We start from the raw sequence: 70331 nt of genomic DNA on the forward strand, positions 1-70331 counted from the left end.
GCTCTGTGATCCCAAAGGGGACGTCCCTCATGTCCCTCACTGACGACTCACGGAGAAGTCCGGGGCCGGGAGTGTTTTCTGTGTCTGTGGCTGAGCGTTCTGTTGTTCTGTGGGCATTGGCACCTGTCCGAGGGCAGCGTCCCTGCTTTGGCCGCTCCCTGCCCACTTCTGTTTGTAGTCCCCGTGGTCTGTTCTGGAACCTTGCTCTCTGAAGCCAGCTCACGGGGCAAAGGAGGTGCAGAAACAAGGTACCTGCAGCTGCTGGTAGGGAAGATGCTCTCTCTGGTCCACTCTGGTGGGTGGTACAGGCTGTTCACAGGTCTCGCTTCGTGTGCCCAGGACCCCTGTGAGTGTCCAGGGAGGCCAGAGGCTCCGGGCAGGCCTGGGAAGGAGAGAGGTGGAACTCCTCCGTCCAAGGCCTGAACTCCTCACAAGGAGCCCTGCTGGGGTGAAGGGAGGCAGAAGGCCTGACTTCTGCTCCAGAGACCAGAGCATCCCAGGGAGCATTGCCCGGCAGGGACAGCTGGAGGCAGAAGGCCAGTGTGCACACAGTCCCGATGACCTGGCAGGCAGCCAGGAAGCCAACAGGAGTCGCTGTGGCATTAACAGAGGGGAGTGACTCTCCTGATCTGTGACCATGGCTGAGGCCCACCTGGCCTGCTCCAGGACCCTGTGAGCTGCCCTCTGAATGGTGCCGCTCTGCCTGCAGTGCCTGTTCTGGGGCCAAGTGCCATCGTGGCCAGGGTCATCCCCACCCCCCATCCCTGAGGATGGTGACCCAGGTGTCATGTGGTCAGCAGGACAAGCCCAGGGCTGGGGGCTAGTCCCGCCACCCAGGGTTCTTTGCTCTGCCAGCGGAAGGCTTTCAGAAGTTAAATTCAAAGTTGCTGGAGGTTTTGAGTCACTTTTTTTTTTTTTCTTTTTTCAATAGCGCCTCTTGAGTGAAAATCAGGCGGCTGTGTGGGCGGCCGTTAAGGGTGCCTCCTTTCCACATCGAGAGCTACCCACACAGCAGATTTTAGTGGCACTGAAGTGGAACCTGATTTTGCCTCTCAGCTGCTATATTAAAATAAAATGCCCTTAAGCTGATTATAAAGATACCAATTTAGATGTATGGATACCATTTCCCTGAGGGAAGGAACATCTTCATTGATTCTGAGACCTCACGTCACCTCATGCGCCTGGGAGGGTGCATGTCACTCCATCTTCTAGCACCTTCTAGCAGAGATATGGCCCCACTAGGAGGGGTGGCCGTGGGAGGAGCTCTAGACTGCCGACCTGCTGTGTGATTTCAGTGCCTCTGTCCCCACGGGGACATTCACTCTGTTTGTCCCCCTGACCACATCCCCAGGAAGCCTGCATGGGCTGTGAGGGCCCTTTCCCCCTGAGCTGCCCTCCATTGGTCACGTCCCCAACCTTGTGGTGATGTGGAGATGGCAGGTGCCACCAGTGCTCTTACATTTGCCCCTGGCCCCAATTTTATTTTGTTGTTCATTTGGAAGAATTTCATGTGTCACCTCCCCTTATTCAGCCTGTTGCCATCTCTCCATCTCTCAGCACAAATTAAGCTTATTTTATGTAACTTCACATTCTGAATTTTCTTTGATAGAAAAAAATTTTATAGGGGATAAAAGCATGCTAATACAAACTGATAATTATGGACACTTTTGAAAGCAATTCCATATGCAAACATAGAACCTTATTCCATTATGATGAATACAGTGTTGCAACAGCCTCTGAACCGACCCCCTCCTCCTCATTTCCCCTTCCAGGGAATGGCCTGAGCACTGGCTGGCAGCAGCTGTGAGTGTGCAGCCCCCTTGTAACAGGACACACTTTAGACTCTCCAGCTTGGCGTCCAGGACTGTCCATCCCACCTGCAAAAGGAGGCTTTTGCAGCCTCCTCCAGGCAGGCAAAGGGTGCTCCCCACCTCCACCCTGGGGCCACCCTGCACAGCCTCCCTGTAACCCCTCCTGTCACCCTAGCAGCTCTGGCTGTCGCTCTCCATCAAGCTTCCCGACAACCACAGGTGACACAGATCCTTTGCTGTGTCCCTCCCAGGACCATGAGTTCACAAGTGACTGGACGGAAGGCGTGCTTTTTGTGAGGCGTGTCCTCTCTTTTCTGCTGTCCTTCTAGATTTGGCCACATCCCCTGGTGGACAATTCTCGAGAACCCCTTGGGGACAATTGTGGCAGGGCCTGGGGGCCAGCTTAGAGTCCTTTCCTCTCTAGAACTGAGGTCAACTCAAGGCCCTCCACCTGCCTCTAACAGAAGACCACCCACGCCCTGCTCCCTGGGGGTTCTGTTCTCTATGGAGTGGCCTGAGCCTGCTGAGGTGGCCTGGGATGACCCCCTGCTTCCTCCTCCACCAGCCCTCGCCAGATCAGTTCTCCCAGATGGCAAGCTCTTCTCCCCAAGGAGGGGAGACCAAGGCCAGGGGGCGGGGATGACAGGGTTGGAGCTTGGTGACTGCCATGCTGGTGGCCTGGCTGTCCCCTTGCACCGCCTCTAGATGTCCTTCAGCAGGGGGCTCTGGCCCGTTTCTGTCACCCTAGCTCCTCTCCCACCTAGCAGCCAGCCATGGCAGGCTGGGGTGGTGGCTCTAGTCCATGGTTAGGAGAAATGTGAGCACTCAGGTTCCAGCTAGAGTTCCTCCCCAGGGGACATGGTGGCTGGGATGCTCAATAGGTAGCCCCAGCAGCTGGCACTCCTTGCCAAGGGCAGCCACGTGGCTCTGGGAGGCACCAGGGCCTGTCTCATTTTGAGAAAAGGCTGCGCGTCCCTTTGGCACTGGGCTGGCCCCTCTCGGATCAGCAGGTCCCAGTGGTATCAGGCAAGCAGCCTGGGCTCTTTCCGGCCTTGCCTGGCCTGGCTGCCTGCCCAGAGGAATACTGCACCGCCATCTTGGATGGCTTCTCTTCTCCTTACCTGGTGAAATGCTCCCGTCTCTGATGTGCCTTCTGATTAAATTCCGGAGGCTTCCTTCTTCCCCTGATGATCAGAAGGCACAGCCTGCTGACCGGTTCTGCAGTGTGTCTGCTTCTCTGCTGGTCTGGGGGCTGGAGCACCACTGATCCACCCTGTATCCCAAGGCCCTGCCTGACTCAGAGAGCGGTACATGTCCATGGAAGGAGTGAATGAGGGGTGAATTCGGAGAAACCCAGGAGGACATTTCAGGTGACCATGAAGGAGGGACTCTGGCCAAGCCCAGGTAGGCTGGGAAAAGGGAGAGGAGAGCAGGGGGAGGGGAGCAGGGGCAGGGGAGCTGGGGGAGGGGAGCAGGGCAGCACAGGAGGACCCTTCCCAGCTGCACTCCACAGTCCTCCTTGGCCGCCTGCTCCTCCTCTGGGTGCTTTCCCAGGTGGGGGGCAGAGGAGCTGATTGAGCCCCAGCAGAACCATCCCTAGGCCCATCTTGGGGCAGACTTCAAGGTCTGCACTTGATGCGGCCTGAGATTGTCACACGCAGGACTGAGATGCTCCCTGGGAAGAGAGAGAGGTCATCCTCCCCCAAACCAAGGACGGGCTCTTTGAGAAGCACTGTCAATACTGGGGTGACTGTGTGCGGCTCCCTGTGGGCACCCACTTGGACAGTGGCCAACTGGGCTGACCTACGGCTGGGAGTAGAAGAGAGAAGCAGAGAGAATGCAGGCTGTGGTGGTGACAGCCTGAATCCCCACGGCTGGCAGGGTCGCTGGCACCCTTGGGAGGGGAAGGTGGCTCAGCCGGGGGTCTTCCTGGTCAGAGATCCCACTGTGAGCAGAAGAGGCAGAGCTGGAACCATGGGGCCAGGAGGGAGGGAGGGAGGGAGGGAGGGAGGGCTCAGCAGGACCTTCACGGGGACCAAGGCAGATGAGGTCCACCATCTGGACCTCAGCAGCACAGAGGGTATTGCTGGGCATTGGGGGTGGGCCTGAAAAGTCACAGGTCCTCACATGAGGGGACAAACCTTTCTGTCCCCACTCCTCCTGCTCCAGGGAGGTGAGAGGGGTCAATACTGGAGGAAGCCTAAGGGATCGGATGTCCACCTTTTCTCTCTACCAGATGCTGGATCATACCTGGGTGGGGCAGGGCAGAAGAACACTGCCTGGCCAGGTTCAAGATGGACAGGACTGGGCTTCTGAGTGGACTTTCTCACCATGAGGAGTGGCTCCAAGAGGCTGGGACTTGGACCAGAAGTTGTTAGGGGAGATGCAGCTTGCGGGGGAAGGGGGTTTGAACCAGCAGAGGACACAGGAACCATCCATGCTCCTCCTGTCTCCATCTGCGCACCGCACGGTGCAGTTGGAAGCACAGAGTGCCAACACGGCACGCGTTCCGCAGGCTCTCCGCTAACCTCTCCGAGATGCTGTGGGCCCGTCTTACAGCGAGTGAGGTCAAGACAGGACAGAACCTTGGCCGGGGCTGCCCAGCAGGCAAACGACAAAGCAGAGAACTGAACACAGAGCTGTCAGGCTCAAAGCCTGCCCCTCAGGGACTCAGGCTCACTGAGCATCTGCTACGTGCTGTGCTTTCTGGAGTCCCGTCTCTTCCTGTGGGGAGGCCGCCTCTGCATTATATTACCAGCGAAGACTCTGAGTCTCAGTTATCAGCCCAAGAGCAAGTAAGTGTGAGGCTGGAGTTGGCTCCCCAGTTGGCCCAGCTCCACCCAGGGCTCTCCCAGTGTCTTCCGGCTGCTCCACCCAGAGACCTGCAGGGTTCCTGGAGAAGTTCCCAGTGGGGAAGGCTGGGGGAATCCTAATGGAACGAGGAGGTCCCTGTGGCGTTGGATCTGAGCTGAAATGCAGTCCTCTGCTGGGCTGAACTGCCTCCGATTTTGGAAACTGCTCCCTCGACCCCAGGTCCCCGTGTTATGTGAAACCACAGGGTGCCGGGAGTGTGGACAGAGAGCCTGGGTCCCGCCACACAATGCCCCCCCCCACAGTGCTGGATAACAAGTTGTTTCTTCCAGCATTTTCCTGTCTTATGGGGAAGGGTTTGGGCAGCTTTCAGTCCCAGGAGCACCGTTTTTAAAACAAATGTTGAGACCCTCTGCTTTTGAAAGCACACTCCTCTGAGTCCCATCTCTAGCTGGCAGGGGCTGGGGGGTGCTGGGTGGGGCTGATCAGGGTGGGGAGGGGATGGGGGCCATTTCCCTGGGCCGCTGGAGGGGGGTCATGGAGACCACTTGTACTGCTTTAATGACCAGTCTCCTGGCAGAAAACTCAGCTTTTCAAAGTGGGGACCATGCCAGCAGACAGAGATTCCCTTCAGAGTGCTGAAGTCCCAGTATTCGTTTTTGGTGGTTCTTGGAGTCCCCCTCGGTTCTCGGCATCCGGCTGTGGGTAGTTTTGCCCTTTGGTTCCTGGTCTCACTTTCCCCCTGGCTTTTCATTTTGACGGGCAGCTGGGGGCAGGCGGGGCCTGTGCGTAGCTCCACCCTGCTGACCGGTTTGCCCTTGGGCTAGTGTCCTGACTGGGGGGGGGGGGAGGGGGGGATTCATTCTCCTGCCTACAGGGCAGGGGCGGGTCCTGGAGCTGTGTGGAGGCAGGAGGCTCAGGGCCCAATCCCAAGTTCCCGGAGCCACAAGTTCTGAGTCTTATCCTCCCTGTTCCAGTCTGAGTCTCGCTTTCTGTTGGGCATACTTTGGGATGCTGCTTATTTTATTCTCTCTCAGATGAAAACACAAAACCCACCTCCTTCCCTCTCCACCTTTTGCCTTGAGGGTCCCTTTCACGGGCTGCGGGTGTTGGGCTTCTCCCTCACCCTCCTGAGTGGCACGTGCCTCGCCGTAGCCTGGCCATTCACATGGTTCTCCTTAGTTCTCTGTGAGTAGCGCTGTCCTGTGCCTCTAGGCACCTCTGGGGTGTGTTCTCCTGACGGTTCTCCTTGTTGGCTTCCTCCTGCTTTCTTTCACCCGGAACATGTTGAGATGTTCCCAAGAAAACACTGGAATTGACTGTATACGAAAGGGTGGGTTCCAGGTCCCTTTCTTGACAAAGGTCTTAGCAATTTCGACTTCTCTCTTCCAACCAGGTGTCTGTCTGCGTGGACCGTGGGGAGGGGGCCCGGCTGTGAGCCCCAAAGTGCTTTAAATAGAGATAAAACCCGGGAGGCCATGGGGGAAGACCCTCCTCTCAGATACTGGGGAGACACAGCCTTGGAAACAGGAGACACCTCGCTTTGAACCCCTAATGGGTGTTTTGGCTTCTTTTCTTTTTAAAAGATCATGTATTTCATTCCAGACTTGAAGACATATGTTTCCATGTTGAACCCAGAACTGTTCATGGAGAGCCGTCTTCGCTTCTTCTAGATGGACGGCTCCATTTGTTGATTCGTCTGTCTTTTCCCCATTGATTTGAAATATCATCTTTACCAGATGCTAATTATGTAACCTATAGATCTGTTCCTGGATTCTCTGTTCTGTTCCATTGATTTTCTACTCTGTGTTAGCACCATGTGTTTTGATCACCATTGGAAAGCTGGGGCTTCTGAGCCAGAATATTCATGGACACTAGTATTCAGCAGTTTTTTTTTTTTTACAGGAATAAAAGGGTAGTTGCAGAATCCGTTGTTCCCACAAGCCATCTGGCATTCGCCAATACTTGGAAAAATGATGGAAAACAGTCAGTTGGACTTCTATTTGATCATTTAAGAAATCTTAATGATTTCCTAATCAGATTGTCTCTACGTCTTTGTGCTGAGAAGTAGAATTCCAAATGTTTAATTCATGAGGTGTTTGCTCCATGGAGACAGTTTATTTTCAGGTCTGGGAAAACAAACCAAACTTGGGCAAATTTTCTGTTAGTTCCCGGTTCTGGCGTAGAGTTTACACACACTCTGTGCTGTGCAGCTCTGAATTTAAGGGTGAAGTTTGCACGTTCTTCTATCCTGGCCCCGAAGCCCCCCTAGGATGTGGAACTGGTACCTTATAGCCACAAGGTTCAGTTGTCATGGGTTCCCGGGCTGCAGAGGGGCCAGTCCCGCACCATCAGCTGCCACCTGCACGGCTCAGCTTTCTCGGTGCCTGGGAGCCAAGTCTCCCACCCAGATTTATCCTAAAGTGCGTCAGCAGCCCTACAATGCTGCAGAGCAAGCAGAGTTTGGGGTTCTTTCAGGAGAGGGGTGTACTTCTCAGCACCTGGTTTGCCCTTGGTCTGAGAAGCTCTTCTGTGTTTTCTGATTGAATTCCTGGGCCCCAGGGTGGCTGGGCAGTCCCATGAGGAACAGGCCGAGAGAACTTCCCTCTCTTGCCCAGTTGACACCCTCAAAAGTGATGGACCAGGGGCCAGGGCCACCCCCTGCTGGGGCTCCTGCTCCCCTGGCCACTGGGAGAGTTGATCCTGGCTCCAGGCCCAGGGGCCTCAAGCAGACTATGACCATAACGTGCTGGAACTTCAACCAAGGCCAAGGCCAGTGCCTGGTCTTCTTGCTGACATTTTTTATGTTGAAGAAGGGAAATAGCCTTGGATCTTAGGCACAATTATGTATCTTGCCGCAGTCCGGCTGCAGCAAAATAACCGAGGGGTGACGAGCAACTTGTGTAGATTGATACAGCAGGAGTGGGAGCCATTTATTGTAGGACAGGAGGGGTATTTATACATTCCACACAGCTTATCTAATTAACATAAACTAGATACCGCAGTCAACCAATAAGGAATCTCCACACTTAATGGCTCGCTGGCGTTACTTCTCAAACCACTCCCTCTGGCATTTTGCCAGGCACCATCTTGACTTGTTTACAGACTCTAACAGTATCTGACATCCCAGATTCGGGAATTCCTTTCTCTCCTTTTCCCTCTCCTCCCCTGCAAGACACAGTGATGATGTGGCATTTCTGCCCTCCAGGGTCCCATGGGGCACTGACAGCCATGAATAACAGCAGCTGACTGTTCCTGGCCGTGCCAAGCGTCTATGTGGGCATTTCACGAATCCTTCACAACAATCCCATGAATATTGGTTCTATTATTATCAGGCCTAATTTGGATGTGGGGTAACTTGCCCAAGATCACACCCAGGGAGAAAGGAACTGAATGCTGGTGGTGTGACCAGGAAGGCCACGCTCCTCCCTACAGCCTGCCTGTGGCCTGTCACATAAGGACAAGGGGAGGCACATCTGAGGCTCCCTAGGAGTCAGGAGGTTCCATCTGAAGGCGAGGAGCAAGGTCTCAGGCTGCTGAGCCCAGGGAAGGCTGTCCTGGCAGAGCAGGCAGGGGAGTGAGGGTGTGTTCATGAACTGAGGGACTCACGGTGGCCACTCATCTTCAAGGTTTATTGTCCCCTGAGGTCAAGGCACCAGACTGAGTGCCCAGCTTTATCCTGCAGGAATTTTAACACAATCCAGCTCCCGAAGTCTGAGGACGGTGCTGGACCACGGGGAGCGCACAGAGGAGTCCTTGTCCTGCCTGGAACATGGCCTGCCCCTGCGGCCACCTCTCCCAGCTCAGCATGGCAGAGTGACCCCCCGTGAGCTTGGCAGAGCAGGCGGCAGGCAGGACAAGGCGCAAGCTGAGCCCAGCTAGAGATAGGCTGCAGCTCACCCGCCGGCCGGTGCCGGCAGGGCTTCCATTCTCAGAGAGTGGAAGGCGACGGGTGCAGCAGGTGCAGCGTGGAGCACGGGCAAGCTGGGGTTCCTCACAATTGGGGATGCCTGACCCGCCCAGCAGTGTGTAGGAAGCTTCTCAGACGAGTCCCAAGAAACCCTGCAGGGGCCACCTGCGGCAGAGCACTGAGCTGAAGAACAAAGGGTCTAGGCCTCTGGCCAGCGTCAAGCCCCCTCATCACACCCTGGCCAGACGTGACCGTGAGGCGAGGTGCGCGTCGAGGATGAGCAGGTACACAGACGAGCTTCCCAAATGCACCCGGGCCTGGGGGGACGGCATGGGGCTGACGGGAGGGTTGCTGTGCAGATCAGGGACAGCGTGGGAAACCCTGGGGAGGGCATGGCCCTCAGTGTCCGCAGAGGAAGGGGGCCAGGGAGACTAATCCAGGCTACTCAGGCGGGGGGGGGGGCGAGGGGGACACTGCTCTACCTGGAAACACCCAGATTCATCCTTCAGGGCCAGTCTGATGGCATCCTGGGCCACTGAGGCCAGCACTTGTGGTCAGCTCTTCCAGGACCTGCCCTGGGCTCCCAGTGGTCTGAGCCTCTCACTGCTCTTGGGCCAGTCAGCGCCCAGAATTATCCTCAGTCAGCCTCCTTCCCGGGGCCTGGTGAAGCAGGTCCACCGCGCACTGTGACCAGCGGTCCAGGTCTGAGGGACGGAGCACTGCATGCCACCAAGTCTGTGTGGCTTGCCCACAGGTAGCCACCACCAGCAGGAGCCCAAGGTTCACCATGAATGGGTCCCCAAGGCCCAGGGGGCTTCCCAGAGGCTCATCACTTGCACCCGCTGGCCCCCCTGGAGGTTATCTTCGGGGCTTTACTCCCGGGGCAGCAGGACGGCCAGGCTAAAGCGTGGCAGGCCATCCTGTGTCTAGGGCACGAGAACAGGCCTGCCGGTGTCAGTCCCTTCTTGTCTCAGCATGTGGCACTGCCGCTGCGTTAGCTTCTCCTAAGAACTACGAGGGAGACAGAGGGAGCACAGAGCCCTCCAGAGACTGTCTGGAACCCCAGGGTGCAGTTGTCACCCAGCTGTGACCTCCTCAAGGGCAGGGTTCTGATTCTCGCTGGAGCTGCCAGGGCCTGTGCACATGGACGCACTCCCCCTCCCCCATTATGTCCCCCCTGTGCTGTGGATAAGAGTGTGTGTAACACGGCTGCCCATCATGGGCCCCTGTCACTGTTCGGCTTCATCCCTTGACCCTGTTCCCCCTCCACAGGCCACCACTCTGGACTCCATCACAGGAAGCACAGCACGTGGGCTCTCCCCGATACCCCGTCATGCCTTCTTCTCCCTCTTCCTGGAACCCAGCCACCCCACTCCTCCAGAAAGGTGATACCCCCTTGCGTGCTCACAAATGCCACGTCACTGGTCGAGTCGTTCAAGTGCTACCTGCCCCCATAGACCTGAACTCTGAATACAGGATCCAGGCCTTGATTCTCTTTGTCCCCAGTGTCTCACCCTCCCCCACCAGGTCCCTGCACCAGCTTTCAGTAGCCTCACCAGGAGAGGAGCTGCTAGGAGGTCTCTGTCTCCTTGGCCTTTACAGACCCTGCCTGCCCAGCTGGGACAAGCCCCTGCCTCTCTGCAACACTGCCCCAAACCCCATGAGAGCAGATCCTCCCAGCTTGCCCAGACCAGGTGGGCTGAATCAGGACCTCGCCTCCGCTGAGCCTCTCCATCCTCCAAGCACACCAAGAAAAGCAGAGCCCAAGGAGAGGCCAGCCAGCTGGGCCTCACCACAGGAAAGAAGGGAGTGCATTCAAGTGTGGGCGGAGGAGCCAAGCAGGACTTGAACTCACCATCTGGCCCGCTGTCTACAGGCCCTTAAGCTGCTCTAGACACACCCAAGGGAGAAGGGACGGTGCAGCCCCACACTTCAGGGTGATTGCTGTGTGTCCTGAGGAGGGACAAGGGCTCCTGATGACTTTCCAACCTCCTGGAAAATCTCAAATGTATTCAGACAATGGGAGAAGAGTCACGGACGCTCATGTGCCCATCACCAGCTTCGCCCACCATCAGTCTATGCTTGCAGTTGTGACTCTCTACTTAGATACATGGTGATTAACTCAAAACATTGAATTTTATCCAATATTAATGTTAAACATCAATGTCAAGTATTCGCACTAATTTTAACATTAGTTATTAATATTAGCTCAGTTGGGTGTAGATCAGGTGCCCGTCCCTGTACTGCAAGCTATCTGGGCCCAGTCCAGAAGCACCTACCTCAGAGTCTCCGAGGAGGCCATGCTCTGCCCTCTGCGTGGCATGATCCAGCGGTCCCCTGCCCCAGAGCCACCCAGTCACTCCCTGGACTACATGAGTTCAGAATGAGCCTCCCATCCCCTCGTGGGAGTCAACCCTTGCCAGGGTGCAGTCGCTCCTGTGCCAGCTCTTGCAGCCACCTGGCATCAGGAAGTGGCACAGAGTCTGTGAGCGGTGGTGCAGGGCCTGGCCCCCAGCCTGCTTCCACCCAGCGCTCGACGCAGCCCCTCCTGTACCAGGGGATGCGCCCGTGGCAGGCGCAGCGGGGCTTTGGAGTTTGGAGACTGGTGTCTACACCAGGTCTGAGCTGTAAGAGTCCTGAGGACTGAGGTCCACCAACACCTGGGTGAAGTGGGGAGGTCCACACAGCCTTGCCAGGAGGAGTCCAGAAGAGACGGGGTGAGTGCAGGCAGCAGGAAGCCGCGTGGGGGAGCCCAGGGTCAGGGATCCTGCCCCGCCCTCAGCTCCGGTTTACAGAACATCCTGCCTCACAGGTGTGGCGGGAGGGGATGTGACCAGGACCTTAGAGGCCTGGGGGAGGGGTGTCAGTGGGTTCCCTAGGTGAGCCCTAGGAGGCTTCTGGGGTCAGGGATGAGCACCCTCCTGCTCTGCCGTTGCTGGCTGTGACCTGCAGGGGTGGACGTCTCTTGCCCTCAGCGTTCAGTTCTACACAATGAGCGGAGCAGAGGACCTTGCAGACTAAAGCACTTTGCGCCCACACAAGTTCATGGGTGTCCAAGCTGTTCCTCGGCGTTCTGACTCTTGGAAAACCTGAGTCAGAGATGAGGGATCCCGTGTATCATCAGGCACAGGCTGGAACCTTTCTGGAACGTTTTGGTTTATGGAATAGAAGTAACACCTGTGCCAGGGCCCAGGCAGCTTTCAGAGGGAGGGAATGGAGGGTTAGTACCAGGCTCCAAACCAGCCACCCACCCCCCGCACCTGGCCTCGGACCCCGAGAAGCCCTGGGAAGGCCTCGCTGTGCTACTCTCCGGCCCAGCAACCTCATCCAGAGAGGCGGCCTCACCCCCGCTGCAGTCTGAGCATCCCCAGTGTGAGATGGCTGGGCCTAGTGACCCTCACAGGGGAAACCTGCCCTTTCCCGTCAGCATTTGCAAGGGCCAGAGACCCTTCCAAGGGCCGTGGGGCTCTGGGATTGTCCACTGTGGCCAGTGGCAGCTGCAGGAGGGAGAGAGGTTGAAGTTAGAGATCAGGACTCAGAGCCAGTCCTCAGGGACGCCCACCTGACCTGTCCCTGGCGATGTTAAGCGCCTGAGGCCCGGCTGGACCCCTGACTGCAAGGACAGTGGGGCCAGGGTGAGCTGCTCGTGGCTTGCTGACTGTTTAGCGCACACTGGGCCCGAAGAGGGATGTTAAGGGCTGTGTTCTCCTGACCGTGGATTAATTAGGGTCGGCTGTAAACCTGTAAACTGGTGGAGGCTGGAATTCCATGAGAGCTCAGTGATGTAATTCATTCTTACATCATTACCAAAAAGGGCCAAAACTAGACAGCCGCTGTCCTGGGCAACAAGTCAAATCACGGATAAGAAGCCGCTGGTTTGACTGAAAGCAGATGAGTGACGGCCTGAGGGCTGGGGTGGGCTGAGAGAGGTTGGGGACACTAGGTAACCATGATGGTGGTCTGGGTCTCACATGTGTCCATCTCATCGGTGTCCACTTCAAACGTGTGCAGCTCGGTGTCCTGGAGTTGAGGATGCCCCGTGCACTGTGTCCACAGAGACCTCCTCATCACTCTGAAAAACACTGTCACCCCAAACACACCTCGGGGCGCTAGGGTCTCCAGAGTGTCATACTGTCAAAATCCTACATCCGCTCAAATGCAGGCGAAGGTGTACCGAGCAAGACCACAGCCTGCCCACAGGGTTTCACACTTGAGCCCCTGTGGACTGGTGTGTCCTATTCTGATCTCACAGGTGACAAATGGGGCTCTGGGAAGCTAGAGAATGTGGTGGTGTCTGGTGGAACCTGCCTGCCTGTCTAATGACGTTCCGTCTGTCCTTTGAGCACCCCAGCCATGATCCAGGGGGACATCTCCACGTACAGGCGCTCACAGAGGACAGGTGGGACCCCGTCTGTTTCCTCTTCGTCCTGTTCCAGGCTTTGGCAGGGGGTCATCACAGGGGGGCTGGGCTCCTGCCTTCTTCACCTGGTCTGTGAACGCTTCCCCATGCGGCTTGTGTGGGTCATTTCGAGACCCTCCACGAAGGCCCTGGAGCTCGTTCATGGTAACAGGGCACTGACTCCTGCGGCTGCCCAGGGAGACCGTAGCCAGGATTTTGCTGCTGTCCATGACCACACGGAAGAGAACACAGCCCCTGGTCATGTCGCCTGGGCTGAGTCCCAGGGCTGCCACGGGAACAGCTTGCTGACTTGAGGCAGGTCACTTGATCTCTCTGTGCTTTGTGAAGACATAGATAATGATATCACCTCTCTCAAAGGCTATCGGTGCCTAAAACTGGGACCTGTCACCTCTAGACCATCTGCCTCCTTGCCCTGGGCATCTTGATACCTCCTTGCCCTGGACATCTTGATGGTTTTCTAGTTTGTATGGAGAAGCTTCCTGTAGGCTAAAGGTGTCTCCCCTTTGTTCTAATCTGGCCTGTTTTGTTCTAACAAGGGCCGAGGGCTCAAAGTCCACCCCTGTCCCAGGACGGGGAGCCCCCAGCCTTGCTGCCCTCCCCAGTAAAGCAGACACCAGAACTCCTTGAGGGGCGCCCCACAGGTGGGACAGGTGGCACCTAAGTGCCTAGTACCTCACCTGATGCTTAATGCATCTATACAGTTATGTACATAGTTACACGTGGTTTTCAATTTTAGGTTTGTTGGTTTTGCTGATCTAAATTTTCAATGAAGGGCTGGGATTGGGGCTCAGTGGCAGAGCGCTTGCCTCGCAAGTATGAGGCACCGGGTTGGATCCTCAGCACCACAGGAAAATAAATTAATTTTTAAAAAAGATATTGTGTCCATCTACAAAAAAAAAAAATTTAATGAAGTAGTCAAATGCTTTTTTCTCCTGGAATTTCTTCCATTGGTTCCATTTTGAAGAAGCTGGCTCTCTCTGCAGGTGACAGGAATATGTCCACCTCTAGAGCATTTTCCTCTAAGTTCACATGTTTAAAGTCACTTCACTCTTTCAAGTATCCGGAGTCTGTTGCGGGCGCCTGATGCTCGATGTGGGTCTCACTCCCACCCGCTGTGCAGGGCCCAAGGTCACTGAATCACAGCGCTGTCTTCCTCACCTCTGCCCTTGCTGATTTCCGAGCCCATCACGTTTCCACGTGCAACGGGACTGGGTGGGTTCTGACGCGGAGAACCCCACAGCCTCGTGAGGACACTCTGAGAGGTGCTCAGGTATGAGTGACCAGGTGTCTGGTAACTTGTTCTTAGAGCACACCCTCTCTGCCGAGCAGGGCCTTTGTCTTTAGGAAGTTAGGTTATTGGAGGAATCAAAGGCGGCTCATTCACATCCTCCGTTGTACCTTGCCTCTTCTGCTTGGGTGACCGTTGAATTCCATCTTTTCCTTGTGATTTGCAAGTTTTCTGGGACACTGTCTTGGTGACCGTCTCGGCTTGTAAATCCTAGCTCAGACTCGGAGACCTCCTCTGTGTGTCCTCGGTTCTTCCGATTTCCCCATCACTTCCCCCCTCCATCTCGATTCTATTTTCCATGTGCTGGTTCTTCTTGTTTCCCCGTAGTGGCCTCCCTGGGCCTCTTGTGACGTGGGGCGTGGCTTTCTTTGGAATAAGCACGGGCACCAGGTCATTTTATTTGCATGCAATGCTCCCCCTCTTGTTTCTTTGAGGAGAGACCCCGGGGGCTCCCCACTCATCTTCTAGGTGGCAGACCTGGGCATGTACCCCAGGGTGGCGAGTGACGTCCCCTCTGCCTATTCTTTTTTTTTTTTTTTTTTTTTAATTTTTTTTTTTTTTTAATATTTATTTTTAGTTCTCGGCGGACACAACATCTTTGTTGGTATGTGGTGCTGAGGATCGAACCCGGGCCGCACGCACGCCAGGCGAGAGCGCTACCGCTTGAGCCACATCTCCAGCCCCCCCTCTGCCTATTCTTGACATGGATGGGGTGGGGACACCCTCTCCTCACTCTCCTGAGATCCAGGCCCCGTCCCCCCAGTCCTCCTGCGCTGCTTCCAGGCCTTCCCACTCTCAGTCTCTCAGACTCACCAGACCAGCACCCCTGCCGACCCCACGCTGGGCTCCAGGGTCACCAGGAGACGCGGCCCCCCCTGCCTTCTCCACTGCCCCTCCCTGCCTTGCTCTCTCCGGTACCTTTGTTACCCGAGCTGGACAAAGCCCAGGCGTGACTCTTCATGACTCTTCCAGAGGCCTCCTTGGCCCCGCGCAGAGCCGTCCCCGTCAGCTCTACTTCTGTGAGATGCTTTTTTCCATCTCTATCACCACAAGCCTACTTTAAGAGTCATGTGAGTCCAGGTGATTAATGACTCAAAACCGTCTGAATCTCCCCCAGGGCACTGTGAGAGTCTTCAGTCCCCCACACATTCTCATGCGGCTTCCACTCACTAGACCAGCACTGCCCTGTGGACCCCATGCTGGGCTCCAGGGTCCCCATGAGATGTGGCCCCTCACACCACCCCTCCCCGCCTTCCCTCTCCCCTGCAGGTCTTCTCTGGCTGTTCACAACCCTAGTCACAAAGATGCCAAGTCACCCTGTCTCAGGACCTTGCCCTCGGCCTTCCGCTGTCTCGCTATCTCTTAGGGGAGGAGAAGGCCCAGGACTGGCTTTGATTCTCTGAGTGACTGGATGCTTTTGTGCTCCCTGCTCACAGTTGTCAGGAAATTAATGAGCAAATTAACTGGGAACTAACTTTTCCCAAAATAAATGATAGCTCCAGCTTCTTTTCTTTCTTTTGGCTAAAAGCCTTTGAAGTCCCCTCGCATTTCCTGATGAGAGTGAAATGAACAGGGATATTTGCAAGTTTAGCTCTCACCGTCACTTTTATGTCAAACTGCAAAGGAAAGAACAAGAGCTATCAACAAGATCAAAGGAAACGGGGAACTTGCAAAGAGGGGGAAACAGCCTGTCTTGCCATTTTGTTTGTAGACTATTTGGAAAGACAAGGCTAAGATGGAAAAGATGGTCTGACAGGCTCCGGAGAGTGGAGAGTTGCCCTGGGTGGTCCAAGAGCCAGAGCCTGAGCAGGACAGGTTCCAGAAGGCTCGGGCTCTGTCCGGCAGGGCAGAGAGTGGGAAGTCGGGAATCTGAGAACCAGAAGGCCAGGATCCAGCGTCTCGGGATTGTTCTAGAAATAAGTTAACTCTGAGGTCTCCTCTCGGGGTGAGACTGGAGGCTTGTTCTGGTTCTTTACAATCTTCTCCGCTGGGTTTTGGTTTCTTGATGGTTTCCCAGGATGGAGACTCTTGGAATCCTACGAAGATTCCTGGAACCACAGACATTTGACTTGGCTTCCTATCTCACCTCTCATATTCCACCTCGTTCTTGGATCTCTTCCTCTTCTTCCTTTCTGTACAGGGAAAGAAACGCCCCCTCTCCCTGGGAATGAGCCAAAGAAGCCCAAGAGGAAGAGAAAGAGAAGCACGGTGCAGAAGGCACTCGAGAGAAGTGGGCCTGGGAGGAAGCAGCCAGCTGGACACCGAGGCTTCTCCGAGGGTCACTCAGGGCCCTGCCCCATGCACAGCCTCATGGCAGTGGCCTTCCAGGGGAGAGTGGGCCCCTGTAGGACAAGGACAGAGATAAGAGCAGACCAAGTCCCAGCAGGAGAGGGCCACCCTTCCCTTCTTCCATCCTCCCCACCCCCCCGACTCCCTCTTCATCCGTCTGTTCGTCCATCCATCCATCCATCATCTGTCTCCCTCACGAAAGGGAGAAATTTTACAAATATTCAGATAATACCTTAAGATATATGTATCTCATATATAATAGATATTATATCTAGTTATTATAAGAAAGATGCAGAAAAGGTATAAACCGAGTCTCGAGAGTGTGCGCTGACCCCAGGAGTGTCCTACTAAACACCAGCCTCTGAGCCCAGGCACCTGCCCCAGGGAAGCAGCACCTGGCTCTGAGCTTTCCAGGAGCCAATGGGGACAGGATCAGTGCCCCAGGGTCTCAGTATCTGTAAGGTAAAAATACACGTGTTGCCAGGGTGCTCTGACGCGTTCAGAGACCAGCGAGGCTTTTCCTTGGATTTAGTAGAAGCTGAGGTTGGAAATACAGCCAGGAGCAGGGCTCGGGGGCTCGTGACCCTGGCGGAACAGGCTGACTCCGCTATGAGCAGTACCTGGCTTGCTGGAAACTCCAGAGCCAGCGCCCGTCAAAAGAGCGAGCGGAACAGAATCTCCACTGTGCCGAGTGTCACTGCAGAGGGGAGAGATGGGCCAGACACACAACCAAGTAAAGCAGAGATCTCCTCCCACGTGTTGATACGCGCGGCAGAGGTTACAAAGGGTGAGGGGAGAGCTGGAGGAAGGTGGGGGGACACTCCGGAAGGGCTCAGGACCAGGCAATGTTTACCTTCGGGAGGCGAGGGAGCTGCTGAGCAGACATTGGAGAAGGGTGGAGGATGGGAAAGAAGGTGTTGTCACCTAGTGGCACCAGCTACAGCAAGGTCCTGAGTAAGACTTTCTAAATCTCAATCTCACTTGGCCAACTTGGCACCAAAGACCCCACGTTTGTGAACAGGAGCGCTGCAGCTGTGGCACTGTCACACAGGAAGAGACTGGGCACGCCTGGTGGGGCCAGATCAGGTCACCGTGCACCTGAGGTGAGGGGATGTCACATGCCACTCCCTCCTGCACCTCTAAAAAGCTGCTGTCCTTCGTGGATCTGATCCAAGCTGAGCTCGGAACTCTCACCAAACAGCAAGTTTACAGCGGGAGGGGTCTGCTAGAAGCTTCTAGAACCCTAAGAATCCAACTCCACACGTTCCTACAGGCAGGGCCTTCTGCTCCGTGGCTCACCGTCTGCAGCCCTGAGTGGTGTGGGAAGGAACTCCCCCCCGGCCAGCTCTGGCCCTCACCCCATCTGAGTGTGAGCATGTCCCCACAGAGCCAGCATCCCTCGCCGAACCAGGCAACGCCCAGCTGCAGAGTCAGCCGAGCACGCTGGGTTCACTGGGAGAACCCTGGAGTGGCCACAAGGCGTGGCCCTGCCGTCTGCCAAGGTCGCTGGCTTGATGGGTCTTTTTCTTTGGTTTGAGCGATGTTTTTATTTTTCTCTGATTATGTAAGTGGCGGCAGGCAGTATTGTTCAGAGGAAATCTCTCCTCCAGGAGGACGTGAATGTTCCAGGGCTGAAAATAGACAAAACGTGTGAAGTTGGTGACTTCAGAGAACTCAGACACGGCGAAGCAGGGAGACTGCCACCATTAGACTCCCGACCCCAGCGTGAGAGGGGCCAGGAGCCAAGCGGGACTCAGGTGGAGCAGGGAGGGCGTCCGGCTGGACTGCGGCTGGCCCTTGGCAGCCATCTCCTGGCCACACTCTCTGGCCATGTCACAGGCAGGAGGTGGACCTGGCAGGGACCATGCAGGGAAGCACGGGCCACCAGGTAAGGTCACCGTGGGCTGGTCAGCGCACCCGGCAGAAGATCCCCAAGCACCTGGGGAGGGATTCGTGCTGCAAAGGAGGGAGGCGGTCAGGGGAGTGTGAGAGTCCAGTCCCACAAGTGGGTGGCCCTCCTGCCCCTCTGGTGTCTCACAGGTCTTGCCCTCAGTGCCACCTTGAAGGAGAGCAGTGTGACCGGCAGATACCACCATCCTGGGAGCTGTGCGGGTGGGTGGAACTGCAGTTCCACCCAGGGTCCCCACCCAGGGTCCCTCCACACCCCCATCCAGGGCAGAGAAGAGGGTAGACAGAGAACTGCTCAGACGTTGTTAAAGTGTCGGGTGGACATCGCAGGCAGCACCCAGAGCCATGTCAGCGTGGGGGGCCCAGGGCTGACTCCAGAGCCTCCCCTGCAAGAACGTCCTATGCCGGACACCTGGCCCCTGGGCCACTTCCCTGGTGGCAGATCCGCCTAGCTCTCGAGGCTCAAAGCCTCGCGGTGTTCCCTGTAACGCTGTCTGGGGGAGGGGTGGGCACCCTTTCCTGAAGGCTGCTGGGCATGGGTCCCCACAACAGGCCCCTCCCAGGGAATGCATTCCCAAGGCCAGGCAGGTCCAGTGTTGGTGGCAGCACTCCGGGGGGCACGGGCCTTGGTGTCCCTGTTCTGCAGTGCCACCACTGGTCACTGTGGAAAACGGCATAGGCCACACTGTCCTGCGCAGGGAGGCTGCAGGGCCGCGAGGGGGATCTGTGGGCCTTGCCCCCCGCGGAGCCTGCTCCCTGCAGGGCATGACCTCACTCTCTATGTCCCCTGAGAGTTCTATCAAAGGCTGTGGGAAGAACACGGGGCTGGCTTCTCCCCCCAGGATCCTGACTCATCTACAAAATGACATCACTGTCCCCACAGAGGCCATCCCCACAGGAAGAGGGGCCAACCCAAGCTTTTCCAGCGCCACCTGGGGCTCCAGCTTCCCCACCCACACACCCTCCTCTTCTACCTCCTCAGAAAAACAGAAGCCTGCCCGTTATCAACTGGTGTTTGAAGTTTGAAAACATGTATCCTGCAGATCAAAGTGCATTGTTAGGGCTCAAACTTCAGTTTTATAATGTAGGAGACTTAATAAATTATGATACGAGAACAGTAGGGCAGCAAGGACCGTCCAGCCCAATGGTCCCATGAACCGCATCTTCGAAGAGGAAATTTCCTGGTTGTGGAGCAAACGGTAAGAGATCAGCCTTCACCAAAGGATTACTATAAAGAGGAACAAGGAGGCCCTGCTCCGGGACCACGGAGCAGACACACCTCTCCCTCTCCCTCCTTCGGGGGCAGCTGCTGCTCTGGGCACCACACCATATCAAACAGGAGAAGTCGGTGCCGGGTGGAGAGAGGGTTGAACCGTGGGGCCAGGCCCGCTTCCCTCCGCCCAGCCTGGCTGTGCCCTGCCCCACATCCCGCTGCCATCCAGCTCCACTGTGCCCAGGGGGCCTGGCAGAGCTCTGGGGAGGGACCGTGTCTTCCAAGAGGGGGTGGCCTGTCCAGCTTGTTGTGGTTGGTCTTCTGTGGCCTGGCTGCTGTCCTCTCACTGTGTCTCCTAGAGGCTGTGTGTACCTGTGTGGGGGACAGAGGGACAGCGCTGAAGGAAAGCCATCAGCCAGCCGAGGCTGCTTTCAAGTAACAGAACACACCAGCAGATGCGCCGGGCAGATGAGGGCTTCTCAGCATTTTGCAAAATACCAGCAGCAGCTGCCTGCCCGATGGCTCCTGGCTCTCCAAGCCGGCCTGAGGGGACGGGCCTTGCACCCAGAGGGGTCAGAGCATCCTGGCTGTCCTCTCCTTCAAGGGCCACTGAGGGGCCAGAAGCCATGGGTCACCCACACCCCCGGGGCCCCTGTGCCCACCATCTTGCTCCAACCTTTGAGCCACCTTAGGGTCTTCAAGTGAGCAACAGTGACAAGAAAAAATAGTCCCCAAACATCTCCAAGTGCTACCGTTATCAGTAAAGATCTTTTGTGCATGCGTTGCCCATATGGGCATGATGGTCTATTGAGACAGCGGCATCAAGCACTTTAATGCTAGTGTTTTGTATTATGTGCAAAAACGTCAACTAAAAGTGAATGAGATGCACATAAAGTGTGAGTGTGCTGGTTTGGTAGTGTGTTGCCCACATTCCTGTCCTCGGAGCATCAGGACGTGACCTATGTGCAGTTAGTTAAGATGAGGTTGTCCTGGAGGGAGCAGGCCTTAGTCCAGCAAGACTCGCTCTTCACAGGAGGAGGACAAAGGTCACAGAGACGGGGACCCACGCAGGAATGCCACATGACAGCAGAGGCAGAGGTCACAGCAACGTGGCTGCAAACCAAGGTGGCGGCAACACCAGGAGCCGGAAGAGACAAGGAAGGTCCTGCCCTGGAGGCTTCCGGACGGGCCGGCCCGCCGACACCCCCATCATGGACTTCTGACTCCACTTCTCGTGTTTTAAGCCGTTCAGCGGTGGCAATTCCTGACATCCGGGGAGCCAACACGACATAGAGAAAAGCAAATCAGAAGTACTCTAGGGTTCCACCTCACTCCAGTCAGATGGCAGTCATCAAGAATACAGGCAAAATAAGTGTTGGTGAGGATGTGGGGAAAAGGGCACACTCATACACTGCTGGTGGGACTGCAAATTGGTGCAACCACTATGGAAAGCAGGATGGAGATTCCTCAGAAAACTTGGAGTGAAACCACCATCTGACCTCGTTATCCCACTCCTCAGTTTATATCAAAAAGATTTAAAATCAGCATTCTACAGTGACACAGCCACATCAATGTTTATAGCAGCACAATTCACAATAGCCAAACTATGGAACCAACCTAGATGCTCTTCAACAGATGGATGGATAAAGAAAATGTGGTATATATACACAATGGAATATTACTCAGCCTTAAAGAAGAATGAAATTATGCATTTTCAGGTAAATGGATGGAACTGGAGACTATCATGCTAAGTGAAATAAGCCAATACCTAAAAAACCAAATACCAAATATTTTATCTGATATGCAGATACTAATTCACAATGAGGTGGTGGGCTAGGGAAGAACAGAGGTACTTTGGATTAGGCAGAGGGGAGTGAAGGGAGGGGAGGAGGTCTGGGGGTAGTGGAATGAATTGGACATTATTCCCTTACGTACATAAATGACTTCATAACAGGTGCGATTTTACATCATGTACAACCAGAAGAACGAGAAGTTATACTCCATTTATGTATGATGTGTCAAAATGCATTGTACTATCCTGCATAACTAATTAGAAGAACATTTTTAAAAAAGATTCAGGCAGATGTGGTGGCACACGCTTATAATCCCCGCGGCTAGGGAGGCTGAGGCAGGAGGATCAAGAGTTCAAATCCAGCCTCTGCAAAAGCGAGGCACCAAGCAACTCAGTGAGACCCTGTCTTGAAATAAAATACAAAATAGGGCTGGGGGTGTGGCTCTGTGGTCGGTGCCCCCGAGTTCAATCCCCAGTACCAAAAAAAAAAACAATTCAGCATGCTCTCAGTCGTGCACACGTTGTCTGCACAGTCTGTGGAGCAGGCTCCAGCTGTCAGGGCTCTCAATTCAGAGGGTGCTCTCAGCCGGCCACGCAGGGGCCTGAAGGTGGACACCGAGCTGTCAAGAGCCGGGCCCCTCGGGGGGAAGGTGTGATTCCAGGGCAGCACAGGTGTGGACACCTGCAGCAGCTGTGGGCAGCACGGGGGCCGGGGGCTGCGGCTCTCCTATGGCAGCAGCCCAGACAGACCCAGGCAGGCGTCGGGGTGGGGAGAGGCCAGGCCCCTGGGGACCACCCTGACTGGGTGCACCTGCTGCCCACCCCCGGGGCAGCCAGGTAGCCGTTGGCTCCTGTAGATGTGTTACTGATTTCTAGGGAAAACTTGGGGGAGACCTGGCTCCTGAATGGTCGGCCAATCGACGAGAGTGAACAGCAGGTCCCATGTGCTTCCCTTGCCTGTTGGGCCCCACTGTCCACCAGCTCCCTGCCTCTGGGCCTCCAGGACCCCAGGTTCCGGATGTGCATGGCTGAGGGCATCGCTTCCTTCTGCAGCTGTCCCCTACGTCAACGCACGGTCACGACTAGAACCATTCTGTTTTCCAAGCCAGAAACCCAGCAAGTCCTGAAGTCCTGACTGTGCTGCTCGGATCACCCAGGGCCACCACACCCTCTCCAGGACGTCCAGGACAAGGGTGGAATTCCTTAGCTGCTGAGGCCCTACAGCAGGTGCCGGGCACTGGCCACACAAGCCCTCCCGACCCTTGTCTTCTTGCATTCTTTCTCTATAAAGCCTGGAGAGCTAAGTACTTGATCCTAGACACCTTCCAGCCAAGGTGGCCACATGACCCTGTTGTGGCCATGAAAATGTAAGCAGAATTCCAGTGCAGAGGGCTCTTGCTCCAAATAGAAAGACAGGGTCTAGAAAGAAGAAGGTATTTTGTCCTTTACCTTATTTCCTAATGGAAAACAAATGTGATACCTGAAGTTCAGCAGCTATTTTGTAACCAGAAGGGCAAAAGCCTCCTTGTAAAGATGGTAGAGGAAAAAGACAGCAAAGAGACTGAAAACCTGATGGACATTTTGAGCAATCACACTCGCCCTAGATAACCTGCCCCCAGTGCAGAGAAGAGGAAGAGAAACACTCACCTGCCAGCCAGGGCTGGTCATGTTGTCTCTCGCTTCCAGCCAATTGCATGGCTGGAATGGCTCTGGAGCCCTGCAATTACTCAGTAAACGTGAATTCCCATTCCTCTCCCCATCTCGCTTGTCGCCTGACCTATTCATCCTCTCTGCTTTCTGAGGAACTCTCTGGAACCCTGGAGGGAAAGTTCATTATGCTGGCAGGTGATGGCGTGCTGAGAATAAGTTCTTCCCAGGAGTTGGACTCTTTAAGGCCCCTGTGTCTGGGGCTAACGAGGGCTCAATGAGCTCAATGAGGGCTCAATGGGGGTCAAAATCCCAATTTGGGGGCAGAAATCTCGAAAGGCACGGGGTGAGGGGACATCTTTCTTTGGTGACTTGCCCATCGTACCCTGGAGGAGTGGTCCGTTATCTCCTCGTTCTCCGGCTTCGAGCTTGCCTGTGGCCCTGCTGGGGACACTAGATGGCATCCAAGCCTCCCTCCTGGGGTCCTGGCCCACCATCACTCTGTCGCCTCTTAGACTTCCTCCTGGGACCTGCCTCTGGTCAGCAGGTAGCCCAGTGGACTCTGCTTCCTGACCAGCCCAGCACCCAGCCGTCACGCAGCCGTCACCCAGCCGCCACCCAGCTGCCGCCTCTGTGCTCTGCCACCCTGGTTCCAGCCTCCGTCGGGTCTGGTCCTCCTTAGACCATCGCCTGCTGTGCGGCCTCTAAAACAGGCAGATGCAGGCCACTCCCGTCCAGGAGTCGAGTGAGCCGGGAAGGTGCTGTCATGGGGTTCAACATATTCTAAAATATTAACTGCCAACATTTGAAAACCTTAGCTTTCAGACACGTTTCAATCCCTGATTCTCTAGAAGAATCTGAGGTCTTTATGGTGGCGACGGCGGCCACCTTTCTTCCCAGGGAGGTTGAGAAACCCACACGAGGTTTTGTTCAAATGTAGAGCCCAGAGAGGGTCTGACAGGGAGGCTCCAGCCTGAGCACCCAGCTCCCTGAGTCCTGGGGATGGAGGGAGGGGGCTGGGACCAGATGGCTCCTGCTGGCACCGTCTCCAACAGGGCGGCCACTCTCAGTCCTCCTGGTCCTGGACTTCCAGAGCTAAAAGGGTCCTCAGAGATCATTCCCTCTGTCTCCTCGTCTTGGATCAAGAAAAACGTCTCAGCCACCAGCTGGTGCAGAGCGTCAGATCAGAGCCGAGCGGGAGGTGGTGGCGGAGCCTGCGGAGGTGAGATGGGGCGCCTGCTGGGGAGGGCGGCGGGGACACCCTGTGGGCAGGGCTGCAGGCCAAGCCCTGGCCACCACATGTGAAGGGAGAAGACCCAGAGCCCAGGCCAGCCACCCCAGCCTATTTTTAAGGGGACGCACTGAGTTCTCACCGCGGGGAAATCACGGGATAGATCTGAAACCAGGCCAGGGCCTCGAGGTGGACCTGCCAGCTACATTTTCCTTCCTTGGCCCTTTCTGAAAACCCTGGTGTTATGGGGACTATTTTTTTTTTTTATTCAGGAGACACTGGACTATGAAGATAAGACTGATAAATCTGACCCTTTGTTGGTGATTATAATTATTTGGCTGAAAACTCTAACAGAGCCAATGACGACTGAAATCACTTTGTAGGTTTGTCACTGAGCCCCCCTCTCCACCAGCACCACCATCATCTCCTGGGAAATGCACACAAGGCCTGGGTCTGTCCTCCATGTTAGTGATCCACCAAGGAGTCACCCACCTCACTCCCGGGAGCAGGCACGGAGCTCACCTGGAGGGAGGAGGCAGGTCCAGCAAGAAGCCTCCCAAGTGGAAACTGAGCTGAGCCGAGGCCAGCAGGTGGCTGGCCGGTTTCCTGCGGGAGGCGCTCCTGCTGTGGATGCCAGCCGCCTGCTCTGGGCAAGGCGTTCCCCAAGGCCCGGGCCCTCGTACTGGCCCATGGTCCTGTGGTCACCAGGCCACAGCCCGGACCTCAGGAGGCTGCTGGAAAACTCAGCTGCTGGACACCCCCGTCTGCGCCCCGACACCAGGTCTCAGTCACCCACAGGAACAGCTGCTTCTTCCTCCCGAGGGCGGGAAGGCCAGGGACTGCATGAGGCTCTGGGGACAGGACGAGGCACCCAGGGGTGCTCAGGGAACTGGGCAGGCCCAGGGACCTGCCTCCACCTTGGGGACTGGGGTCTGTCCTCCTGTCCCTGCTGGCTCTAACCAGAGGCCGGGGGCAATTCAGGTTCTGAAGTCCTGGCTGGACTCCGAGGGTGACTCCTTCATTCATCTCCTGGGGGAACTTCACCATTTAGTAATTCTCCTGGGGCCCCAGGTGCCCCCCAGCCCCCAGGAGAACCGAGGCTGATGAAGGTGAGAGAGGCCGCACTGGAGACAGGAAGTGCCGCTGCACAGTGCTCCTGGAGCCAGGCCTCGTCACCGAAAGAAGCAGCTCAGGCTCTGGCCTGAAGTCCAAGGTGGACATGTCCCACCTCCTGTCTCCAAGCGTGGCGCCGCCCTGGTGGCACCCGGACCTCCCTGCACCGTAGTTATGGGGTTCCTGCCTGTGTCCTCCCGCCACAGAGGCGCCCGGAGGCAGAGTCTCACTATTGCAGCCGAAGCATGGCCAAGAGCAAGCCCCAAGCCTGGCCCAGGCCAGACCCCCGGGGAGTGTGGAGTGATCTGCACACTCCCACCTTGGCTGGCTGGCCCCTAGAGACCCCCAGACAGAGTCTGGGTCGGTCTCCGAGTCGGAATTCAAACTTAGCCTGTAGCAAGAATCAAGGGACTTCATCTCTGAGGAAAAGAAAAGGAGCCCGGGGCTGGGCAGGACTGATTCTCCTCTGATTGTTTGCCTAAATGAAGACTTCATCTTAAAAACATCACAACTGTAGTCACTGGGAACCGATTTAGATTTGAGAAGGACATTAAGCAGCTATTACATTTTACAGAGCGGTTCCTTAATCTGGTTTATTTTTTATTTTTTGGCTGGTGCTCATGAGCCATTAATTGCTGTGCTGAAAGCTGGGGTGACGTTAGCAACCTTCCATTTGGGAGGGAAGGTGGTGGGAAGAAAAGGAACTGTTAGCTGCTTTTCTGAGCATGAATTTAGCCTGTCAGCTTTGACCTTTCCATTCCAACTCAATGCTGTTCAACAAAAACCTTGACATTTAAAAAGGCAGCACATCCGGCCCACATCTTCATGCGATAGGCCGACCACTTCCCAGATCCTCTTTCTTCAGAGCGACAGCCAAACAGTAGCTTGGCATTTCTGCTGCTCCTGGCCCCTATCTTTCAGGAAAAACCAAAGGGAGATGGGAGTTTGAAAGATAAAAGCGCGTGTTATCTGAGGTCCACTCCCCGGGACGGGCCTGTGCTTGCTGGTGGGCGTCGGTGTGTCTGCACACAGCTCTCGGTTGCTTTGAAAAGGGTAGGACCGCAGGTGTCAGGAAGCCAGCAAGACAGGTGGAAACCCACTCCACACACCTATTTTTAGACTGGAGTCTATTTAAGTGCAAGTGATAACTTGGAGGTAACTGGTGAGAGGAAACAGCCTGTTTGCACAGTAATTGTTTTGCCCAAAGAAGGAGGGAACGTCCCTAAGGTAATCTGAGAGGGAAGATCAGAACAGTGGCTGGGGGAACCTTCGCGGGGGACCCTCTGAGGACAGGAGTGGAGCAGGAGGAAGCTGACGCTGGCTCCCCCAAGGCCAGCCTGGCAGGAGCCTCCTCTCCCAGCCTCCAGCAGGGCAGGACTTGTCATGGAGGGGGACTTGCACCACAGGGGTATACACTGCCCTGAGGGCCAGGGCCCACGGCTGGCCCACAGCCCCCGGCCTGCCCTATCCTTCCCTCCCTCCCTCCTGCACCCCCCCCCCTCGCCTCTTCATTGGAGACCCCCTCCCTGCTGTGCCCTTGGGTCACCCCTGCCCCTCCCCATTTCCCTCCCTTCCCTCGCTGCCTCGGCTTCGGGCCTGTGGCTCTGTGGCTTAATTAGGTTCTTGCCCAGCTCCCCCACCTGCCTGCCCCCAGGTCAAACCCACAACCCCCCTTCATCAGGAAGCCCCTCCCAGGGCAGGTAGGCACCCCCGGCCCGGCTGCCTCTCCCTCCTCGTCCCAGGTGGCAAGGGAGCAGGGCTTTGCCTGTTTCAGGTCCTCCCTCAGCCTGGCCTGGAGAGGGACGCAGCAGGTGCTCCCCCAGCAGACGCCGCCCTTGGCCTTCTGCTGTGGGCACCAGGGCAGGGGAAGGGTCCCTGGGCTCTGCACCTGTCTGTGGCAGAACAGGGCAGCATTTCACAGCACAGTGGAAGCATCAGGGAAGGAGCCACGGCGCCAGGGTGGACCGACGGTTTCTCCACCCGGAACCAAAACACCGGTCAGAGAGATTCTCCCAAGGACATGGGTGTTGTTTGGGACAGCGTTGTAGGGGACAGGCCCACACCAGAGGGACGAGAGGCAAGAGCAGATTTGTAAAGACAAACATGAGGAGGATGACATCAGCTATTCCGAAGCCTCAGTCCTCGACTCCATGATTCATAGTAAGGGTGACCTCAGTGAGCTTGGCAGACAGTTGCTGGCCAGAGGTCCCTTCTGTATAAGGTTGTGGTGGCCTCTGTGCTGGCTGTGGTTCTGGGAGTAATTAGTGATAGTTATTGTCAGGCAATTGTGCATAAGAACCCTCCTCCATAATCTCCTGGCTTGATTCACCTTCCGTGGGGGGTAGGGTCGGCACAAGTGATTCCACTTTTATTTTGACAACCTTCCTATTTCTCTCCCAGCTTGATGCTGATACAGGATGAATGACCATCATCCTGTGCCTGTGGTGACGGTTGCTGTGACAGAGATGGTGTGGGGGGTTGTCCTCCCAGCCTGGTCTCCAGGACGTGTCGCCAGGCTGGGGGTGACCTCGTGACCCCTGAGCAGATGGCCGTGGCCCAGCTCATGGACGCAGGAAGAACCGCAGGCTGGGTGGGACGGTACCCAGCTGCACTCTGCAGATTCACCAGGACTTCACTTTCTTTCGTTTCTCAATGAAAAAACCTGGCGCTGGGTCATCGGGGCAGTCCACCTGGCTCTCCTACCCCCGACTCAAGTCCCGTCAGGCTGAGGGGCCATCAGGGTTTATTTTTCCCTAAGAATTAAAACCTGTTGGCTCGCTGCCTCCACCAGGAAGGAGCCTGTCCCCGACCCAGGTGGAGGGAAAGGAAGAGAACACTCCAGTCGCAGCACAGGTTTGGGGCCCTGCCAGCTCGGGTGCCAGGGGCAGGGCTGCGAATGGGCAGTGGGGGTCTCGGGAGGAGCCAAGCAAGATGCACCTGGTTCTCCACTTGGGGTTTTCCTTCTAGCACAGCCAAGCTCCGTCCACCCCTTGTGTGCGCCAGAGGACCAGCGACAGCACGCGTGTCCCAGAGCTTCTGCCAGGACAGGGCCACCAGGCAGTGAGCACACACCAAGGCGCTGTTCTCACCCTCTCCTCTCCCCTGCCTTCTTCCCATCCCCTGAGTTCCGATAAAAACCCCTCCCTGGGGCTTATCAGCTCCTGCCTTTCCTGGGAAAAGCCACTTCCCTAATCTCTGCTTTCAATTCAGTTTCACTGAAAAACAAAATTATTTTCTTTCTTATTGCTTCATCTCGTCCTTTTAAAAAAATTCTTTTTTCTTTGAAAAATATTTAAGCAAGTCAGGGTGGTCTTGGCAGCCGTGTTACATTTCAAGAAAATAAAAAAGAAATCGTATTTGGAAATTATGGAAAATTGGCAGGTGAAGTGAGAATCAGCTCTGATTCACATTCAAAATAGATTTCCTATCTGGCAGGAACAGCCCTGGCAGGGAGAGGACCGCTGCTCCCCAACACCGCCTTCCCCTGCCCATCGCCTCTTGAGGGAATTGATAATCCCTTTCTCTTTTGGATAAAAAAGCAATTAAAAATAGCCCCCACTTTAGTACGAAGTTGTGTGGACGCCAGAAGAGCACATCGCTTCAAAATGACCTGCACTCTAACGCCCCGGAAAGGGCAAAATAAACCCCCCCTTTCTCAAAAGGCAAATGTCTCTCATTGGTCCCAGAAGCCCTGGCTGTTTTCAGCTCACGAGGGATGGGCCCGGGAACAGCCTTCATTCTGGATGAAGTAGCTGAAGCTTCGCCGCCAATCCCAGGACCAGCCGCAGTCAACAAGGCAAGGATCTCCCTCAACATTAAATTAGGATGAGCTTTGTCTACACGGATAAATTGGGTGGTTCTCCACACTGTGCCCGGCAGGTGGCAGGTGGCAGATCTAAAGGCCTCTGCAGGGGCAGGGTAGCCACCACGTCTCCCTGAGCCACCTGGCCTTGCAGTGGCTTGGGGCTTGGGGCAAACCCTTCCCTGCTGGGTGTTTTCGCCAGGCGTCAGGTGAAGGTGTGTATAGGAGATGCCTGGGCTCAGGTGAAGGTGTGAACCGCTTTCCTAAGGGTCGGTCCACACAGAGCTGTAGGGGTTTTCTTCCAGAGTCGACTTAATAACAAGTCAACTCGTGATGGAAACAGTATCCTTTAGAGCGTCCCACAGAGCCTTCAGGAACTTGCTGTTGTTTCTTTCCCTCTGACTGCTTCATATCACAAAGGTAAAAAGCGTAGAAAATGCAGATGAAGAAAGGAAGATTGAACCTGGGATGAATCTTTCTCCCTAGTGGTGAGCAGTGAAAATCTTTGGGTGAACTCTGTGTGTATGCCCATATGCATAGCCATTTAGTCAGGGACTCATCCATCATTACTTACAAGCAACCACTTACCATGTTCTTAGGAAATAACTCTGGCATCCTATTGAAATGCTGTCTTGTGACACAGTCTTCACTTACCATCCTCTCATGGTAGTCCAACAATATCTTTCAAAATCATTTTTAATGGCTCCATAACATTCTGTTGGTGCCAACGTATCAACATACTTAGATGATATATTTCTTGAACTAACAGATGAATCACACAAATGTATTCTTTCAGTGTAGCCTAAACTCTACAAGCCCTTTTCTGTTTGGTCAGTGTGCCATTATTATTTATATTAATGGCATTATAGTGAGATCAGTGGACATTTATTTAGCACTTACTGTGCTTACTGCTTTGCATAAAATATCCTATCTGCTACCCTCTTAATTCCAGGGAGTGTCTGTAGGGTTACAGGATCTATCAGCTTAGAACCTTCACCTAAGTTCTCATTCTATGCACCAGAAAGTTAGACACTTTTCTGTCTATTTTTTAACTCTATCTCAGATTCTTCGACTTTTGGCTTGATGAATGACAGAGATTATAAAATACTTATTATGTTAAAAGGCATAAATGTACAAGGAGATACATTTTCAAACAGTACATGATGATATACATTTCAGTCACAAGTCACTTGACTGTTTTCTTTTGTTGTGTCTTCATAATACATTTAGACCTCGCCTTTTGTTCTATTAATTTGAAGCCACACTTACTGACTCTCCTTCAGGAAAGCTAAAGCATTTAGATCATTCTCACTCCTCCACCTCTTGCCCAACAGCTTGTCATTTGTGAGTAATAGTGGGTTTCCTCCACAAGTTTAAAGGCCACATAGACACATGTACCCCTGGACCTACCTATCATAGGGCATGCCTTCTCGCCCCTGCATGGGCAATGGAGAATTAGAATCCTGAGACCTCTTGCCAGCTCTGCTCTCTCCCCAGCCTTTGGCTCCACATGCCTTTATACTCCTGTTGTTTAAACATCAATACACTGTTTTGTGCTTCTAATTTTAAAAACTTCTTCTATGTTTTTCCCATGTGTTGAACCCGGAAAGTGCAAGAACCATGTTCATAAAGAACGGCTGTGTCAACGACGTTCAGTGTGTCAGTGACATTCAATGCAGGACCAGTTAGAAGGAAATAAAACCCACACGGCTGTGGAGAGGCTGGAAAGGAAACCTGAGCCTGTTCTCTTTTCTTACCACTTGCTCACGACCAGGTCTTGTCTCCTGCCTTGCTGGGCGGCTCACCAGGGTGCTCGTTTCCTGGTGCTCAGGCCTTGGGTGAGCCCCACCCCCACCGAGTCACAGTGGACCTCTGTGACTGGGAGGAAAGAGGCGCGCCCATGATCTTCCACTCCACTTCACGTGGCTCTTCATAGATATTGCATTTTTAAAAAAACAAATCAAAGGTTTATAGCAACCCTGAGTTGATCATTGATGAAGTCTATCAACACTATTTCCCCCAAAGCATGTGCTCACTTCTGTTCTCTAAGTCTTATCTGATATTTTTAAATTAAGGTCTGTAGGTTGTTTCTTCAGACGTAATGCAATTGCAACTCAGTAGACTATAGTATATGTACATATGACTTTTAGATATGTTGGAAAACTAAAAGCTTTTTTTGCTATATTCACTTTATTGCCGTGGTCTGGAACAGAATCAGCACCATCTCTGAAGTGTGCCTGAGCTATAGAAGTAACAGGGTGTTACCCTGGAGTTAAGTCATAAAAGACATTGGGGTTTTTCCCCTGACTTCCCTTGGATCACTCATTCCAGGGGAAGGCAGCCATGTCGTGAAGATGCTCAAGCAGTCCTGTGGAGAAGCCCACATGGAAAGGAACTGAGGCCTCCTACCAAATGAGCATAGCTGCCCCAAGTGTATGAGTGCACAACTTGGAGGCCGATCTTCCAGCTCCAGACGAGCGCTCAGTGACTGTGGCCCAGGCTGACGTGTGACGTGCATCTCTTGGGTGATTCTGGAGCAGACGATTTAGCCAAGCTACTTCTGATCCACAGAAATTTTAAGAGATATATAAATATTCATGATTATTTTAAGTTTTGGGAGAAATTTGTTAAGTTAAAAAGACTGTAACTTATACAGATCCAAGTGGAAGAAAAGTGTGGCCATCACAAAACACTGAAAATGTAATAAGATAAAACTTTATGGGAACTTGAAGGGGAAAAGCCTGAATCCCTGGGAGCCAGGGGGAAGAACAAGCAGGAGATGCTGCCCTGTGGTCTTCCTCTCACCCCAGATCCGGTTCTAACCACATGTGAATGGAACACCAGCCACTCTTCTCTTTAGAGTATATCCTGGGCTAATCTTTTCAGAAAGCAAAGTGAAGGTGGATTGTGTAAGGGCTTATATGTCTAGAAATGCTTTTGTTCCTCACTTCCACTGTTGACTGATTGGCTCTGTGCAAAATTCCAGGATCAAAATGCTTCTCTACCTGAGCTTTACAATAGAATGAAGGCAACATTCCATTGTTTTCTGGATTCATTGTTGCTGATGAGATGCTGTGCTCGTCAGCATTTATCACGGTGACAAAAATACCTGCCAACAACTTAGAGGAGGAAAGATTGATTTTACTCATGGCCTCAGAGCTCTTAGTCCATGGTCGACCAACTCCCTGCAGACACTTCACGGTGGAAGGGCGGCTCAGAGGAAGCTGCTTAGCTCATGGGAAGCAGAGAGGTGGGGGCTGGGGAACCAGGGAAACGGTCAGCCCTTCCAGGGCATGCCCCCAAGGACCTTTTTCCTTCAACAAGGACCACCTCCCAGTAGTCCATTTAGCTATCAATGGGCTAATCCACCAAATGGATTAATCCACTGCTGAGGCCAGAGCCTTCATGATCCAGTCATTTCCCTCAAAGTCACCTCTGAAGCTAGCTTTCGCCCCAATTTCAACAAAATGAGCTTTTTGGAGGACATTCCAGATCCAAACCATAACATTAAGCCAGGAGACTAGAAATAAAATAAAGATAGTACTAATAGATAAGATGAAGGTACAGTGGATTTTTGAGCTCACAGGATTTTCTGTTTCTGTTTGATCCAAAATGCCTCGAGAGTATTGGAGTTTGAGTCTTTCATTCATATTTACTCATGATTTCCTTAGTGTTGGGAAATTTTTCTCTCGTTCTATCCTGAACTCTTCTGTCTTTTATCTCTTGCCGTATATGTTTTTCCAGTTCCTGGCCTTTAATCTGTTCTTTTCCTAACTTTATTTTACTGCTTTTCTTTTGTGGTTGTTTATTTTGTCAATAGTTTAGTCCAACGAACTCTTGTTCTCTGATTTCTCCCTCTTTGCAGTAGTTTATTTTACTCCTAGTGCCGTGGTGTCTTTTTTTTTTTTGAGGCTATGTATTATACTATTTTGTGGTACTAGGGATTGAACCCAGAGGGGCTTAACCACTGAACCCCCTTTTCCTTTGAAATTTTGAGACAGGGTCTCACTAAGTTTTTTAGGGCCTCCAGTAAGTTGCTGAGTCTGGGTTTGAACTCATGATCCTCCTGCCTCAGCCTCCCAAGCTGTTGGGATTAATTATAGGTGTGCGCCCAGCAGAATTATAGTTAGTTTTAAGATTTTCTTTCATTCCCTACATTATGTTTTCTCGGGGATATTTTGTTGGTCTTGCTCATCATGGTCCTTCTCCTTTGCATTATTTTTGGCAGGTGTTGGGTGAATTGTGTTTTCATTAAAGTTGATTAATACAAGGAGCAGCAGGGGTGGCCTCCTGTCATGATGAGCTCCCACTGAATGAACACGCCCACTCTTATGTGCACAGTGGGTTTCTCCAGCTACCAGGCCTTGCCTACACTCCCAAGAAATGCCGCATCAAGGAGCCCACTGCCCGAGGTCACTGGCCTGTGTGAGTTTCTGCGTGTGTGCGTGTGCATGAGAGAGGGGTGGGGGTGAGAGGGAGGGTGTGCTGTGTGCACATGCACACGCTTACCCACCGGGTAGGGCGGCCTCTCGCTTCCTGCCATTTCTCTCACACCTGCTCCCTGGCCCCCACTGACCCTTGGTGGCTCTGGGTTCTGGCGTGGAAACCAGGTCCCTCCTTTATCTCCACCCTCACGGCAGCTGAGCTGGGTCCTCCACTCTGACAAGCCGGTCACTGGGCACGTATGTCCTCCTGGTTTCCAGAAAGATGCCATGATTTGGAGACGTTGCTGTGCTCTTGTAAGCAATTACTAAGCAGTTGCTAAATGATCCCCTTTCAAACCTTCTCACTGTCACTTTGAGGGGTTTCTAGGAAGCAAACGTTTTTGACATTTTAATGGATATTTGCAGATGCACATTCAACCATCTTCAGGAAGCCCCGGAAGTCCCCTGCCTGTATGTATCCCTGTAGGATTATCTTCTACAAAACGGAATTTTTTTTTTTCCTCGCTAACAGCTTGCTCTCCACCCCTGAAGCTAGTGGTCTTAAGTCCTGGGCCCAAGCCAACCCCTGCCGCAGCCTCCCGAGAGCCGAGATGGCAGGCGCCTGCCGTCAGGTTGGGTGAAGTTGGTGGTCTGAAATGATCATTCCCGGTTCCAGTTCTCTGCAGCTCTTTGGCTCTCTCACATTGGTCCTTCAGATGCCGATGCAGGCTCTGGACCCCGGGCTGAGTCCCTGAGCTCCTTCCACAGCCCCTCCGCCTGGGTCTCCTGCAGGGGGTTCTCGACTCTGCAGCTGGGGAGCTTCTCCTGGAGCCACTACACAAAACCCACAAAGGGAGTCATGTCACTCAGAGTAATAGCCGAAGTCCTCCCTGGGGCTTCCGAATCTCTGTGTGCCCTGCGCCACCCGTGCCCTCTGCTCTCACCAGCCACTCTTCTTCTCGCATCGGAACTGGCTGTTTCTTAAAACGGCCAGGCACCTCCTTGCTGTTTTCTGCCTGGAAACCCTCTGTGGCCACAGCCCCAGGTCTCCCATGTCTGGCTTACTTGTCCCCTTAGGTCTGACTCCAGTGCTGCCTTTGCAGCTTCCTACTTTAAGCACCCCTCCAGGTCCTCTGCACCTCCCGTCTTCACGGCACTTTCCTGTACAGGTCAGCACCGTCCAGCTTCCCAGGCCCCTCCATCCAGCAGACTGTGACAAAGCCCACTAGTGCTTGTTGCCTCCCAGTCCAGTGCAACCCAGGAGCCTAGGGTGTCTGTCTGCTTGATTCACGGCTCCAGCACCTAGGACAGCGCCTGGCATACACTAGGCGCTCACAGATACATGTTGAATAGTTACTGGGTAAGTGCGTTAAGTGTCTTTGTTAACCTCTGGAGTACTTGTAAGAGTTGGCAGAGTCAACACAGAGTCACCTGTATTGAAACCTAACCAAAAACAGATCAGTAAAGCCGGAGGGTGTGAGGGAGGGACCTCCAGCCCAGGTGCTGCTATGACGTGGAGGTGGTTTGAGTCTGTCCCCCGGAAGCGCATGTGCTGGCAGCTAGTTCCAGTGTGGCCGAGTGATGGCAGCCTTAAGGGGTGGGGTCCAGGCAAGATGACTTGGTCTTGGGGCACCACCCTTGAGGGATGAATGCTGCTCTTATTGAGTGACCAAAAGGAATTGCTACGACAGGAGCAAGCCTGACCTTGGATTCTCCTTGCGTCTTCTCTCACCATGTGACTTCTTTCTCCCTCTCACATATGCTACCACCATGTTGTAATGTAGCCAGAGGCCCTCAGCAGGGGCAGGATTCATGGAGCCACCCAATTTTGTACTTTCAGTCTCCAAAATGATGAAACTAAAGAAACCTCTTTTTAAATACATTACCCAGCTTCTGGTATTTTGTTATAGCAGCAAAAAAAAACAGACTAACACACCTGCCTATGATAAAAACTATGACAAGGACTCTCTGAAGTGCTCTAATGCACATATGCTGATAACCAAAACTTCCCCCAAGGACTTTCCAAACCGCAGCTTGCTACATGAGTCACCAGGACAGCTAATTGGATGTACAAAAGCACTTTCCTGATCTGCTGTCTCCACTAGTGAACTGATGCCAACTCCTGGGATGGGCCTTGTGACCAATGTTCTCTTTGTCTCAAAACAAGTTACATATATTCCTGTCTTTTTGCTTTTAAAAGTTTCTCTTGCTTCAGCCTCTCTGGACATGCCTTTGGTCCTCCCAGGACACCAATATCTGGGCTATAATCCTTCTGCTCACTCCAGAATAAACTCATTATCTTTGGAAACATTCCCTGGTTGTTTTTAGCTTATCACTCTCAAAATTGCATCCAAATCACCTAAAAAATAAAAAAGAGATGGGGATCAATTCCTTCCCATTGAGCACAGTATTTCTCAAGTTTTTCTTCATTCCTGTCTCCCTAAAGAGCCTTTTTAGACTTGCTTCCTATCTGCACCCCAAACCTTAACACCACAGGTACCTGCACGTTTGTTGATGTTCTGAACGTGGATCTGTGTTTTATATCTAAAGAGAGTTTACAGTCCTGGGACCAACTTCTGCCCTCTCGAGGACATCACACATGCTGAGACTGTGGCTTAGCACATCTGGGTATTTCAAGAACGCTCAACAAACCCAAACTAGGATTTTTAAAAAACAGAGATATGCAGCTGTTTTATGATGGAAATGGAAGCTCACAGGTCTAAGGACAAGCTTGATTCCTGTGTCGTGTCTATGCTTGACGACACTCCCAGTCCTCACGGGTGTGCTTCACGCCAGCCGTCGCTAGATGCAGGACATCCCACCCATCACCTTGATTGACTGGTGAGAGTCACAAGCTCAAGGTGACAGAAGTATGTGTCCTGCTGTAGCGTACAGGCCTGAAATTTGATAAAACATAAAAGATGTCGGAAGGTGCGTTGTGTATGTTGGTGTTAATGGGAGGGCTGTGTTTGGTGACATCATTATCACCTCAGCTCCACCCAGGGCTGGCTCTACAGGGCTGGCTCCCCTTGTCTTAGGGAGCAACCTGACACCCTACCCTACCTGCCCCATCACCTTTGATCTAATATCCCACTTCTTTTCTTTCTAGAAGTTTTGCCACTGTAAATAATATGACTTACCCCAGCGTGGTGGCTCATGCCCATCATCCCAGTAGGCTGAGGCAGGAAGGTTTTGAGTTCAAAGCCAGTCTCAGCAATTTAGTGAGGCCCTAAGCAACTCAGCAAGACCCTGTCTCTAATAATATATAAAAAAGGGCTAGAGAAGTGACTCAGTAGTTAAGTATCCCTGGGTTCATTCCCTGGTAACAAAATTAATGAAATAAAATGATGAATAATATGACTCATGTACTTACCTGCCTGTTGCTACCTGTGTTCTCAAATTGGAGGGTCAATGGAGCAGGGTCTTTGTGATGTTTGTAGCAACAAAAGCAAGGAATACAGAGCCTGGCCTGTCGTTCTAAATATTCCTTGAGCCAATGAATGATAAAGAGCCCGCAGGTACAAAACCTTTAAAAATGGCCAGGGAAACAGAAAGTCGATCCAACAGAAAACACTGGAGAACTAGGAGAAATGTAAACCGCTTAAAGAAGGTTTTGTTCTGGATTCAACAAAAAAACGTGGGAATAGAAAATTCAGAGAAGACACGTAGACGGATTTTGGGGTGAGTGCTTAAGTAGTATGGGGACAAGGTGGGGTGGCAGCCAAGGTCAGCATGTCACTCTCTGGGAAGACCCAGTGTTTAGGTGGCTGCCTGTAGTCACGGCAATGGTGGGGGCCTCTGGGTGGAAGGATGGACACCTGTCCCAAGTTGGGCCACCCACAGTGCTCTGCTCTCTGACGGTGCTGATTGATCCCAGGTCATGTGACCAGAAAAATTGGGAAACTTTGAAATGGGCAAATATATATATTAGAAATGGGCAATCAGACATCTTCCAGAATTATCTGATTCTATAGCAGTCTGTGTCTTTCACTGACTTTCATTTTATTCCATTTTTAAAGATTAAAGTTAACTGTGGAGAGCTGATAGTGATGCAAATTATCTCATTTCATAGAAATGCAAAAAAGAAAAAATGTGTTTGGTCAAATTGCAAGTGATTACCATTCCCTGCAGAGGAAGTCGGTTTGGCATCTATTAGCTGCTCCTCCTCAGCTTTCCCAATCACATGATGTGTGTCTGTCCTTTGGATTCACATTTGAACTTGGTTTTTCCACTTCACTGATTCTCTCATTCATTAATTGGGTAAATAGAAAATCTTTGGCCTGTGTATGTGAGTTTTTATTCAGAAACAACAACAAAACCTTGAGAGTGATCCTTTAACAGAACTCAAGCAGAACGAGACGGAATTCTGGAGATTTGGTGCCATGATGTGCAGTCAGCAGAACCCAGTCTGAGGCTGGGGGAAACTGAAACTGACATTGTAGGAGAGTCGGACACGAGAGAGAGAGAGAGAGAGAGAGAGAGAGAGAGAGAGAGAGAGAGAGAGGGAGAGGGAGAGGGAAGCTCCTGGAGGTGTGGGAGTCTAGCCCCTTGTGTCTGTGAGCTCGGGGTGTGGTCTCTCTTACTGCTCTGGTCTGAATGTGCCCCCCGCATCCATAGGTTCCAACTTAATCACTAATGCGTTGGCACTAAGAGGTGGGGACTGTGGGGACTGGATCAAGCTGTGAGCACTCTGCCCTCAAGGACAGGACCAGTGCTCTTATGCACAGGTGGAAGGGAGCACCCTAGTCCCCCCTGCCCTTCTGTGTTCCACCTTGGAGGTCATCACATGGAGGCACCGTGGGTAGCTGCAGCCCTGGCCAGGCATGCACTCTGCTGGGATCTTGGACGTCCCAAGCGACAGAAGTAAATTTCCATACATTATTCCATCTGAGGTATTTGTTCCAGCGGCAGGGCCAAGTGGAGACTTCCATGGTGCCTACCAAGTGTCCCAATGAACTGGCCTTTCATCTGAGCTACTGCAAATCAGTTTCCATCAACTGTAACCAAGTAGCTCACCACAGAGCTCTGGCATTGTAGGAAGACTGATGAGAGCAGCCACGTGACATTGCTAAAACCCAGCAGGACGGCTGGAAATCGGCCAAAGCAGATGTCCATGCAGACCCAGGTCCTGCTACCAGAGGGAGGAGCGAGGCTTCCAGGCAGGGGAGAGTGGGTCTGGCAAACGCAGCGCCTGGCCACAGCAAGGCCTGAGCAGCAGGGAGCTCAGAGGCAAGGGTGAGCCCACGGCCGAGGGCAGGGGCCTAAGGTGTGCTGCCAGCGAACCTGGAACAGAAGCATGTTTGAGGCCCTCTTCCAGCAGCGCCTGACAGCGCAGAGGACAGGGGAAGGGCCACTGCCAGCCTGACTGCCCTCCTCCCTCCAGGGGTGGGCCACCCCTGTGCTCCCCCTTTACAGGCCTGGACCCAGGAGCAGGGGCCCCTTGAGGCCTCAGGACAAATTATCATTTGCTCCCAAAAGTTCAGAATTGGGTTTACCTTCATTCCAACCCCGGATTCTTCATAGTGAACACTGCCAACGTTGTCAAAAGTAAAAACTGTTTTCCTGCACCTGTATGCCTTGTCCCTAGGAGAACTCTTACCACCCAGAAAGTATTCCACAATATTGTGGAATAAATGCGTGAAATTGGATAAGTTCCCCCCCCCAAAAAAAAAAGAACTGAAGATGAACAAAGCTACCACAAGAAAAGCAAAAGGAAGGACAGGAGGGCTTTGACAGACGCCAGCTACCTTAGAGCAGCAGAGGGTCTCAGAGGGCCCTCCTTCCCCTAGGGAAATTCCTGGCGATGGGTGGGCGGGACAGTGCCATCTTCCCCAAGCTGCTTTCCAAAAGCCTTTATTACGCCCAGACAGGAGACGCCCGCGGCCTCGGGCAGTGGAAAGAGGCCAGAGTTGAGTCCCTGAGCTTGGAACCGGGCTCTGCAGTGGGTGAGCCACGGGACCTGGGGGACGGGCGCCTTCATCTCCCTGGGCCTGGGGTTCTTGTCCACAGAAGGGGACTGTCACCTGCTGTAATTTGACTTGGAGCGCACCCCAGAGCCTCACGGGGTAAAGGCCTGGTCCCCAGCCTCCGCGCTACTGCAGGGGGTAGAAACATCAGCAGGTGGGGCCTCGTGGAAGGGGCGGGGCCTCGTGGAAGAGGGCGGGACTCATGGAAGGGGCGGGGCCTCACGGAAGGGGTGGGGCCTCGTGGAAGGGGCGGGGCTTGTGGCAGGGGTGGGGCCTTGAGGGGCTGTGGGGAGACTCCAGCTCGGCTCCTGGTCAGGATGTCCTCACCCCAGCGGGGGCCAAAGCGCCAGGACCTTGTATCTATGGACTGAAACCTCTGACGCTGAGAGCTCGGGTACAGCTTTTCCTCCTTTTGATTTTTTTTTTCCAGCCACTTTGTCACAGGGACAGAAAGCTGATTGACACGCCATGTGATGATGGTGACAGGTGCCCCTCGCCCAGCCGAGATGACAGATGAGAGCCCGGGAGCGCACCTGAGTCTCGGGGCACTCGGCCCCTGCTCAGCCGGCCTCTGGGAGTCAGCCTCCAGGAGGAGGCAGGCGTTCCCAGCGGCTCCTTTCCGATACTTCAACTGTTCAAACCGACTCACGGGAAACGGGGCCAGCTGGGGAGCTATTCAGAGGGCTGGTCCCACGCGCTGAGAAACAGGAAACAGCCCACGAGGGTGACAGCAGCTGGGTGGCGAGCCGGGGCAGGCCTCCCTGCTCCCAGCCTCCCACTTCTAGAAATTTCACCTTGCTCCTCGCCCGCCCCCCATCAGGGAGGGCACCTCTGAGCCACACCCGCCAATCTCAGCTCAGAATCTACCGCCCAGAGAACGCCACTCACCTGCTCCGCAGCGCCCAGCAGAGACAGGTCCCTGAGCTGCCAAGAGGCGGTGTGGTTGTCTGTTGTCTCAGGGATTTCAAGAAGCAGCGCAGGCAAACTCTTGCCATGTTACTGTCATCATCATCATCATCATCATCATCATCATCAAGGTATTGTTTGTGGGAGACCAACCTTACACGTGACTGAGTCACACTCACACTCCCCGGCTGGGTGCTGAGGCGCTCAGTCATAGAAATGTGGCAGAGCTTTCCCCACCCTTCTTGGGTTGGTCTTGTGCATGGTGTGTCTTGCTACAGCCCCATGGGTGAAGCTATGCTCACCTTTTCCTTTGTAATACAACCCCTTGCCCTGTTTAGGATAGAATCTTCCATGGAAGTGCCTTGTGTGTGTCCCCTTCTCTTACTGTGCCCTCGGGTGTGGCCTACCCAGGTGTCAGTCAACCTGCTGACAGTGACTTCATGAAGACAGACTCAGCCCCCTGAAACCTGACCCCTTGCCTCATTTGAGTAGCTTCTCCTCAATAAAAGGGGTCAAGGTCCGGTAAGCCGTCACAGTGACCCCAAACAAAAGGTATTTGTGTCTCTTGTGTGGTTATTTTTCCAGCCCAGTTAACCCAGTTCAACTGGAGTGACCCCTGAGCCTTTTAGTCGCGAGAACAGAAACCGGACAATTGTTTTGTGTTGTTTTCTGTTAGCAAACTTTGCCAGGATGACAGGAACCGAGAATACTCTCCCTGGGCACTGAGAGCTCTGGCAGAGGTGCTGTGACAGAGGGCAGGTCCTATGCAGGGACTGAGCTTCTGGTGACAGCTGACCCTGTGGTAGTCCCCCTTCCTGGCTCTCCACGGGCACCATGGTGTCTGTCTGCCCACCTAGGGTCCCTTGCTGTGTGTACTGTCTGTCCTGAGCCTCCCTGGAAGGCAGCGGATTTTGCCTGGTGACAAGTGGCCACAATGCCTGTGAGGCAAGTGCCACAGGCCCTTTGTCTGGCTGCCCCAGCTCCCAGGCTCTCCTGCTCCTGGGCCCAGGGCCCAGCACTAGGAGCTAAGCCATGTGCGCTGGGCACCTCAAAAAGCAGACTAAGCAGGAGGAGCTCAGCACCAAGGGGTACTGAGAGTCAACCTGAAAACAGTTTATGCCCCCAGGGAGACGAGGACAGGTCACAATGGGAGGAAAGGACTTTTCTCATACTGTGGCACTCAGGGAGGACATCTTTGAAAAGCTGTCCTCACGGGACACAATCTATTGCCGCAAGTCCTGCAGCCGTTTCCTCCTGTGGGGTGCTCTCCCTGGGCGTCAGCAGGGAGACCCGCCCTGTGTCTCCAGGTGGAGCACAGAGGGTTTGGGCCCCTTCCCAAGGGCTACAAAGACCCAAGCCTGCCCCCACCTGTCCACGTCTCCCCCAGCAAGGAGCCGGGTCCCAAGGACAGGCACATGCAGCGGCCAGGGGCCGAGCAAGCAGCAGCACGTGAAGGTCTTTCCTTCTTCCCTCCTCCTCCTCCCTCTTTCTCTCATTGCTCCCTCCCTCCCTCCCTCCAGCAAAGCCACAGGTAGATATAAACCACACCAATGGTTGCTGAATGAGTAAACATGGGACAGCCAAAAAGAGCCGGTGACCATCCTAAATGGCCCTGCGTGGAAGTTGCAGCAAGCGCGTGTGGAGGTGGCGAGGAGGGTCGAATCCTGGCCCTTGGTCGTGAGCCTCAAGGTCTGGAGCAAGCAGGCGACCCCTGCAAACCTACCTCCTTACAGCACCCACCTGGGGATGCAGTGAGCTACTATGGGAAGAGGAACAGAATCTCACTCGTGTGAAGTGCTCAATGGGCGGAGGTCACAGTCCTCTCAGGAGAACCGGGGCATCGCGGATGCACATGGTGTCAGGGCCACAGCCTCCCAGAGCAGCCAGGAGGGAGGCCGAGGCTCCGACCACGGTAACTCCTCCCCGACTCTCGAGGCCCTCCCTGACAGCAGTACGCAGTGACAGTGACCAGCAGGTCCAGGGAGGTCATCTGCTCCTGCTAAGGCCTGAGAGGGTGGCGAAGCCTCACTGAGCAGCCACAGGACAAGCGCTCCTGCCCTCAGTAGGCCGAGGGTGACAAGGTGAGCTGTGACTCAGTCTCATGGGGACTGAGCTGGACTCTGAAGAGATGTCCTGGCCAAGCTGGTGGCGCACGCCCACCCCATCCCAGAACTGGCAGGAGGAGGAAGGATGTCCTTGTCCAAGCTCCCCCTGCCCTTTACCATGCAGGTGAAGGGAGGGAGCCGCCTGTCCCTGGTCCCCATACCCCTGTCATGGGGACTAGTTGAGCCTGATGGAGAGAGAGGCCCCCAGGAGGGAGGGGCCTGGTCCTGGGATTCTGCTGCTTCTCGCCTGCTTCCACCTGCAGGGGCTGCTCGGGGCTTCCCAGGCCCCCACTGACTGCCCTGGGGACCCGTGGGCCTGGAGTGGTAATCCTGAGAACTCCCCAGGGTGTGTGATAGGAGTGGGTGGGCACACAGGAGCCCTGGGGCTGAACAGCAGCAGCATTTGGGAACACCAAATGCAGCACCTGGCCCTGGGAGGACACAGTGGTGCCTCCTTTGTACCCACATTAACCCACATGTACCCACTCTGAGCAGGTTGGCTGCAGATTCGAGGGACGCTGGGTAAGCCCTAAGCCTCTCAATCTCCACTTCTGATCATGTGACCACTTAAGCAAGATTTCTGAGCCGTGTGCCCAGTGCGGCCTGGCCCTCCTTCCTTCTCTCTGCAAGTCATTTTCCCTTCCTTGGTCTCCCTACCTTGTGCTGATCTTTAGAAACCACAGTTCTGCCCTGCTGTCCCCAGCTCAGACATCTTCGGGGCTCACAGTCCTTGTGATGACATTTGAAACTGTCTCTTCAGTGTTCCAGGCCCTTCTCTTTTTGGTTGGGGCCTTGTGCATGTTTCTGATCTTGGCTCACAGCCCTGCTGGCCCCTGGCACTCTGTGTCCCTGTCTTGCTTGCATACTTCCACAGCTCCTTGATTATATTAGTCCATTTTACGTTGCTATAATGAAATACCTGAGACTGCATACTTATTAAAGAAAAGAGGTTTATTTTTGCTCATGGTTCTGGAGGTCCAAGGTCAAGAAGTTGCATCTGTCAGGGACCTTCTTGCTGGCAGAGTTCGAAGGCAGTGCAGGGCATCACTTGGCAAGAGACCGCAAGTGCACTCATGGGTCCCCTCTGATCTCTCTTCTTATAGAGCCACCAGGATTCGAGGATGACTCCACTCTTCGGACCTTACCTAATCCTGATCCCTCCCCAAGGCCTCCCTGAACATCGTCCTTGTATTAAGTTCCCACTCTGTGAGAGCCTGGAGCACCATCACCCAATCCCAAGCCTCAGCAGGTCTTTGCTCAGGGCACCTGCAGCACCCAGAACCCCCCTCTGCATTCTCGCCCTGAACCCAGACTGCAAAATCATGTGACCTTTGTCAAACAATGTCACACCTCTGTGCCCCACAGTGTACCCCTTTGTAAAATTACACCAAATGCCAGTCCCCACCTCAGGGGTCGTGGTGGGATGAGCTGATTTAGAGAGTTCGGTGTTCAGGACACCACTGCCCGCCTGCATGGGACACCCTGACTCATGTCTACCACTCCTGGTCACGCTCGCCTCCCCCTCCCCTGGACGCCACAGTCCTGAGCCTGTCTCCCCCCAGCACTGTCCTGCTGGCCCACCATGATCCTTGTGCAGGTTGACTCCCTTGGTTCTGAGAGCGGAAGTCATCCACTCCCAGCACCTGTGGGAAAACGGCAGGATTGAAGGGGGCAGGGGCAGGTCAGCCTCCTGCAGACCCCTGGGCTCAGAGAGGCCGTGTCCATATGAAGCAGGGGTCAGGGGGCCCTGGGGCTGAACCGCAGCAGCATTTGGGAATACAAGTGCAGCACTTGGCCCCGGGAGGACACAGTGGTGCCTCCTTTGTATGCACATGTTCCCACATGTTCCCACAGGAGATTGGAGGCTCTTCTCTTTACCTTATTTTAAGGCCTCTGGAGTCGGTGTCAAGATCGAGGTATCTGAGGACTCCATGCTGAGGTTCTCAAGCCCACAAACGTATGTCCCAAGAGTTGTGAGGGGGCCTGGAATCTGTCTAAGAACAGTGGTACAAAGTGTCCCCTAAAGTGGTAGCTGGGGGAGCTTCCAAGGTCCAGACGGCAGGAGCCTAGGAGGCCAGGTGGTCCTTCAAAGCACCCCTTCCCCTGAGGCAGCCAGAGGGGCAGCCAGGCCCATGGGAAGACGGCTAGGAGGCAGGTCTGGGCTCTACCTGTGGGATCCCCGGGAAGCAAATCCTGAGACAAGGATCAGTGACAGGATAAATCACCGGGGAAGCGAGCAGAGCGGGAGGCAGCTGTCCTGGCGCTGACCAGGCAGGAGGCCGCTGGGAGCTCCCAGGATGCACAGCAGAGCTCTCCCACCCAGCAGGCAGGGACCCGGGATCCTTAAGCTTCTTTCCATCGGGGCAACCCGAACGGCCATAGGTGTCCCCTGATTCTGTTTTCTCTTCCCACATCTCCCATGGCTGGATAATGCACTTATTTTTACGTAGGCAAACTCAGAATTCCTGGGTGCCAGTTGATGCTGGGCCCTGCAGAGGGGGAAGGCTGGTGGTCTTTCTCCAGCAACTGCCAAGCCTTGGGTGGTCGTGCTGAGAAGACCCCTCTGTAAAGCTTTGTCAGAGTAAACCTTAGGTTCTCTCTGTTTGCCTGGAACACGACATGGGCTGGGCCACGGTGCGTGTGTTTGACTCCTTTTCTGGAAGTGCTGGAAACCTCCGAAGTACAAAATTTATTGTTAGGCTTAGAAAGAAAGGGAATTGCTGGTTGGGCTCCAGTGCTGAGCTTCTTTCCGGGACCTTGGCACAGGTGCAAGAGCCAGCCAGGGGCCCTTGCTGGTGAAGCTCTCAATGAACCCCAGGCTGAGGGAGGCGAGGAAGAAGCCTGAGTTATGCTAATTGTTTGAGGTTTAACAGATGAATTAAAAGTTGGGCTGGGGATGTGGCTTAAGCAGTAGCGCGCTCGCCTGGCATGCGGGCGGCCCAGGTTCGATCTTCAGCACCACATACAAACAAAGATGTTGTGTCCGCCGAGAACTAAAAAATAAACTAAAATATTAAAAAATAATAATAAAAATAAATAAAATAAAATAAAAGTCATCCCAAACATCCAGTGAGCCAAAGCAATGTTGACCAAAGGTTAAGCACCTAGATGGGGGTGATGGCTGCCAAAGCCCCCCCAGGGACCCAAAGAAGAGGCTAACACAGTTGGAGAGGGCTGGAGGAAAGGAGGCGGAGATGACAAAAAGTTTAGTGTCTGCATTCTTTTTGGGGAAAAGAAAAGAAGCTCAATGGCTTTTGTGAAGATCCAGGGTGGGAATTAGGGAGATTCATGGAAATCTGGAATCAGGAGATACAACTCATTAACAAAAAGACAACTGTTGAGAGCCACAGCCAAAGGGGCCCCAGCAAACTTCCAGCTGCCGGCTGATGATTGGTTCATAGCGGCCCCAGCAAACTTCTAGCTGCCAGCTGATTGGCTCCTCTGCGGTGATGCTCATTGGGCTGTTTCCTCGCCCTTTCAGACCATGGAGCTACTCATTGGGGGACTTTTTTTGGCTCCGCCCACACCGACCCAGTCAATGGGCCTCAAGAGCAGGAAGAGTGGGGTGAGAGGCTTGTGGGAAGCCGTGGTGGCAGTTGGGCTCTGAGGGTTTTCCTGAAGAGCTCCTGTGGTGTGGGGTGTGTTCTAAAAATAAAGTTGGCTCCTGAATTGTGCCCAGCCAGACTGCGGCAGACAACCCAGGTTAAAAATGGGTGAAAGACCTGAATAGCCATCTCTTCAAAGAAGATGCAGGAATGCTCAGTGAGCACAAGAAAAAACGCTCAGCATCATTAGTCACTAGAGAAATGGAAACCAAAGCCACAGCGAGGTGCCACCGTGGTCACTATGGCTGCGACCAACATACCTTACAAGAGCAGCCTAGAAGAGAAAAGGTTGTGTTCGCTCATGGTTTCAGAGGTTCAGTCCGCGATGGGCCGACTCCTTTGCTGGGGACCCAAGGTGAGGCAGAGCATCATGGCGAAAGGGTGGGTGGGGGCGCTGCTCTACTTTTGGGTTCGCTGGAAGAAGAGAGAGTGAGGAAAGAGGAGGCTGCAGAGAAGATGCGGCCTTCCAGTGTCCACCCCCAGGGCCCGCCGCCTCTAGGCACCCACAGTGACCTGCCTCCATGTACCACTCAGTAAGTCCAGCTAAGTGGGCTGGCCTGGTTGGGTTTCAACTCTCCTAGTGCAGTCTCTCCTCCCTCAGCACTCCTGTATTAGCCTAGGAGCCCTTGTTGTCCAAACCCTGACATCCAGGTTATGCCTGGGAGGCTGGCTATAATCAAAACAGCAGAAAATCAGAGTTGGCAAGGACGTGGGAACTCAGCACTCTTGTATGTGGCCAGTGGGGACATAAAGTAGTGTAGCTGCTGTGGAAAAGCAGCTTGGCAATTCTCAAAAAGTGAAATGTTAAGTGGCCTAGCAATTCCACTGCTAGGTGTTCCCAGGAGAAATGAAAATGTACCCACCTAAAACCTAGCACCGGCATATTTATAGCAGCATTGTTCATAATTGCCAAAATATGTGGTACATGTGCACAATGGAATATGACTCAGCCACAAAGAAGAATGGAATTGTGGCATTTGCCAGCAAATGGATGGAACTGGAGACTCTCCTGCTAAGTGAAATAAGCCAATCCCCCCCAAACCAAAGGCTGAATGTTCTCTCTAGTGTGCGGATGCTGAGTCACAATAAGTGTGTAGGGGAGAGGTTCACCAGATTGCACAGGGGGGAATGGTGGGAAGGGAAGGCGGATGGGAGTTGGAAAGAATCGGACCTAACTTCCTGTGTTCATGTATGAATACACAACCGGAGTAAATCCACATCACGTACATCCACAAGAAAGGGACGTTATACTCCATGCATGGTATGTCAAAATACATTCTGTCATGTATAACTAAAAGGAACATATAAGAAAATTTTAAAAAGTAACACCCCCAAAATAGAAATAATCCAATGTCCATGAATGGAGGAATGGATGGATAATCAAAATGTGGCTTCTCCTTGCCAGGGAATATTCATTATTCAGACATAAAAGGAAATGAATGTTAATACTTGCAACAACTTGGATGAACCTCTAAAACATTATGCTGAGAAGCAGACACAAAAGGTCATAAATTGTCTGTTTTTATTTACATGGAATGCACAGAACAGGCAATCCAGAACAGGAAGTCGACCAGAGGCCCTCGGAGACTGGGGCTAGAGAGGAGCCAGGGGTGACTGCTCACTAGAGCAGAGCTTCCTCATGGGGTGATGAAGTGCTCTGAAATCAGTGCTCGAGGTTGTGTAACTTGTGATCCTGCTAAAACCCACTGTTACTGTTTGGATGTGAGGTGTCCCCCAAAAGCTCAATGCAAGAAGGTTCAGAGGGGAAGTGACTGCCTTATGAGAGCTTTAACCCAATCAGTGCATTAATCCCTGATGAGTTTAACTGGGTGGTGACTGAAGGTGGGTGACGTGTGGCTGGAGGAGGGGGGCACTGGGGGCTTGGCTTGGGGGTATATATTTGTATCTGGTGAGTGGAGTCAGTCTCTCTCTCTCTCTCTCTCTCTCTCTCTCTCTCTCTCTCTCTCTCTCTCCTTCCTGATCATCATGTGAGCTGCTTCCCTCCACCACACTCTTCCACCATGATGTCCTGCCTCATCCCAAGCCCCAAGGAGTGGAGCCCCTGTCTATGGACTGAGACCTCTGAAACCGTGAGCCCCTGAATAAACTTACCCTCCTCTAAAATGGTTTATGTATAGGTCTCTTTAGTCACAGCAGCGAAAAAGCTGACCAAAACACTACTGAAGGGCATACTTGAAAAGTGGTGAATTTTGCTTAAATTGTAAATTTTTAAAAATAAAAACAGGGACTCTAGTCCTGAAAATGTGGAGCACTGTGGAAAGACATGTTAAAAAGCCATAATTTCAACATGGCAACAGCAGAGCTGTAGCCTGAGGAGGGACCCTGTGGACTGCGCAGGTCCCACCCCAGAGGCAGGAGCTGGGGTCTCGCACTGGGGCCTGCAGCAGATGCAGGGATCCCCGTCCCCTCAGTGAGGTCACTGAGGCCACTTCTCCATGCCCAGCTCTGCCCCTGGCTTGATTCTCCCTCAGCCTGCCTGTGGATCAAAGGCCTTGTCCAGGAGAGGACATTTGGACTGGTCTTTGAATAAAGAGTGGTGCAGGTTTAAAGAAAAAAATTTTAGTTACAGGTGGACAGAATGCCTTTATTTTATTTGTTTATTTTCGTGGGGTGCTGAGGATCCAACCGGCACCTCCCAGGTGTGAGGCAGGCGCTCTACCACTGAGCTACAGGCCCAGCCCAAGAGGGGTGTTTTTTGAAGTTGGTAAACAGCATTCTAGACAGTGAGAAGGGCAGAGAAGCCCAAGCGTCCATCCTCAGGGCACAGCCAGCCGTGACGTGGGGTCAGACAGACACACAGGGAGGGGAAGTGACGTCAGAACGTCCAGTGGGTCCAGAGGGCCTCCACCGGCTCTAGCAGTCTCAAGAGGCTCCCGGGCTTCCCTCCAGACCCTGACTCCTTCCTTCTGTGAGCAGGTGCCGATGGCAGTGTTGCCCTTTATCCCCCAGAAAAGGAGCCTCCTCTGTCTTAGGCCCCAGCAGCTCTGCAGAGCTGGAACCCAGGTGTCCCAGGTGCAGTGCGCCAGGGTTCCCTCAGAGCCACCTCCCTGACCTGGGCTCAGTCGCCGTCCAGACCCACCCTGCACTTCCACCCCCAGCACTTCTCTTCCTCTTTCCCTCCCTCGGGTTGGGGCGGCTGGGGGCCCAGTGCTCACTGAGGGGCTCCAGGGGAGCTCTGGGGAGCAGTGGGAGGAAACCAAGCTGTCCCCTCCCGGTGAGCGGCAGGTGCACCGAGGTCAGCGGACTCCCTCCTGAGGCCCAAGCTCCCCCTGCACAGGACTAAGACTTTCCCACCGGAGGAGCCCCTGATTCCACCTGACTCCATCCCCACCTCGGCCACCCCATGAGAGCTTGACCACAGGCACCAGGGACAGGAGCCCGAGACCCCAGTGGACTCTGAGGACCATCCCTCGGGCCCCCTGCGAAGCGTGTCCCCTATGTCATGCAGTTTTTCAAGAGTGCGGACTGTGCCCAGATGCCAACCCTGCACCTTCTGAAGGAGGTCATCTTGTACCACACTCACCTGCACCCCCGCTTCTCAAGCCCCGTCCCAGAGGCAGCCTTGGGGCCACAGAACCAGCAGCCGGAGCGGAGCATTCTTATTCTTGAAACAAAAATTTCTTGAAATAAAAATAAAAATTTTGTCTTATTGCAAAGGAATAAATATTTATTGCAGAGAAAAATAGAAAATATTTGGCATCAAACAGTACAAGATAAAAATTGTATCCTTGAGTTTACTGTTGTCAACTTATGTGTATATGTGAGTATTTAAAAAATAAGTCAGGGCTTATAAGGAATGTATTGCTAATTCATAACCTGTTGGTTTTTTTCCAACTGAAAACACACAATAAACATCTTTATATGTCGCTGAATATTCTCTTATTATCATGATAATCATGTAATATTCAAAATAGTATCAAATCAATCCTCAAAGTATGTCTTTACGCATTTTTGCTTCTGTGAGTAATAGTGCTACAAATGTCCTTGTTACTGAATCTCTGCAATATTCGAGATCCTTTCCTTGGCATGAATTCCTGAAGATGGAATTACTGAGGCAAAGCAAAAAGTAAGATTTTTTTTCATTATAAAAAATGAAATTATGTCATTTGCAGGAAAATGGATGGAACTTAAGAACTTTGTGTTAAGGGGAATAAGCCAAACTCAGAAGGTTAAGGGTCAGACATATTCTCTTCTATGTGGAAGCTAGAGAGGAAAATGAAGAGAAAGATGGGAGGGGGCTCAGGAAAATGGAAAGGGGATCAGTAAAACAGAGGAGGGGACTAGGAGAAGGGAGGAGGAGGGGAAGGGGAAACACTAGAGAAGGACAATGGCCAAACTATAATGTTCTATTGTAGGCTTGTGCAAATATATAAACACTATAACAAATATGTGCCACTCTAACACATCAATAAAAAATATGGAAAAATCAAAATAAAAGATTAAAAAATAGTAGAAAAGAGAGCAGGCTGGTCTTCTTATAATGGGACTAATCTCATTGTGGGGCTCCTCTCTGGAGTATTACCAAATTCCTGCAGAAAAATTGTATCAATTTATGAGCCCAAAAGTAGTCTTAATCTGTATTCTTGCCGAGCAATTACTGTTCTTTTTAATCGCTGCCTACAGTAAGGCAAAAGGATATTTCAACCCTCATTTATTTGATTGATATGCAGTTGGGCATTTATTTTCATATTAATTGATTACATTTCTTCTTTGTGATGTCTTTCCTTGTGCTTTCCATGAGTACTCAACCCTTTCCTGTTTCTTTCTGATAGCTTTCGAGCCTCTTGCTAGCCCCACGTGTGATCAATGTGCCTCACGGCTGCCGGGTGTCTTTGGTGGCACTCCTGGTGCAGGACAGCCCCTGATGACGAAGCCCGTCATGGTACCCTTGGCTTCTCTCTTCGGCATGGGGCTTTTCAAGTCTCTCTCGCCTCAAGTACATGGGTATTCAACAATGCTTTTCTCTAGATCTTCTGGGCTTTTTACACTTAATGTTAATCCACCTGGAATGTATCTAGTTCTGACAAATGAATTCTATCACTTATTTGAAATGAAAGTCACATATGTCGGGTTACATGTCTGTTCCCCCTGCTTACTGGGCATCTTCTGCTCTGATTGCTCACGGGTTTTCCTTTATTGAAAACTGTTCAACTCAGCTGATTCCCCTTCCTCAGCAATCCCCTTGATCCTTGCTGCAGACCTGTTGTGAGCCACAGAATGTTCTAGAAGCCCAGAGGAAATGGCAAGTCCACCTCCACACAGAGGGCTGGAAAGGGTGCAGTCTGTTGCCACTGACCATGGGTCAGTGGCTGGGCTTTGGGTGAATTTTCATGTCCCATCCCCCAGCAACTCTGAAAAGTGTTATTTTCTTCCATTTTAGGAAGAGGAAAAGTTAGGCTGAGCAAGATTCCATAATTCACGAAAGCGTCACTCCAGGTCGACGGCAGAACTGAAATCCCATCCAATCCCGCTCACTCGAGAGCCCACAGAACCCACGACTTCACCGCCCAACAGCACCCTCAGCGTGGAGGTGGGCCAGGCCAACTCTCTGCCTTCTGGACAGACACTTGAAAGTTGCCATTGACCATGGCAGCTGCTATGACAAAAGAACACAGGCTGGGTGGCTTAAATGACAGAGATTCATGTCTCGCTTTTGGAGGCTGGAAGTCCAACATCCAGGTGTTGGCAGATGGAGTGTCTGGGGAGGCCCAGCTTTCCCAAAGTCTGGAGAGCATCTTCTAGTGCCTCACATAGTGGAGAGACAGAGAGGGAGAGAGAGTGGGCTGGTCCCTTCTTAGAATGGCACTAATGTCATCGTGGGGGTTCCTCTCTGGTGACCTCATCCAAAACCAGTCAGTGCCGAAAGGCTCCCTCTCTAGTGCCATCCTGCTGGGCATAAGTGCTTCATCATAGGAACTGGGGTGGCCTCGGCAGGCCTCACGAGGGAGCCCTAGATAGAAGGTCGCCTCCCACCAGGAGGCCATCTGGCCCCAGAAGCTGACCTGGGCTGAGGGTTCTGCAGGCCTCAGACAGGACCCTCTTCAGAGGGAAACGTCACATTGAGGACACAGCTCCTTTCTCAGGCCTGACTTTGCCTTGCTTGAAAGGAAGCTGTCTATAAATTCTGTGTGGTGGCAAGGTGACGAGAGAAGTGGGATGGCAGCAGGATGTGAGAAAGGACCGGGGAGGCCATCTGCTCGGTGATTCTGAGCTCAGTCGTTCCCTGGAGTCAGGAAGATTCTATCCACTTTGCAATCCTCCTGGAAACTCGACCCAAGGACACGTTCCTATGGTGAAATGCCAGGAGTGTCCCCGAGAACTCAGCGATGAGCCTTTGCTACCTCTGACTGCCCAGTAATGGAGGCTTAGGGGCAGATGTGGTCTTGGCACAGCCCCAGCATGGAGCAAGGGACACCCACCTGCGTCACCCTGGGTTGGTGTGGAGAGCCTGGGGCTCTCATCAGGTGAGTGCAGGGTCCTAACATCCCTTAAATTTCCCTCAAGACCCCCCTCTGACACAGCTGTGGGTTTTCATGTTCTTAAACCCACCACCATGAGGATGGCGGAGAATCCTGAGTGCAGAAACCGTCTTATGGCCTTGTGCCTTTGGTCTTGGTGGAAACCAGTACCTTTTCTTCTAGGCGTTCAGCAGTGAGCAGACTATTAAACGTCTGCTATGTGCCAAGTTATGGCAGCTGTGGCTCCATACACTGCAGCTGTGGCTCCCCCCCCAGGAGCTCCCAGGGCTGCCGCTGTGTGCAGCTATGCTGTCAAGGGCCACGTGCAGGTAAGCAAGGGTCTCGCAGGTGAGGCAGGAGGCTGGGGCACCTTGCCAGCCAGGGACATGGCCAGCAATTAGGATAGGCTTTCTCAAGGGGCAAATTAAGATGCCAGATGATAATGTGCTGAGCCTGATGGAGGAGAGACCCAGAAAGAGGAATAAGGGTGGACATGACAGACACAAAGCCCTGTGAGCAAGGAGAGGACAACAGGGACACTGAGAAAGCCAGGTTTGTGACCACTCCGGCTAACTCAGCTTCTCCTGCCTTTCCTCAACATTGATCCATCCAGGGAGGAGTGTCCTGTAAGAAGGGTGTCATGGCCGCTCATCCGTCCTTCGTCCTTCTCCTGAAACGCCTGCCCCACCCCCATGCCCCCTGCAGGTCAGGTGCCCCTCCCCCAGGCCCCAGGGCCCTGCAAAGCAGCAGTGTTGCACAGGCTTGGGCTAGACTTCTTGCAGGCACTTAGAGCTACAGGTGCACACAGAGAGGGGTGGGAGAGAGGGAGGGCTGAGCACCTCTTAAGTGCACCAAGTCATTCATTCATCATCGACCAGACGCCCACATGAGCTGCACCTAGGGTGGGCCCTGGAATAAGAGCAGACCTAATGCTGTGCCCTTGGAAAGTTCCTGGCACACATGAGAAGACAGAGCACAGAGGACAACCACAGGGAGGGATATTCTAAATGCCACTGGGACAGCAGAGGAGTGGCTGCTGAGGTCACTCACCAATGACCTATCAAACAGAAGACATAGCTAGGTGCGGGTCATGAATGGAAATGTCCTACAAGAAGAGTGAATGGTGGTCCAAGCAGGAACAGCAAGCTCTTGACGGCATGGTGGGCTGCAGAGTGTCCCACATGCCCAAGGACAGGCATTCGAGGTGGGGCAGGGTCACAGGAGCCCTGGCTATTTTCCTGCGGGCACTGTACTGTGGAGACGAGGGGAAAGGATTATTTCTGGGGACACTGAGACCCAGGAAATAACAAGTTAACTAAGTAGCCTGCTTGTGGGCAAGCTGTTGGGGTGGTGGGCAGTGGGGGTAAGGGAAGACTCCCATGGGGGCAGAGCAGGGAATGGGGGGATGCAGGTGCACATGCCGGGGAAGGCTCCGGCAGAACTGGATCCCTCTTGCCGACAGACCTCCAAGGGGCTTTGTGCTCAGTGGGAGGGAGGGCAGTCCTGCAGCTGGAGTCTGAAGCTCAGCTCATCCCCTCCTTTTGGTGGAAAGTAGATGTCACCCATCGGAATGTGTCATCTCTGGAAATGGCAGGTGGCTAGAGAGGAGGACCATAGCCATCTCCACCTTGGAGACTTCGAGGGACCCCACGCAAAGCCCTATGGGCCAGTCATGGTCAGCGATGGAAGTGGCAGCATGCAGAGCTCCTGCTCGGCTTGGGTGGTGCCGCAGTCTGGCTGGGCACAATTCAGGAGCCACTTGTCAAAAGAAACAAACTTTATTTTTAGAACCACACACGCCAAACTAAACAGCTCCTCAGGAAAAACCCTCAGAGCCCAACTGCCACCACCGGCTTCCACAAGCCTCTCTCACAAGCCTCTCCCACAATCCTCCTGCTCTTGAGGCCGATTGGCTGGGTCGCGTGGGCGGAGCCAAAAAAGTCCCCCAATGAGCAGCTCCGTAGTCTGAAAGGGCAGGGAAACAGCCCAATGAGCATCACCGCAGAGGAGCCAATCAGCTAGAAGTTGCTGGGGCGCTGTGAGCCAATCATCATCAGCTGGCAGCTGGAAGTTTGCTGGAGCCCCTTGGGCTGTGGCTCTCAACAGGGTGGGAGAGGAGGGTCAGGAGACAGGGCGAGGAAGGGCCGTCACCCAGCTTCCTGCACCCGAGTGCACCCAACCCAGCTGCCAGGCCTTCTCCCTGCACCTCAGCTGCCGTGACCTCAGACATCCTGGATTCCGATTCTTGCACTCAACACTGAACCCTTGCACTCTGGTCACGCACTCCTGCTGTCTGAAATCCTGTGGTGACCTCTCACCCCACCTGAAGTGGGGTCACTGGCTGAGTACTCAAGGCCCTGTACTTACTCTGTCCCCTAGAAGGCCTGGCAGCAGGGACTGAAAGGCCTTATCTTATTTAGAAGGTGGAGTGCAGGAGGGGGGGGGAGTGTGGGGGGGTGGACAGGGACCCCCCCTCCCCGCCCCCAACTGTTGCCTTCCCTTGAGTGGCAAGTACACCCTGAGGGCTTGGGAAGCCCAGGCTCTGGTGCAGGTGGTGGCAGGTAGCTTGGGCTCTGACACTGAAGCCAAGTGTCACTCAAGTGTGAGATGCAGGTGGGTCCCCCTCGGTGCCTGTGCCCTGCAAGCTGTAGGGAGGGTAGTTTCCAGTCTGTCAAGGCCCCTTCTGCAGCCACACTTCAAAGTCCATGCCACAGATGGTTCCCCATCAGAGAGTGGTACCCCTCCTTGGGGCCAAATCCAGCGCCCTCCAGACTCACTGCAATCCCTCCCCTCTTCAAACTACTTTTTGTAATCTTTTTTTTTTTGTCTTGTTGTTTAATTAAGAGATGATAGAGTACTCTTGAAACATTTTTTCTCGTAATTTATTGAAGAAGTAGACATCAGAACCAAGAGAGAATATAGGCTTACAACTTAGCTCTGTCCCCAAGAGAGAATATAGGCTTACAACCTAGCTCTGTCCCCAAGAGAGAATATAGGCTTACAACCTAGCTCTGTCCCCAAGAGAGAATATAAGCTTACAACCTAGCTCTGCCTCCCTTCAGCCACAATCTTAGACAAGGTACTTATCAACGTGGAGTCTGCTTACTCACCTGTGAAAGGGGAACAATGTTACCCACCTTGAATGATGGTGAGAATTCCTGGGGGCCTAGGAAGCACTAGGTTCCCTTTAGCACAGGTGCATGCACAGCTGAACGTGCACAGTCTGGTCTCTCTTGCTAGAACATTCCAGTTGGCAGTGACCCTGCTGAGGTGCTAGGCCAGTTTTCCACTCGTCTGTCTGGCTTCTCACCCTTCCTGCACTCCAACTCCTGAGTCAGGGTTTGGTTCAGATGTGCCACCAATATCTGAACCCTAATGTCTAGAATGGAGCCCACACCTTCTTGCTGACCTTCCTTCCCCTGCTGTCCACCCCATCACATCGCCTGTTTCCTATTCACCCGTTTTTGGAGGCCAGACCACTGCAGAAGGCTGGAAAAACTGGCCAGTGTTGAGGGGCCATCCAAGGTGGGCATGGAAGGTCTGCCACCTTAGCATCCAGAGCCCTCTTCAAGGGTGGATCCCAGACAACACTGGAAGAGCCTCAGCTGTCCTGGGGATCTGAGGTCATGGTGTGAGTGTAACAGTGGCTTCTGAACCTGTTTCATCGCCTGTAAATAGGAATTAATAAAAAGAACCTACCTCTTTAGAACTGTTAGGAGAATTAAATGAGATAATTCGTGTCAAGGACTCGGCAGAGACTGTGCAGAGGAAGCCCTCAGGCCTGCTCGCGCTGGTTATTGAGTGCGTCATTCAGTATGATCTCACACCCGTTCTCTCAGCTCTGCCTACTTCATAGGATTCCTTTGAGAATAAATCCACTCAGTGCATGGGAGCAGTCTGAAGAGTGCATCAAGCCGTGGAAGAGCTGGATAATGGGAGAGTTCAAGGCTGATGCTCTGCTCTTGGAAAAGTGACTTCCCCTCTCTGGGCCTGCCCCTCAGAGTCCTTGAGAGCTGTAGTTGGGGGATGTGTTTTCTCATGGGTCTCAGCCCTTTGGGCAGAGCAAGAAACAACTATTGGCTCCTGTGCAAATAAGACCAGGGGACTAGCGGGATCCTCCATCCGAGAGTAAAGGAGAGGGCACATCCCTGAGCCACAAGCTGGGCCACAAGCTCCCTATGAATGTCTGGGGACTCTGCAGGGACAATTCCCTGCTGGAGCACAAACCTGGTCCTTAGTCCCCGGGAGGGAGAGCTGGTTTTCAAAGTGCCCTCTGCCCTCCAAACTGTAGGTCCCTGTGCAGGGTAGTGAGAGGAGGGACGAGACCTGGGGTTTTTCCCAGTGTGAAATCTGGCCACAGCGTGGAGAGGTGTGAGACCCCTGTGCACCCCACTCTCTGGTGACCCCCACATTATAGGCATCCTCCCTTTTCTCTGACCCCTTCCCCCAGCTCCTGCCTCACAGGCCCCCACTCTGGTGTGTGCTGCCTGTTCCCCTGGAACACATTCTGGAGGCTGGGGATTCTGTCCTCATCCCCATCCAGAGTGCACAGGTGGGGCTTGTCCCAGCACGGCTTCCTGGCCAAGTGTGGGACACCTGTGCAGAGTGGCAGATCTCAGAACCTGGGAAGCTCCCTGGACTCAGCAAAAGCGTTGCCAGGGCAGTTCGCAAGGCCTCAGGCACTGGAACCTGTGACTCTGACTGTGTGGTCCTGGCTGAGCCACCTCCTGTGACTGAGGTGCAAACCTGTGCGTGTCAGAGTCCCCTCATCCACATCCCCGGTGGCTGTGGCATCTGCCTTGGGAATAGATCGCCTTCCTCTTGGTGTGTAGGAGCCAAGGGTGACTCTGGGGAGAACGGTGTCCTAGCTAGGGGCGGACAGCACCACCCGCCACAGAGAATGCAGGTTTTGCTGAGGCCTAGGGCAGAATGGTGGGGCTGCATGGAGCAGAGACATGTACCACATCCCGGTGGTCACCACTGAGTGGTCCAAAAGGTCAGTGGCTACCCACAGGGCCAAGGCCAGAGCCAGGTCAATCTGGGCACCATCCCTAGAGAAGAGCAAGGGGCCCTTGCCCCCACCTGGGAGGCACTCGATCCCCCCACATTCGCAGGCTTGCGCACTCATGCCCACGCAAACACACAAAGATCACACCCACACGGCATCTCTGAAGGGGGAGCAGGCGGAGAGGAGTAACTGGAAGTCTGAGACTTTCCCCAGGAGAGAATGAATCACCCAGCAGAAATCAGGCTGGAAGAGACTGCAATTTGGTTGATTGGCAAGTCAGAGCGTCCTCCTCCTGGCTCGCAGCAGGTGGGCTCCTGAGGAGGAAGATCCACTTCCAACTGGCTGGTGGAGTGCAGTGGGATTGGTCCCCAGCCCTCCACTCACCACAGTGGCCTTTCTCCAGCTCAGGGAAATGTGCAGCCGTGTCCCCTGCACACCTCCCCCACCCAGCAGCCACCAGGCAAGACCAGGCTCTGGAGCTAGGAACAAGACAAAGAAGCACTAGACAGCCCCCTGCGTCCTGCCTTCTGGGAGCTCACGGTCTAGCCTAGCACAAGAGCCAAGGCTCCAGCTGTGCTGAGTTTATTAAAGAGCAGCCAAAGCCAGGTCCTGTGAGAGGAGTGGTATGGAAAGGAAAAGGGGGTACATGAGAGACATTTTTGGAGGACAGAATCATCAGAAAAGGCTTCCTGCAAGATGATCAATCTCAGAAAATTAGTGCATTCACATAGTGGAAAGAAGAAAGAGTATCTGTCCATCCATCCATCCATCTATCTTTCCATGCATCCATCCGTCCACTCGCCCACCCATCTATCAACCTACCCATCCTTCTACTCACACACCCATCCATGTACATACCCCCTCATCCACCACCCACCCACTTGTTCATCCATCCATTCACCAGTCCATTCTCTCACTTACCCATTGATTCACCCTTCTGCCCTCCCACGTATCCATCTTCCTATCCATTCATTTGCCCACCCGCCCATCCACCCACACCTCTACGCGCCTATCCTCCCATCCATCCTCCCACCTAGCCGATGACATTTGTGGAGTGCTTAGGAACCAGGTACAGACTAGGGGAATCATGAGCTAGTCAAGGCTGGCCATTGCAATTCAGTTTTCAGGCACCCGTTCTAAGCCCACACCCACAGTGGTCATCTCGAAGAGATTTGGTCACTTCATATTGTAATCTTCTATCAGAGTTTTCATTGTATTTTTTGGTGTTTGGTCAGGTTGTGAAAAAGCTGTGTGTTGGTGGCAGGAGGCAATCTGGGGACTTTAAAACTGCTTTCCCTGACCTTGTCCGGCTGACCTCTGCTCCATGGAGAACAGAAGCCCAGGCAAGCAGAAGTAGCTGAGGAGTCTTTGAAAGTCTGGAAAGTCATGTGACATGTTTACTTTGGAAACAAATCAAATGAATATGTGTCCTTTCCATGTGGGCCACCTTTGCCTGTGGACCCTTGTCCACTGGTGGTACTTATGTATAGGGAAAGGTATGGGTTATGGAGCCACAAGACCTAAGCTCAGCCCAGCCCTGCCCCTTACCACAAGGCAACCCTGGGCATGTCTCCCAGGAGCCTCGGTTCACTCTTATGAAATGTGCACAGTTCTTTCTTCCTGGAGATGTAGCAAGGACTCAGAGGACAGCATGCCTGGCCATCCTTCTGCCCCAGGCCATCTGAGTGCATCCTGAAACCATTCCACTAGGTGAGGATTAAGGACCACAGGGTCCTGGAGAGAGCCTTGGCAGCCAAAGCCCAGAGAGAGGTGGAAATCACCCAAAGTCCAACAGGGGGTTGATGTCAGGCCCCACCTGCCAGCCCCTGAGTATCCCTTACTCTGCTCTGCCTCCATCCAGGTTCCCTTCAGAGAAGCTTCTGGATCTTTCCCCTGCCCTCGTGACTCCTCCAGCCAGGACAGACGCTGACACCCTGCCCAGAGTCAGTGCATTCAGGACTGACCCTCCAGACAGCCTGTGACCATGCCCACAGCCCTCCTAAAGTCCCTGGGGGCTGTATCCCCACAGTGACCTGGACATTCCCCTCCTCTAGTAACGGCACACACCCCTGTTCCCTTCTCAGCTGCACTCACTCTCCATTGCAGCCGACCCCACAACCAGCACCCCACACCCCCAGAATCTATCTTCTGTCCCCAACACGATGACCACACCTTGCTCCTGATGCTACAGGTAGCCGTCCCTGTAGTGTCACCACAGCCTCCGAATGGGTCTCCTCCCAGACACTTCTGCCGGCTCCCGGCCTCTATCGCCCTGTCTTCAGCATTGTCTATTGCCTTGTCCTGTTCCTGCCAAGCCATCTAGCTGTCCTGACGGCTTCCAGACAATCCCCTGGCGTGAGATCCCCGTCTTCCTGGCACGTCCCTGCTGATACAGCCCTGCGCTCCTTAGAGGCACCCCCTCTGCTTGATGGCCCCTGTGTCCATCCCCAGTGCCCCACATCAGCCTTGCACACCTACTCCCAGCCCAGGTAGTTCCCCGGGCTCGAGGCTGCGGAGGGGCAGGTGAAGTGTGCATGCTGCAGACGTGTTCATCACGGTTCACCAGAGGAGGGAAACGTCTCCAAGAGGGCGACATATTGTGTCATGCCAAGAGCTGGGCTCCAGGATTTCAAAAGGTGCCCCCGCCCCAGGGTGGTGTTCCTGTGTGCTAGAATCGCTGCCGAGGCTGGCCGCAGTGATTCCCACTGCCTCCCCCTCTGAGGAGCAGCTGTCGTGGGCAAACTAATTACTAATCAGGTTTTCTCAGCAGTCATGGTAACCGCTCGAGAAAATGATCTTTGAGAACTTCTTCTGCCAATTACAAGTTCCATGTCAGGAGCTGCAGTGTTCTGTGCCGTGGAGGGCCAGTGTGGAGCGCTCCAGGGCCACGTAAGCCTCTTGGCACCTGCACAATTGGGCCCTGCTACCCGCTCCTCTCCAGGGGCCTCGGCTGGCAGGGAGGGCGAGCTGCCTCACCCCACCACCTCCCCCAGATGTTTCCCTCCCTTGGGGACATTTGAAAGTGTCCTTTTCTTCACTTTGTCATAAAAGAGTCACCAGGTTTAAATCCCAGCTCTGCCCCACGTCTCGCCTTAGTCCCTTGGTGTTAGAGGAGGATGGTGATCCAAACCCCAGAGGGTGTGGGGGGACAAAAGAGGCACTGGAAGCTGGGAGCTGGCTTGGTGCTTGGTGCACAGTGGCCCTCAGGCAGTGTCCTCTCCAAGTCCCTTCCTGTGGGGACAGCAACCAGCCAGGGTCCCTCCTCTGTTGGCTCATAGGCCATGAGTATGGTTTGCTCCCCTGTATGAAAACCACATGCTCAGAAGAATCTGGAAGGATGCTCCCACAGGGCGAGCCTTGGTTCCTTGTCTCCACGTGGATGGGTTTATACTTTTATTTGTGCTTTCGTGAATTACTTTAATTCTGTGTAATAAGCGTGTTTCATGTTCACCATTGGAAAGAGCACGCTCAGGAAGGTCTTTCTGAGCGACCTGACCAGAGCCCTCTCCCCTGTGCGAGGGACCCGCTAGGGACCCACAGGACAGGCTGGGGCTCTGGCGCAGTCAGGGAGGAGAAAGGGGAGCTCTGGCTTCATAGTGAACATGCTGAGGCAGGTGGGCTGTGCCTTCTGTGTCCTGGGTCACAGACAATCAGGCTTTTCTTGTCAAAAGCAAAGCTCGGAATCAAAAGCGGAACACTGGCTTCTTTTAATATATACCTAATTCTTCCTCCAAATCAGTCCCGTGGATCCATCTCTAACTGTTGGTGTAGATAATTCTTTTATACTTGTGGTCACAAATCAATCATAAATATGGATTTTAAATTTTAAAAGCTTGGACATATTTCTTGTCACCAGGGCTTCCTGATATAAGAGAGGCAGCTGTCCTGCTGGGCCTTGCTTGCTTGGGGCTCAGAGGACACACTCGCACCCACTCGGCTCCAACTGTCTCCTGACCCGGGGGCTCCTGCTCTCCAGGCCTCCATGTCCCTATTTGCAAGGAAGCAGTCCTGGCTGCATGAACTCCAGGGCTGCCCCTTGGCCCAAGCCCAGATTGCAAGGGACACGGCCTGGATGAGAACTTTCCAGAGTGGCAGGCAGAGTGGGTGTCGGAGGGGCTCTGTCTCAGGCACCAGGTTGAGGGCAGGACAGCTCTGTGCTTGGCCTGTTCATCTGGAGGCACCTTGATGACAGAAGTGCTGCCTGGTGGGGCTGCTGGGTGTCACCTCCGGTAGTGCCTGGCCCTCCTGGGGTCAGCTTCATCATCAGGAGATAGTGGCTGGGGCAAGTGTAATAATGGCTGCGAGAAAACCCACGCTTCGCCCACCTTCTCCCTGTCTCAGCGCCTTGCTTCCTGCCCCGTCGCTGCCTTTACTGTCTTAGTCCATGTCACTACGTGGCCTTTCAAAATGTGGAAGAGCCAGCACTTTCTGAGGATGTGCTTGGGCCAGGGAGCCTCTCCCTCTGGACCCTGGTGAGCTGGCTCCCTCCCAACCTTCAATTCAAGGTCAACAGGAGGAGAAAGCAACCCCCCTTGCCCCACCTGGCCCAGGCTTGGGTCCCATCCAGCAGACGGCATCCAGGTAGTGCCCTTGGCTTCCTCCAGCTCTGCCCCTCCAGCTGCCCAGGGCCCCAGAGGACCTCAGGCAGTGGTCCAAGGGGAAGCCCACCCTAGTCCATCCAGCCATGCTGCTTTGGGTGCAGGGATTTCAAGACGAATAGCTAGAGCCAAGTGGTCAGACAGGAGAGAAACAGGATGTGTGGGGCACCCACTCCATTCCCAGGGGGGCGTTGAAGTGAACACCAAAGTCCTGGCTCTCAGGATGCTCAATGTAGGCCTCACTGGGGCTCTTGTGCTGGCGATGAGCGTCTGAGGCTTCTGTGTGGCAGGGTAGGGTGGGGTTCTGGAAGTCATCTGTGCTTGAAGACTGGGATTTCCAAGACATCTCCATGGATTCTGAGGACGAGGATACAGATCATTTGAAATGAGACTGTTTCAGAAATTGGCCAGTTGTCAGCTCTGAGACGCCACAGAGCTTCCTGTTACTAAACAAAGCTCTGTTGTAGGACTGTACTCTGCTCTTGGTCCTTGGAACCAAGTATCTCTGAGCAGAGCATCAGGGCCCCAGGGCCAGGCGGGCCTCCGCTCCCACTCCCACTGTTAAGCTGTTGCATTGGAAGGGCTGCTGAACCAGGAGCAGCGTGAACTGGGGGCAACCTGGGACTTGGGTTCCACTGGAGGAAGCCCACTCTACAAAGGGTCACTTTGCTCCTTCCCATGCTCTCCAAGCAGTGCATGGTGGGCCACCTTGTCCTCAGAGTGGAGAGTCTCTGAGCAGCACAGGGGGACCAACAGGACAGAAAAGAGGGCTCTCCCGTAAGATGGCATGATTCCTGCGCTCCTGGGGGACACCCACTTCATTGCCTGGAGCAAGCAGGTCTCCTCTGTGGACGGGCCAGGGTGTCTGCTCACCCATTTGGAATGTCACTGTCCTAGCTTCACCCTCCTCTGTGGAAACGCGATGGCAGCACCCACCACTTGGAGTGGCCGCCCTTTAGTCTGTGGGGAGGGGAGCAGGACCAAGTCCTGGGAGTCCTCATATCCAGCCCAGGACACAGCCCCGGAGCAGAGCTGCTGCTCAGGAAAAGTGAAGCAAGGTGCTAGGGTTCAAAGAGCTCCCCCAAAGTCCACGAGCTGGAAACTTGCTCTTCACATGTACATGTCAATCAGGCTGGGGCTGCAGGTATGTGGCAGAGGTAGCAGAGAGCTGGCCTGGCGTGTGTGAGGTCCTGGGATCAATCCCCAGGATCTCTCTCTCTCTCTCTCTCTCACACACACACACACACACAGACACACACACACATATAAAATGTTGATGGGATTTGGGGGGAGAGGCCTCAGATCCAGAAAAGGGCTGGGGGGGAGGGGGCGATTTGGCGATTTGGAGGCTGCCCCTGGGAGGTTGGAATGTTAAAGCATCAAGATTGCCTGCCGGGTCCTGCCCCTCCCCAAGGCTGTTCAGGGAGAGGCCTGAATGACAGGGAGCTGCTAATTAAGGCCCCTGGGCTGCCGCTCCCATGCTGTCCCAACACTCCACCTTGGCCCCTCCAGCCCACCTCCCTCTCACCTTTTGGCCATCCTACAGGCTTCTCCTGGGCCTAGTCACGTACACAGGAAGGAGAGCCAGTAGGGGAAGCAGGCAGGAGAAAAAAGAAAGTCTAAAATGCATAAAAGGGTCAGATGCTCTCACTTCTTGGGATATCGGGACACCAGCCATAGCCCCCTTGTCCACCACAGGAGAAGTCTGTGTCACTATTTTTTAGATAAAACCTGCTTTCTATGCTTGCCTGTTATGCTCGAGTTCGGGACCTCCAAAAGACCACCAGAGACCAAGATCGACGTAAGCAGCAAAGAGGTGTTTATTGCGACCTAGCTCAGTCCTCCACGCGCACAGCAACTGGTGATGCTGAGAGGCCCCGAGCCCAGGGTTTGCAGCGGTTTTATACACTCTTTGGGGAAGGCAGGGACTTCACATACATCATAGCATCTCTTAGCAAATCATCACACATCGTGGGAAAATCATAAAACAACTCTGAAACATGAGTAGCACAGTCACTGGCGGGAACAAGTTGGGAAAGTGTGATTGGTTAGTACAATAGGAGGATTCATTTTGTAAGGGACCGGCGAACGGTGGAGGAAGAGACCACCAAGAGACCGTCTCATGCAACAGCAAAAGGGTTTTTTTTGAAGATCCAGGCGCTGGGGCTCCATGCTCACTCAAGAAGGGAGAGCAGCCCAGAGCCCCGAGCAGGGGTTAAGCGGTGCTTAAGTACACTTTTTAGGGAGGGTGGGGGCTTTGCATACATCAGAGCAAATCATCATGAGGCGCGGGAAAATCATCAAACAACAACTCTCAAACATGATTAGTACATTCATTGGCGGGAACAAGTCGGGCGGGGGCAATAGGTCAGTCCTAAAGCGAGGTATACATTCAAACTGATTGGTTGAGGCCCTGAGGTGCCTCATTCCAAGCAGGTTCAGAGTTTGCAGTAATTTATAGTAAAGCCGAAATTAGCTTTTCATCACTTGTGGCAAGATGGCTCCCAATTTAATAAAAGATCAGGTTGAGTCTATCAGTCCAAGTTATTAAGCAACTCAGTGGTCAGGGGGGATTCCTACACATGTAAAGGTAAAATTTCTAAGCTGATTCTAAGCCCGCAAAGCCTGAGTTAAAATGTAAAAGACCGGGCATTGTAAAGTTTCCAAGCTGCAGGGCCTGAGTTAAAAAGTAAAGGACCAGGTATTGTTAAAATCTTCTGTTAGGACAATACCTGAACTGCCCAGAAAATATTCCTCCTGATCCTCTGGCTGTTTAATAACTAAGGGCTCTGAGTAGCTTGGCACGTAGGCATCCAGGCCCCAAAAACAATCAGTTTGAATGTGTACCCCGCTTAGGAGTGACCAATCACCCCTGCCCAGTCTGTTCCCACCAATAAATGTACTAATCATGTCTCAGAGTTGTTGTTCAATTTTCCCGCGCCTCATGATGATTTGTTCTGATGTATGCAAAGTCCTCTGCCCTCCTCAAAAAGTGTACTTAAGCTCTGCTTGACCTCTGCTCTGGGCTCTGGGCTGCTCTATCTTCCTGAGTGAGCCTGGAACCTCACATGCTGAATCAATAAATCCCCTTTTGCCAATTGCATGAAGCCAGTCTCTTGTGTGGTCTCTTCATCTGACGCTTCGCTGGACCTTACACACATATCTAATGGGCAGTCCCGGGAATTGTCTTAACAGCTACAGGGTGTAGCTTAGAAACTTAACAATACCTGGTCCTTTACATTTTAACTCAGGCTTTGCAGCTTAGAAACTTTACAATACCTGGTCCTTTACATTTTAACTTCAGTTTCTTTTACTCTTTCAATTTGAACTGATTGGTTTAAGCCACGAGGGGAGTAGTGCTCAACTACATGGTTTCCCAACATGTTATCAACCACCATAAACTACTGGGAGGGTCATCTGGCATCCCAGGTATTTTCCTTGTCTCATGCTGCTAGGGGGTTGCTATGGGCCCTCACCTAGCCTGACTGAGTCAGGGACACCTGGCTCCACAGATCTCTCCTGTGATTTGTACACAAACAACTCAACAGGGTGGGTATGTGCCTAGGAGCGCTCTGTGGGTTTTTCTAAGGACAAGGGTCACGCCCCCTTCCTTGGACAGACTTTGCTCTGAGGTAGAGGCTGGCTTCTCATGCCTTGGCTGCTTCTCTAGTGTTCAAACCTCAACATTTGAGGAACCAGAACTCAGTCACTGATAGCCAACAGTATCCACTTTATCAGAAGAGCAAGAGAGACCCTTGCTAGCACTGTCTCCCTATGCAGTATCCTCCTCCACATCATGATGCTGCAAAAAGACCTCACCAGTGCCGAGCAGATGTAGGCGCCATGTCTTGGACCTCCCAGTCCCCAGAACCATGAGCCAAGAAAACCTCTGTAAATTACCTGATCGCAGGTATTTAGTTACAGTAACAGAAAATAGTGTAAGACATGAAATAACGGGTGTTTACTGCTTTATCTATGGTAAACTGTCTAGAAATCGGAGGAGTTCATATTTAAGAGAGCAGGATGATGATGGTTGACTCATGGCAGTTGAACATCAGGCAGAGCTGTTTGAAGTTCAGAGGCTTCTGGCCAGCCCTGAGCCCACTCCAGGTTGACCAGCAGCCATATGTATGGAGGCTGGGGTGTGGAGGCTGGGATGTGGAGGCCCAGCTGTGGTCAGGACTCTTTCATACCTGGCTGCAAATGCCCTGAGGCTCTGGAGACGAGATCAGGCGAGGCAGGCAGCAACCAAAGGAGGCAGATTTAAAAAGGCCACCGAACGAGGCTTTATTTGAGACTCGATCCCTGACCTACAGAGTGGACAGGAGAAGGGTCTGAGGAGAAACGGCGAGGGAGCTCAACCAGACTGGACTTTTATGGGGCTTACAGCAGGAAGGGAAGAGCTTGGGACAGGAAAAGGTGTTTTTAGAGTCCCCTGTCCCGCTGGAGTTGGTCGGGGGAACTGGCTGAACTCCAGGATTGGTCAGGAGACCCTGCTGATTGACAGGCGTTAGCCAGGAGATCCCGCTGATAGATAGGCACCTGATTGATGTTTCTTTCCCGCGTGGGCAAGAAACCCACCAGCAGCAGGTGCCATCCCCACAGAGCCTGGCCGCCTCAGTCCTCCCTTAGCCCCTCTCCCTGCCCAGCCCCAGGGGCTGCTGGCTCCTTGGCAATGCCTCTGGGCTCTGGCACCTTGCCAAAGAGAGACCCCTTCTTGTTCTATCCTGTAGCCACCACTGGGAACCACCCAGCCCCAGGCAATCACCCCCCAGCAGGTCCCTGGTGTGGGGTCCACATGGCAGCCCCACAGGCAGGGCCCTCCTGGGTCACGGAGGAGTGCTGGTCCCCACAAGACCCAGGAGCAAGGGGTAGGTGAGCCGTCTGACCCCCACAGCTGGGCAGAGGTTCAAGGAAGGAGGTGAAGTCTGAATGGCTCAAACGTGGCTCTGTCCCCTGGCATCACACCTGCACCCCCGCCCTGTCACCAATGTCCACAGCCTGGGGACACTGGCACCCAGGAGGCAGCTGTGTGTCTCTGTTTATCTGCTGTGTCTCTAACAGGCTTTGTCACCAACTTCAGGTGACCCAAACCCTGGGGCTCAGTGGGAGGGACCAGGACCTTCCTTCCCAGTCTCCCCTCTTGCCCTCGGGTGGTCTACAGAGAGGATGATGGGAAGGAAACAAAGCCCAGGTGACTGCGGAGCCCTCCTCAGCGCCCAGCTAAGTCCCCCCGAGGCTTGGCTGAAGCTGCTTGGTGTTTCGCTCTTCCCTGGCCCAAACAGGCTTGTGGGGGAGCCGAGGAGACCCGCACACAATCACATCCTATGGCGACGCAGCTATATTAAGATCAATTACATTGTGCAACAAACACTTGAATCATCCCCAGAACCCTAGCTGCTGGGATTTGAATATGCATGAGAAGCTGCCCAGAAATGACTAAAATACCTACACACATATATATAGTCAAAAGCAAGACAGCTCTGGGGTGAAGAGTAACAAAGGCAATTTGCCACCCTGGTGAACGGTGCAGCGGGGGTGTGCCGTTTTGTGCTGGATTAATTGATGAAGACTCATTCAGCATCAGAGTGCAGATCCTGAGCCTGCAGGAGCTCTGCCTGCCACCCATCCTCACCACAGGCAGGGAACAGGGTTTCTTTCTCCCCTTCCACAGATGGGGAGCTACCGTTATGCAAGAGCACACCACTGGGCAGGCCCCAGGAGCAACCTCAGCTGGGGTCTCCTGCGAAGCCCTGCCTTTTCCAAGCAGGTCACTGTCTCAGCCAGACAAATCCCACCTTTCCCCTGCTACCTCCAAGCTCGGGCCTCAGAGCCACTGCAGCCTCCTGCTCCCTGGAAATCTGCTCTTTTGAACAGAAAACATGAGCTCATGGCCAAAGGAGCTATTAGAAAACAAGATGTCTTGAAAATTAAGAGTCACAATTCCCCCTCAAAAACTTGAACCATTAGATGAAGGAGAAAACGAACACAGTTTGAACATCCAATCAATCAATAATAAGGACAATAAAGTCAACAAAATCTTCAAACATGGAGCAGAGGGCAAACCAAACCAAACCAACCAGAACTCACAAAACAAAACAAACACACAGAAGGTAATAAAAACGTGGAATCGAATCTTTGCTTTCTGGTAAACTTCTTGAATTAAAAAAATAAAAACGGAAGAAACACAGAAGAGAAAAAAAAAAAGAAGTAATAGCAGCACGTTTCTCTGGGCTAAAGAAAGTCTTGCATCTTCAAGTCGAAAGTCACTCCCAAGCACTAGATCTTACTTTCTAGGTAAAATTTCATGTTCTGAAAGAATTTCAAAATTCCAAAGAGAATTCCAGCAGTCTCCAGAGTAAAACATCAAACAATGTAAAAAAAAAAGACAAGAAGCAGATTAAATAGCTTCAGATAGACTGGCCTAGAAAGCAGCATCCAGTCCAACTGTCAGTCCTGCTCGAGAGCAAACAGAGACATACTCAATCAAGAAGCAGCGACGGGAAGTTCACCATCCACAGATCAGCCTGAAAGGTACGCCCAAGGATAGGCCTTCAGCAGAACAAAAAAGGAATCCCAGCAGCCAAGGAGCTGAGACACGCTCACCAAACCCCAGGGAGAAAGGTGGAGAGAATCCTAGGATGACCAGTATGCCCTGGGCCTCGAGAGCCAAGGGTGCAGGTCCCGCCAGGAAGTAGAAGGTTCTGTAAAGAACATCCAGGGGAAGTTCGCTCATCTTTACAAATGCTGTCATGGAGGCACTGGATGGTGCTCAGGGTAAGGGGAAGGCAAACCAGAACTCTGGACATGTCCCCTCGCCCAGAGCCATCCTATCCATCTCCTCCTTCTCTGTGTCTGCAGGAAAGAACTGTTGCTCATCGAAATATTTAAAATGCGATTATTGATTTAAATTTGTTTAGAATCAGCTGATTGCCAAAGCACAGAAAGAACCACAGGCCCAGAGCAGAGTATACGTGTTTTAACAACGTACAAATGACAGGTGGGGGCCGGGAGTGTGCAGCGAGGGGCAGAGGGAGCTGGAGCCTCATGTCATCTCAGCAGTGAAAGTCAGAGTAATTGATGAGAGTTGATGGGTTGAGAAACAAGTTTAAGTATATTCTGTAAAGCAAAAGGGAAATTTGACAAGGAGTACCAATTTTAAAATGTGCCTGGCAGAGGCTGGAGCTGCTGGGAATCATTATTAGTGTAAGTAAGCAAAATGCGTCATTTCCGAGGGAGGGACAAAGTCACCCCGTCTGTACTGAGCACCTACTCTGAGCCAGACAGTGTGCCGAATGCTGGGGGGCGGGGTTTCAACAGAAAGCAAAATCCTATTTCCGGTCCCCCAAGAGCTACTGTCTGATGTGGGAGAGAGAATTAATTATGTAAATAGAAGTCACCAGTAAAGGTAAAATCGCAGGTGTCGGCAGGGAGGCAGGTGAGGCCAGAAGAAGTGGACCAAGAGGGGGAGCAGGGAAAGAGGCCATGATCTGGCCAAAATCTGAAGGACAAGGCAAAGGTGACTAAGCAAAGGGGCTGGGAGGGCACTGCCACCGAGGAGCTGCATATGTAAAGCCCTGGTGCACACCCGTGATCCCAGCCATTCGGGAGGCTGAGGCAGGAGGACTGCAGGTTCAAGGCCATTCTCAGAATTTACTGAGGTCCAGAGCACCTCAGTGAGACCCTGTCTTTAAATGAAATATTAAAAAGAGGTGGGACTCAGTGGTTAAGCATCCCTGGGTTCAATCCCCAGAACTAAAAAGAAGAAAAGGAAGAGGAAGAGGAGGAGGAGGAGGAGGAGGAGGAGGAGGAGGAGGAGGAGGAGGAGGAAGTCCTGTGGCAAGAAAGAGAGAGACCAAGAAAACCAAGATCTTAGAGGATAGAAGAAGCAACAGAGTGGGTTGGTAGGTGGGGAGGAGATGCACAGCGACATGGACCCGGATAAAGACGGGGTTTAAGAGTATCCAGGTGATCACTGTCTTTTCTGAAGTATGGAATAGAAGGT

General features: G+C 53.3%; 3 long non-coding RNA genes across 4 annotated transcripts; 2 read left to right on the top strand and 1 right to left on the bottom strand.

Moving 5' to 3' along the window:
• Nucleotides 1-17908: 17908 nt before the first annotated feature.
• Nucleotides 17909-28996, top strand: LOC144369457 (uncharacterized). Of its 2 annotated transcripts, XR_013429245.1 has the most exons (3): nt 17909-18417; nt 19321-24311; nt 27834-28996. It is a non-coding gene; the product is annotated as an uncharacterized LOC144369457 (long non-coding RNA). The 2 variants fall into 2 exon arrangements; XR_013429246.1 differs by lacking the exons at nt 17909-18417; nt 19321-24311 and adding an exon at nt 24554-26486.
• Nucleotides 28997-32355: 3359 nt separating this feature from the next.
• On the bottom strand, nt 32356-40957 carry LOC144369459 (uncharacterized). The gene is made up of 2 exons (XR_013429248.1): nt 40514-40957; nt 32356-34493 (listed from the first exon to the last, which is right to left on the bottom strand). It is a non-coding gene; the product is annotated as an uncharacterized LOC144369459 (long non-coding RNA).
• On the top strand, nt 38182-41086 carry LOC144369458 (uncharacterized). Its single transcript, XR_013429247.1, has 3 exons — nt 38182-39604; nt 40070-40662; nt 40870-41086. It is a non-coding gene; the product is annotated as an uncharacterized LOC144369458 (long non-coding RNA).
• The last annotated feature ends 29245 nt before the right edge of the window (nt 41087-70331 follow it).

Source organism: Ictidomys tridecemlineatus, chromosome 12, assembly GCF_052094955.1.
Source record: "Ictidomys tridecemlineatus isolate mIctTri1 chromosome 12, mIctTri1.hap1, whole genome shotgun sequence".
NCBI lineage: Eukaryota > Metazoa > Chordata > Mammalia > Rodentia > Sciuridae > Ictidomys > Ictidomys tridecemlineatus.